General features: G+C 46.5%; 1 long non-coding RNA gene across 1 annotated transcript; it reads left to right on the forward strand.

Moving 5' to 3' along the window:
- Nucleotides 1–19,109: 19,109 nt before the first annotated feature.
- On the forward strand, nucleotides 19,110–32,422 carry LOC135387928 (uncharacterized). Its single transcript, XR_010421268.1, has 3 exons — nucleotides 19,110–19,203; nucleotides 31,387–31,587; nucleotides 31,988–32,422. It is a non-coding gene; the product is annotated as an uncharacterized LOC135387928 (long non-coding RNA).
- The last annotated feature ends 29,266 nt before the right edge of the window (nucleotides 32,423–61,688 follow it).

The following is a 61,688-nucleotide window of genomic DNA, read 5'->3' on the forward strand; positions in this document are numbered from 1 at the left end:
CAAATCTCAGCAGAGTTCCCATTGAAGTCGGCCCAGGACGCACGATCCCCCAAGGCAACATGCCGCCACACTGGCAGGCAGACCCCGCGAAAGCAGTACGCCAGCACTACCACCAGGTGGTCTCAGAGCACATCTGTACTTAAACAACTGAGCAGACACATAACGCGTAACCAGCTATGTCCTGTAATAGGTCCTGCCTTCCCTGGTATCATAAAGGGTCTGCGCCTTCCGAATAAAACCCGGTTTCCGAGTGGAGAGTCCAGATTTCCACCCGAAATAATATTTTGATATTCGGAACTCCAGCACGCCAGAACAGCACACAAACGTTGTAGTCAAGAACGCTGTCTGCAAAATACATGCTTCATGCAAAATATACGCTACATGGGAATTGGCTTTCCCATGCGAGCGAGTAGTAGTGCAAGTAGCACCCGATTTTTATCCACGCGATTTTTAAAGAACATTTTAACCTGACAAGGTCAGGCCCTAGGACCTCGTTTGTAGCACTTACGATGAGAGACTGAACACTGACATTGCTGGCCCCATCAGAACGTAGAAGGTACCCGAAGCATGCACGCTGAAAGCGCAGTACCCAATTACGTTGCCTGTGGACACTTTAGACTAAAAGGTTCATGTTGATGATGGCGGACCGTTGCCGTCCCACCTTCAAACAATCACGTCATAACCTTGCCTAAATGTAGCTCTTCGAACAAGGATGGCCATATCTGTTGCGCTCTCTCTTGACAGCTAGTCGGCCTGGTGGTGGTGGTGGTGCTATGGCCCTTGCTACACTCTAAATAATTTCACACCTTTAAAGGTGTAAAATTGGTGTATTCTCATGTATTACACCTATTTTACACCCTAGAACCTTGGCTTCAAAATTTTCGAGGGTGTAACTATGGTGAATCACACCCTTTTATGATACATTGTCAGGAGGGTGTGATGAGGGTGCAACAGAGGGTGTATTTGGAGGTGGGACAGGCTCCATTTCACAGGCTAAATGTATTCCTGTTCCTGTGCAGTGTTGGAGTCCTTGTGGTACTCAGAACATAAGCTTGTGATACAAGTTGTGATATAAAGACCAAATGCACAGTTACTCAACATTTGGTACACTGTCATCTAACCCCTCAAGGTTAGATGACTGGAAAATATAAAATTACTACTATGTGATAAAGCTGTATTAAGTGATACGTTTGAATACCTTCATGCCTACCTAATGTAGGATATGTATGCTGCATGGCATAATGTCAACCTAATAAAAGCATAACTATTCAGTTCTTGTGATTGTGTCTGATATGTATGATGCCCGCATATACCCACATCAATCACCTGTCCTATTTTTGCTTCACACAGGGTACAGCTGAGTATAGTGTACCTGAAAAGTATTAAAAGTTCAGTGTGAGAAAAGTATATTCTTGACTTTTTAAAGAATATTTTGCATGGCTGTGATCGAAGAGGGATGCCAAGATAGCCACAATGACACTCCAAACTACCAAGAATGTGCCTTCTCTAAAAACTAGAAACACTATATTTTCGCAGTGAAGCTGTAATAATTTCCAGCTGCCTCTTCTATGGTCTGCAGGTTACATTACACCCTTCCATACAATTACACCCTTGATTTCTTGATGGTGTTTCGTTACACCTTAAAAGGTGTGCGCCATGCACATGTTCTTTTACACCCTTTAAGGTGTAAAATTATTTAGAGTGTATGGCTACTAACGCCCTGGGGGAATGTGCGTTCTGGGTCGACTTCTAAGGGAAGTGCGCCGACATATGTCTCAGGGCGTCTGAGGAAGACACAGGAAAAACCCCAGACAGCATAGCCGGTACCGGGATTCGAACCCGGGTACCTCCCAGACCGGGTACCAGGTACCGAGTACCATGGACATCGGCCTGGTGGATCAGTTTGTAGCCTATCCACTACTGAAACCAATAAAGTTGCGGGCACCAGCAATTTGAGCTATCTGTGCACGCTGAAAAGAACACTCGGGTGGGTCGACCACTGTGGCGCCGCTCATGATCCTATTTAGATGGCGACGTCAAGCCACACGGAGTACCGTAATTATTCTCTCGAGAACTTGTCCTGTAATGTACCGTTAGTACCAAGAACAGCAATATGCAAATCCCTTTTAACCGCTCTATACCGCAGCTATATAATTGCCTCTGCAATCAGCCTGGAAACATTGTGCCGTTGACCATAAATCAGCATTCGCCAACGCTCTTTCTATCCTGCCTGCGACCACTCGAGGCAGTGCACGGTGAATATAGATAGGCCTTGAACTGAACCACCGTGCACTATATAGTTCACAACTACATACGACAAGGCAACAAACTTTGCTATAAACTCTATACGGTCAGTTCCTTATTCCGCGATGATCCATTTTAAACGCAGTTGGCCCTTTGGACGTTGCTTGGCGCCTTATGGAGTGCACTTTCTCTGGCACGCGGGCATAGTGCGCACAAAGAGTGTTTTCCCATACACACCTCTACAATGACGGATGGGACAACGCCCTTCGGCGAACGGGGTCGCTGCCCCGCACCTATATCCTCCTACATTGCACCGTCCGTATAAGCCACCATTACAGAGTGGCGACCGAAACATCATATGTAATGATGTCTGCGTTTCAAGTGTTTTCTGTACGCCACGGATGACGACAGCTGTGGCGTAATTAATCGAAAGTAATCCAGTTATTTAACTTCCGACAACAAGACGACTTGAACCGTCTGGCTCGAACTGTCTTGTGTCGTTTGATGCTTCAACGTCAAATAGATGATGGTGGTGATGATGATGATTACATGGGGTGGTTCAGCGCTGGGGTGCGCTGTAGCCATTTCATGCGAGAGATCAGATAGGGTATACGCGCCTTCCGAATAAAACCCGATTTCCGAGTGGAGAGTCCCGATTTCCACCCGAAATAATCTTTCGATATTCGGAACTCTAAGTCGAGGAACTCCAAGCGTGAAGTGGGTGTCGAGTCGGAGAGGGCTCGGGATTTTCCCATCGTGGAATAGGTATGGGCAGTAGTGCCACGTTTATCTTTGTCCATTTTCGATGTCAAGAAGTGGAAAATTCGACGGTACGACATAGGTAGATCAAAGCTCTCTGATTGGGAACCTGTGTACCGTACTGTGTCTGCGTTACTGACCTGTGCTGTAATTGTAATTGGAGTAGAGTTACACGTCAGATGTGTCAGCCTATTTCTGTGGCTGTATACTGTGTGACGGCATATCTATTGCCTTCTCTGTATTCCCAGCATATGGAAGGCCAGTCCTCTTCTCGATTGGCGGCTACCGATCTGAGACTCTCGCTTGTGATTTATGCGCGCATTGTGCTTTACCCAGGGCCACTCTTTCCCTTCCCCTCTACCCCAGCTTCATCCTTTGCCTCCGTCCATGACGTCACCCAGCGCATTCCATCCACACCCACGACCCTTTGCACGATTCTAATTTCCCACCGTCGTCACACAATACGGCACCCATGGCCGAACAAACAAGCGCGACCTTTCCAGCGTGGATTTCTCGCTGGGACCTTATCCGATTTCGCCGGCAAACACGAGAGCTTGCTAACGATACCTAATGACGGGGTAGCCTCCGTAATTGACGCTGCGGACCAGATTAATGCGCATGTGTGCACGCGCTGGCTAGCGCATACTCTCGTACCAGCATAAATCTTGCCCTGGGCAGAGTGCTGACCACTCCTACGCGGTACAGGTTCTTTTATTTCTTTTTTGTTTATTTTTTTATTTATTTTTCTGCACCGTTCTGCGTATTGCTCGGAATAAGGAAGTAGGCACCGGGTGGGTTTGAAATAAGAACAAAGAACGAAGGTTGATGAAGTTTTCTTTCTTCTCTTCTTTTTATTTTAACAGAGAGGTGTCGGATTGCTGCTTAGCAGGTACATGTTACGAGGCGTTGATACAGAGCTCGCTACTTTCTTATTAATATTTGGCCATTATAATTGTGAGGACGATGGAGACGCGCGAGAGTGTTTAGATTGATTGTTAAAGCAGGAAGAATCGCTTTTTTCTCGCCTCCAGTGTGTGTGCGTGCATGCGTTAGGTTGCATTTTTTTTTTACTTTTCTTATTAGACGTTATCGGGTGTTGTAAAAAATTAGCGTGTGGTAGAGGAAGTAGCCGGTGTGAGCAAAAGAGGTGGTGGATGCCATAGGTGAGAGAAATCGAAGCAGGTGATGGCGTTACGTCGACAGAGGGCGCAGAGTGCAGAGAATGGCGGAAAAGGCAAGTACATTGCTGGCTTGTTTTCTTTTCTTTTTCTTTTTATCATTAGCATACCACGACCAGCTGTCATTCCCATCGAGGTGTTCAGCCAAAGACAGTCTCAGGATGGGGGGATGAATGAAATACATTGTATCTGAAATTTATGATTCTTTGCTATGGGCTGTGGGCTATGAGCTATAGGCTTGGCTATGGGCTATTGACCAGGCAGCTAACGTGCTTGACATGTGTCGCAGACGACGCCATTGGTTCGGTTTCGGATCGCACGGAGATTTTTAGCAGAAGGCAAGCCTGAGAAAAAGGTCGGAAAGATACCGTTCATTCCTTTTCACCACGTTCCACCAACCACTCGTTATCAGGAGTGTCAAAATTTGTTATCAAGACATCCCAGGAATCAGTTTCCCGAAATCCCGAAATTTCGTGACACGAAAATACGCAGGGAACACGGGATTTCAGGATCTGGACACTGCTCCTAAGTTGGCATTTCTCTTTTTTTTATATAGAATATATCCCTGCAACGTTCAAGTGTTGTTTTTTTTTAATTCTGTGTTAGAACCGCGAAGCAACTGTGGCTATCAGCGGCGTACAGATGTGGACATATGAAGAGAGGACAGCAGGAAGGAGGAGGGACAGGGGATAATATGCGTCCCGGGTCGGCTTCAGGGAGAACTGTGCCGACATTCGTATGGAAAGTCTTCGGAAAACTCAGGGAAACTGTAGGGAAACTGTAGAGAAACTGTAGAGAAACTGTAGGGAAACTGTAGGGAAACTGTAGAGAAACTGTAGGGGAGCTGTAGGGGAGCTGTAGGGGAACCGTAGGGGAACCGTAGGGGAACCGTATAGAAACTGTAGGGAAACTGTACGGATACTGTAGAGAAACTGTAGGGGAGCTGTAGGGGAGCTGTAGGGGAGCCGTAGGGGAGCCGTAGGGGAGCCGTATGGGAGCCGTAGGGGAACCGTAGGGGAACCGTATAGAAACTGTACGGATACTGTAGAGAAACTGTAGAGAAACTGTAGGGGAGCTGCAGGGGAACTGTAGAGATACTGTAGGGATACTGTAGAAAAACGTATAGGGAACTGTGCCGATATTTGTCTTAAAACGTCTGACGAAAACCCCGCGAAAACACCCATACAGCACAGCCGGCCGGCGCCCGGATTCGAACCTGGGTCACCTCCCAGTCTCGTCGTGGAATTTAAGGAGGAGAACCCACGTCAGGACGAAAGGAGTCAGTCGGAAAGGACGCAGCGTAGTAGAGTCTTTTCTTTCTGTTTCCTTGTTCTTTTTGTTGTTCTTCTCGTGACAACGAGCATCATGTGTGGTTGTAATAGCGAAAACGTGTAATTCCTGGGTGTATTTTTAGGTGTATTATGATAGTCACGGTGAAGCAGCCAAATCATCATCAGTCACCTTGCACCCAGAACGTCACATCGTCGAGAACATTGGTTGCCGGCCCTCTTATACATTCTGCACCTTCGAGATCTTCAACTTCTAGGACACCGTGACGGAAGCTTACGATCTGCCCTCCGACAACACCGTGGGCTATCCAAGCGTTGCACATATGGCACAGCATATCCAGCAGTGATGGCCAGTAGTTAACTACATGTAGTTAAACTACCTGATTGTAGTGGAAAAGTAGTTATCAACTACTTGCAGAAATGTAGTGCCCAACTACTAGTTAAACTACTATTTCGAGTAGTTAACTACAGTAGTTAGGTTACTGCAGGCGCCAACTACTTCCGATTTTGCCGCAAGCTTTACGGCACGATTGTACTTCCGACTTTTACCTTGAGCTACTTATTTAATGAGAACGGAGGTGCAGTACAATTGTGCCGTGCATGTGTACTAAATCTTCACTTTTGTCGCTGCTTGTGATTCATATTTAAGTGTCTAAGACACTATAGAATGGGATTGGTGTTGATGTACAACGTTAAGTAGTTATAGATGTTGTTAAACTACATTGCAGTAGTTAAAGAAGTAGTTTTAACTACCTCTCCTGAAAAGTAGTTGAACTACTAGTTAAACTACTCCATCACGAAGTAGTTAGTAGTTATAGTTAAAATACTGTAGAAGTAGTTAGTGGCCATCACTGATATCCAGCATCCATCAGCGTATCCATTCCATAAAGTTTATTCGCTGACGTTATCCCTCCAGGGGGCACTATAGCTTCGAAAAAGCGAAACCGCCGCCTTGATATCGAGGATTGGTTTCGGTTTCCGTTGGCTGCCATATGCCATTTAAAGGATTATTAATGTTGAAAACCTGAAAATTACTTGGATATGGTACCAATATTCACAGAGTACAATAACTTTAGAACACCAAACGTATACGGTGAATGCCATATGGGTAAAGAGCTAGACAGCCAAAACCTGAGGACCTATACATTATGGCGGCAAATCTGCTAACGACGGTGGCGCTCTCCTGCGGATGACGTCATGCGAGCAGATCCTGCAATGTCTGCAATACGTGACCGGTACTTCCTAAGAATCATGGGGAAAAGGTCGACTTCCGTGTCTATACGCTAGCAGACGAGGCACGCTATGGGTGCTGGAGGTGGACGTGCCTGGCTCTATAGAAACATCTTTAGAAAGCGGTAAAGCGCGACTGTCAAAACCTGACTAATAGACTGTGCTTTTCTGTGTGTGTGCATAAACTAATTTACGGACGGTAAGCACGCACGTAATGTAACATTGGGTGTATAACTGCTGCAGCAAGCAAACTTCAAACGTGCGTCACGTGTGTAAGCGGCGATTTTCTGATGCAGCTGAAAATAAATAAAAAATTGTTAAAATCGAAATGTCAAAAATTCGTTTTTGATGTTGTGGGTTCCATATTCAACCCTATAGATTCATTACGTAGGAGAAGTACGTAGCATTACCGTCGCTGTGCCAATACCTCGCATTGTATAGTCATGAAGGGAATAGTCAGCCCTTCAGAACAGCGCAACAGCCACCCATACTGCTTCAGAGGCGAGTGGGAAACCCATTTTAAACATGCAGCGATCACAAAGTATCATGCCTATACCGGAACCTGTGAGCCGCACACACACAGCACACAGAGAGAGATCTCACCCAGTGCGCCGCCGTGTATAGACCACACTGCACAAACGTAACTCCCTCTCCCTCCCCCTCCCCCAATTCCAGGTACATAAAGTTTCGGCCGTATCCAAACCATTGCGTAAGAGGCGTCCATACATCAACCACGCAGTACACAGAGGGCAACATGATACGTGGCAATGATACGGTACAACGTCCACCAATCGCGTCCTTCGGCGGCACATTGTGTGGTGGCCAATTCACTTTCCCGCTACTTTTAGCGCATAAAGAAATAATTTTCGGGACCGCACGCAGCTTCCAGGTGCGCCTTCAATGTATGGTCACACTAGAAATCGAATGTGACAGGGGGAGTTGCCATTTTGCTCTACTTGCGGATTGCACAATGAGCGGAAAAACGTGTAGAAAAAGACCTCGGGGGACCGATAGCCCCCCCCCCCCCTATACGAAGGCTTCCCCCCTTTGACTCGTGGGGGGTCTGTGAATGTACGATGAGGTTATGGCGTAAAATGTGAGAACTTTAATGTGACGTTCCTCAAGTGCGGGTTTCACAAAAGAGTAGGGCATGACAAATCGTTCAGACTTTTTTGTTATTATTTGATTTGCGTGAATTCAAGTTTATGTTGGTTCTGGCGCATGGAATTTGTAAAATTTTCAGAATATGATTTTATCGTGATTTTTCGACAATGTCTCGTAGACACTTTAACAGTGAGTGTTTCCCTTTGTCTCCTCCACCCTATATGTCTTTGTGTATACAGTGTCTGCGAAATAAATAAAGGGGATATAAAAAAAAGTGGAATAGATACGCCCGTTTTGATAGCGAAGGTTAGATGCTGACAGGCGTAGAGATCCCGTTCACGGTAGATGATGTGATGACTTTGTGATAAGTCGTGAAACAGCTCAAGCAACTTTAGTGGTACGGTAGCTGAAGGAACGGTTGTTGTCCCTGAATTCTTTGTTTCCTGGTTTTCTGAGCAGAGCAGAGTTGAAACTCCATGCGATAGGAGCATCTACAGCGTTTGAAATGGTGTAGATAACGTAGGAAAACCTCACTTATTAACAAAAGGACACAAAGTTTTCTTAAAGCCGACCGCAAGACATCCGTCTTTGATGCTGAGACATACGCTGAAGTGTGTTCAGCAACCTAGCGGGTCCTGACGAGAGGAGATCCCGCAGGATAAGAAACAGACCTTTTGAGCGGATACTTTAATCATTCATATTACAATTTGTACTAGGATGGATTATTTCCCGCCTTGTTCATTCCTCCATCCTGCTCTTCTACTGCGGACGCCACAGTCGCACCTTAGCAACACGGCAAGACCCTGCCCTTACCAGGCACACCATAGTCTAGGTATACCTCAGGGCTCCAGCAAGCACGCTGAACACCCAACAGACAATGTCCACGTACTTCGAAAACTCTCCAAAACCTCGTACAAAGGTGAACGATCAAACTTTACAGGAGGCGTTATGGCTTCCATCCCCTGCATGGGTGGTATACTAAGCTTCGCAGAGAACAGAGGACCAGCGGCTACGGGGGACTTGCATAAAGGCCTCAATGCGTCACCAGAACCGGAGCAATTCGAAAACCATTTTCGAACGAGCGCACACAACACATGTCTTATCTCTCGATCAGATCGCTGATATCATTCACGCGATCGACGCCATGGAAGAACCACCATGGCGTACCATGAAGGGTGTCGGGGGGAATGTAAATATATGAAAAGAGGGAGACTGGTAAAAGACGCTTAACACTCTTGGGTTCATGCGGGAGGGTTTGCTTTCTAGCGGTTGCGTGTTGGTGTTTACGAAGACAGTGGGTTCTAGGGTGCTGCGTATAGAAGATGCTTGTACACACGAACGTTGCAGGATGAACTATACGGTGTCCGCGGGGCCCAGGACGCATACTAACCCCCAGTCGTCCCCCACTCCTTCCTGCTGTCCTCTCTCCATCTGTCCACATCTGTACGCCGCTCGTAGCCACAGTTGCTTCGCGGCGCTAACACGAAATTTCAAAAAAGGGCGCCCGCGGGACGTCGCTTCACCCGCTAGGCCCCATCCACGGGACGTCCCAGCATCCCGCGAGAGACTACCTGGGGATGTCCATGGGATGAACTTGTTCTGTCTGGGACGGCCACTGGAAGATGGGTAGGGTTTACGTGCAACAGTGTAGCTCCTAAAGTGATCGGGTCACGTTGGGCCATACCAGCCGTGGGAAGGTACACAACCGACGTATCTGGTTGATTGGTTTAATGGCGCAACAACAACGAAAGTCATACTGCGCCAAGACTGTGATAAGATATCTTATCTTTCAAGCTTTTTTGTAATGTGAATTCAGTGCTCAAAGTGTGACGTACGTATTTGACGACAACATTTGAGCAATGCTCAAATGCTTCTATGTTCTCTTGACGAAGCAGGTATCATCGGTCAAAGAGGTAATTTGGTGAAGCAGGACTTCAGGGCAACTCCAGGCTTGTGGGCTTATCTACTCCGAAAACGTGCTTCGGCTGGGTATGATAAAACGCTTTCCTCTGGGGTACATTTGCCATAGTGCTCAGTCTTGCTGTACAGGAAATAAATATTGTCTTCGCAAATACGGCGCTGAGGCTCCATAGCCGCAACAACAAATACTATGCGACGATAAGAGAGTCAGTTTGCCATTAAATTTCTGCCACTCAGCACCCCAGAGTGGTTAGAAAGGGGCACGAAACGGTGAGGCGATGGATGAATAATAATACCATATCCAAGTCCCATCCATAGCCAAAATCAGTCGAAACTACGTGTCCAAAAGCACAAAAATATATGGACTTCGAAAGGACCCATTTCCAGAAACCACTTTCCCTCCTTCAAAAGAGAAGAACAGCAGCGCCACAATTTCCAAGCACCCATTCGAGCGAGACAACGTGTCTTCCAGAACACCAAGGACAAAAAAGCCACCCATTTCTCCCGCAAAACTGCCACAACACTTCCATCATCGCAGAAATTCCAGCGTGCATACCAGCACGTCGAGACACAAGTTTCGCGGACGCCGGAGTCCGTAGACGTTCGTCCTCCATTATTCTCAAGCCTCCCATTGTGGACCCCTTAAAAAAAAAAAAAAGAGCTCACTCAGACACACACCGGAGCCACCACGGGGAGGGTCAGGAACTTAAAAGTCAAGCTTTCCAAAAGCCCGTGTGACGAGCAGCAATCTTAACGCGAAACATGTACTCCGAGACGGTCTCCCACAATGGGAGACCTGTCCAAAAGGCGGGTCCGAGCCCCGCCATCTTTGTCCCCGCAACAACGGGCGCCATTTTGCGACGTCTATGTCGCTCGGGCCATCCATTTCGAACGGGGCACAAGTATAGGAGCGCAACAAAGAGGCAGATATAAGCTCGGCGTGTCCAAACTATTTTGACTTTATTGTGGCGTCGTATGAAGTCAGGACAAACGGGAGTGTGTGTCTGTGTGTGTGTGGGGGGGGGGGGGACACGAGCAGAGTCGTCAAGGCGTCGTCTCGACGGTCGCGGGTTGTTTGGAGTCGAAGAAGGAAAGGATAAAAGGGTGAAGACGGTGGTGGGCTTGAGTGTGTTTACCTTAGGTTGACAACGAAAGGATAGAGAAGAAGGAAGAACAGCGTTTCGGGGGCGTCAGTTTGGTTAGCCTCTTTGTCTGCTACAGTGCTTGAGACGCGTTTTTTTTTTTTTTTTTCGTGGAAGGACGGGACAATCGTGTAGTGCTTTCGTGTCACTTATTGAAGGGAGGACGTATTTGAGAGTCTGTTGGGCGCGGGTATAGATGTGATTGAACGGGAGTCTGAGGTGAAATGCAGGAATCCTCGGTTGCGCGTCAGATATCTTCGAAGAACTATATAAGCACACAGCCGACGCCGCCTGCAGCTTGGCGTGGCTTGTTGTTATATGGCTTGCTATTCTGGGTGCATGTTCTCATTTCAACGCACGTTGTTTCTAAGTTAGGCTCACTAGCAGAAGCAGCCGTGAGGAATCCCTCGTTTTGGCTTGGTGACCCTATAGTAAGAACACAAAAAGATATAGAAACGCATTGTGTACGAGGAACGCTACAGAAAGAAAGCTTTATATTGCAATATAAAGTGTGATCTGCTTACGTGTACTCAAAAACGCATATTTTAGCAGCATTGCGCCGCTCAGTACACAAGCACATATACAATGAACCCTCGTTAATATGACCCCCGATAATCTGACATACGCGCTTTACGACCATACTCCTGGGGAACAATGCAGTGAAACCTCCACAAATCTCCCCCGTTAATATGACAATTCCGCATTATGACCAAAATTTTCGGGAACGACCATGGTCATAATAACGAGGGTTCACTGTATAACTGTCGAATCGGTAAGACAATCAATCTTTCCCAGTACAGATTTCCGTCCACGAGTCACAAACGGTTTATCAACTCAGCTCCTTCGTTAGCTCTCATGGACTTCCACTGCCGTCGACTACTAAGATAGGACTAACTGTGCGTTGCAGTCTGAGTGACCGGGTATTGATCAAGCGACCACCCAACTGGCCCGAGCTCCTGCTGAGTAGTCATGGGGAGCGGCGTCCGCCCACCGAACACATTTCACGCGGTGCTCGGCTTCTACACCTCCCTGCTGCTGCTGCTGTTGCTGCTGCCCCATACCTGTGCAGGCGGGAAGAGTTAACAAGGCCGTCTTTATGTGAGCTTTCTCTTTCTGAAGACTTCCGCATGTAGTTTGTTAACTGTCAGGACTCTGTCAACTACGCATGGGAACAGAGCGAAATGGCATTCGAGTTTGCTTGTGAAACGAGGTTCAGGAAACCGTACGTCTCCACGTTTTCAAAGGCGTAGTATAACGAAGTTTTCACAAATAATGTCGCACGGTTCCCAAAGGACGAAATGGATTTTATAATGCATTAGAAACGTATGTCTCGTGGAGGGGTTGAACTACGCGAGGACGGACCACTGATGCACGAAGCATGCGTGAACATGGAGCAGAACGGAGAGTTGCAAAAGTATCGCCACGTGAACATGTTTTCTTTGTATATTCTTCTTTAGCACCACGAAACAACTATGACGGCGTACAGTGAACCCTCGTTAATATGACCCCCGATAATCTGACATACGTGCTTTACGACCATACTCTTGGGGAACAATGCAATGAAACCTCTGCAAATCCCCCGTTAATATGACGATTCCGCGCCATGACCAAAATTTTCAGGAACGACCGTGGTCATAATAACGAGGGTTCACTGTATACAGGTGTGGACGGATGAAGTGAGTACAAGGAGCAGGAGTGGGAGACAGGAGGGTTAGTGTCCCTCCTGGGACGACTTCATGGGGAATGAACTCTGCCGATGTCTGTCTGTATACGGCCTGCCGCAGGACCCGGGGAAAACTTCCGAAAGTGTATAGTGTGTGGTATAGGATTCGAGCCCGCCGCCTCCCAGGTCTTCAGGATGACACTGGAGCTACCATAATACCAAAGAGCGAATGCTATATATTCACTTGGCCACAGCGGCAGTACTCGAACATGTACGTAATAGCAAAAAAAAGGAAAACATGGTTACGAACAAAAAGAACACACGGGCCACAGTTATTTCTAGTAGACCGCTACACACAAAACGACCGTACCATCTCGAGCCACCTTCCTCATTTTCACAGCACCCGAAACTGTTCCAACCCGGATATCACACACGACCTTCGGGCACCCGTCACCCAATACCCACATTGCCCTTTGTAATCCACACACACATCCGCACGATCTACATTCCATCAGGTGGCAGCACCTAATCATTTCCCGAAAAAGAAATATGCACGAGACGTAAGAGAGCTCTTCCAACCCAACCGCTCCGGCCGCGCTAAGGCAGCAGCGCGCCCAAAGTGGAAAATAACACATTACATTCTTCCCGCGTTTTGAGAGGACTGCCCACGAGGTGTCGACCACAATCACCGCCGACAGCGCCGCCACGCGGTCGCACGACACCCTAACCATATGTGTATATTGCACGGAATGCGTGACGCAATAATAAATCGGAAGGGCCCAATAAAAGAAAAACTCCAAACAGATCCGCATTTCTGAACTGTGCGGCCAAAATGACAGGATCGCGTCCGACAGCATGAAAGGAAGGATACACACAAAGTTTTGATTCACTTTTCGACCGTAAACGCGACGCTGTCGGCAAAGCAGACGAAACCGGGCGACGGAAGCCTGTAATTTTCGGTTTCGGTTTCGAACTCGTGATGATATATTTGGCCGGTAGAGACGCACGATTCACACGTCAGCTGCGGCGGCCGCAACAAACGAGGTCCTAATAGAATAGAGCACGGCCGATTGTGTGGACGGCCTATAGCAACAAGGAGATTCTGTATTTCCTACTCTGGAACTCCTGGGCCCCATAGAGCGTTTGCCGTTGTTAAGGTTCGAGAAAACGGAGGGTACTTGGGAATTTCGGGGTCATAGGTACTTTAGCGTATAGGTATATAAACTTTACAGTATCGCGTGCGCTTTTTTTCTTGTTCGTTTGGCGTTAGCGCCGATGCGACGCTGATGCGACTGTGACCATGAACGGTGTACAAACTTGAGCTCATGCAGCAACGACAGCGGGGAAAAGTTCTCAGGGAACTGTTCCGACATCTCTTTCGAAAGCGACCTGGAAAATCAAGGTAAAACCTGAGACGGCACAGCCACTGATGGGATTCGAACCCACCGCCTCCTAGTCTTTGCTTGCCACCACTCGGCAATGCTATTCTGATAGACGAGTATGGCCTGCCACTGGTGGCAAAACTCTGCACCTTGTTATCAGTAAATGTTATCGGCGTCATCTGTGTATACACCCGTTGATCTTGATCCCACATCAACAAACTTCCAGATCACACCATCCACTCCCACACTCTCCTAATCCATATATTGCATCAATTGCGTCATCTATGCACACCCGTTGTTCTCCATCCCACATCAACCAACTTCCAGATTACGCTATTCACTTTCAGCTCGGCCTAATCCACATATTGCACCAACATTTCCAGTTAATTCGTTGGAAAGAAAACGAAAAAAAAAAAAGGTGCATTTCAAATCTCCCACTACTTCACGCAACGGAGACAATCATGCTTCGTCCACTTCATCCTCTCGCGCTCAACATTTACTACACAATCCTCCCCGACACTATAAAGTGGGCATTCCATAGCACACCATATCAACACCTAGAACTCTAGTCAAACATGGCAATCCCAATCGCCATCGACACTATTAGACGCCACGTGACTTTCTACGAAATCATCGTCGTGATGCGGAACGCCCCCTTCCGCAAAGAAAATGTACAATTGATGGATCTCCGCGTTCGCACAGACGTACACACACACGCATACTCCCAAAACATGCTTCGCTAAAATCCACGTCCAAATTACACGGCTGTCATCGAAACAAATGATATATGTCCAGCAGAATCATTTCCTAACTCTCATATTCTAATTGACGCCCACCAAGCCGGTCTACGAGCGTAACTCTATGCTTTCAGATACATGTAAGAGCCAATGCGTCCCTATATATACGAGTTGATTTGTAACTATGTTTTCTACGTACAAGACGCATCGGTGCTATGTATATATATATTACACCCGAAAGGGAGCGTTGAGCTCACGCGGCATGTCACGCCGTGGGAGCTATGACAGCATGTGTTTCAGAGTTGCCTAACTAGGATATGGCAGAGCTTCTGTTTTAGCTTAACTTAATAACGGGGTTGCGTTGGAATGTTCCTTCGTCTTCGACATGTCTGCGGTTTTTACTTAATTTAGATTCCGTCCTGACACGTATATAGGCAGGCGAGTTATTGTTTCGTTGGCGTGTGGCAGGATGTTTTTACTTGGAGGTTAAAGCCCTGGTATAGTGATGCCACCACAATGTTGCCAGTGGAGCTGTCTTCATGGAAAACAGTCGTGGGACAGTTACCGTTATAGCTCTTTTCGAAAAAAAAAAAAGGTAACTTAGTTACAGTTACTGCTTTCGGAGATTAACTATAGTTACAGTTAAGGGTAAGTAACTCAGTTACAAAACATATAGACGGGTAGAAATCCAACGAACCGGTAGAGGAGTACGAAGGAAGCTGTCTCAGGACAGGAGACGCCGATATTTCGAACAGAGACTGTTCAGTTTCTGAAGAACAGTCTCTGTTCGAAATATCGGCGGCTACTGTCCTGAGGCAATTCCCTCAGTTACAAAACAGTTATATTGCGTACGTACAAGTCAGGGCGGACAACCGCATGTGCACAGGCGAACAGTACTTTATTTTCAAACACGCACAGCATCCTGAAGTGTCATCTGAATCAGTTGCATTTCAATAACAATTGTTTTTTTTTAAAGTTTTTATTACTAATCATGCCACGCGTGAGTCCAAAGATGTCCCTGCCAACACTGAAAAGCTTTTCCGGCTGGTGCGCTTGACGGAATTCCGGTGTTGACCAACACGCAGAGCTTCCTTAACCCCAGAAAATCATTCATATACAACGTGGGGCTGCTTTTGATTTCACATTGAGGTTTCGGAAGGTTTAGCACTCTCACGTAGTAACTGATATAGTTAACGAACATTGGTAACTGGTTACTCCCCATGACTGGAAGGCAAACTTCGTACCCTTTATTTTTTATTATTATCTTTTTCTCAGTCCCGTATTACAGTACGTAGTCACTGTGCCAAAAAGCGGTCTATAACGAACGTGGAAAGCACGCAGGAATGGAAGACAGGGTTGTTAGTATACGTCCTATGGGGCGACTTCTCAAGGGACTATGCGGACAACTGCCGGGAAAAAGCACCCTAAAATTCTCGGAGAAACCACACAGACGACAGAACACACATTGAATATTGTGAAAACAGTGAATATTGTACACACTGTTGTTCACAACGAGTTGTGAATTTCAGACAAATGTATCGCGTGCAATACCCCCAATCCACCATTCACACCTACCGGTTAGTGCACTGACCCCTGTGGGTTCACACCTTCTTTCACATAACTTTCATAGCATCCCATGTATATTTTTGCTGAGTGGAGGTAACATGCCTTCGTTTAAAAAAAAGGTACACACATTCTAATAATTTATTGAGAGTTGCTCATAAAACTAGCTTCATCTGGCTGCACATCACTTACCGTAGGCGCGACGTGGTTAAGTAGTTTCGTTAAGTCCGTGGATATAGGAATAAGAAAATACTACTTCCCAATCTTCAGCATGACCCCCGGGCTACCGCTAACGACCGGACGATGCACCCATCCGGGTGGTCATGTCCGTGGTTCCATTGTGCCGACGGTCGTGACGGCATTTCAGTGACATTTTGTTGATTACAGTTCAAACTGATAACGAATCTTTGTCTCTTTCTCTCTCTTCTTTTTTTCAACTATATATACTAAGCACATGCTAGGCAAGAATAGTCACGTAATCAATTACCTATTGTCCGCTCCCATAGTCCTCAAGAGCTATCTTCACCATGTCTTGACTCAATCTCAAAAGTTCATCACCTGCTCTGGTCCCAAAAGACTATTCGTCATCCTCCCAAAACAGCCTTGGTTCCCACGGCCAGAACTGGGCGTTAATCCATATCATACTCCACATTAGAGAGCCGTATCCCCCGTGTCACGCATAATCCTCCTCAATGCCACAAAACTTCCTACCGAAACAAAGTATCATCTCGTCTTATCTCGCTCGTTGTATACAAGGTGCTCGTTATACTGGTCGGATCCATATAATCCGCGGTAACGAGGTCCAAAAACACAATCTGCGTTCATGATGTATGTCTGCGGGGATTCAGTACTACCGAACACATATCGTACGAGATTTAGGAATGTAGTTATACCGATCGAGGAGCTACCTCAATTATTCCATTGTCACGGGTGTATTTAATGACATTGCGGTCCATTCATGATTAAGATTCTGGTAAATACGTCATCTATACAGTGGATTGGATGAATGCGAGATTTCTGATTAGATTGCGAAGTATAAAGTCGGCGATTGGACAACAAGGTATGCGAGATACGTTGTAGCGAGCTTTTTTAATCCTTTACATTGCGATGTTAGTATAAGGTGGGCGAGAGCGGTACGGCTCTGAAAAAAAGATCGCCACTGCAATCTGTAGCGATGCATAGGAAAACAGGGCGTTCCACGAAAAAGTGACTACGGTAATCTGTTTCCGTTTCGTGCTCTCATCTGCAACATACCGCCTCCATCATTTCTGCTTACTTCGTGCTAGCACGAGGGCGTAAATAAAACTTGGACGTGTGTGTCACCTTACGGATTTCGACCTCTTTCAAGAATTAGGCTTTCTGGACAAACCTTTCCTGGCAGGAGGCTTCCCTGACGAACTTCTTAGGGTTGTGTTCGAAAGGTTAGTTGTCGAAAGGTGCCGTTGGTTAGGGTTGTGCTCTTTTATCTTGGTAAACACGCAAACATCTTTTGTTTATAAGTTCTCTCTAAAGTTGTGCTGTATTCCACAGTGCTGGGGCAACACCGTCCGTCCACAACATACCTTCGCAATTCAGCCGGCTCCGTACTCTTCGACACTCAAAATATCACTTTTTAACAGTCGAGTGGAAACACGGGCAATTACACACCCGATACTACTGTCCCCACCTTTTTACCGCCACCTGGAAATTACCACGCCGATAACCACGCTCCAAAAACGAGCGTAGATAGAACCTACTAGAACTAATAAACATCAAAAATCACATCTTAGCTCAGGACCGCCGAATAAAACAAAAACCGAAACCAACGCATAAAACCTCCAGAGCAGAAACCAAAAAACGATCCCAACGCAACCTGTTATCTCAGTCTAAAATTAAAAAAAAAAGTAATAATAAAGAACCATCGGCGGAATCTTCGTGAGAACCACACAGCACACGGGGAAGGCTCAACGATGCAGAAACAATGCTGACTGAATCACACAGACAGAAGCCGGTGACAGCCGGGCACAAATATGGCCACCGCTTCGTAGCAGACGATAAAGTAGCAGACGACGGCCTCGCACCGGCGACGACGTCATCCATCTTTGGTGCGGCTCGCTTTTTGCTTCGGACAAGGCTGATAAAGATGGCCGCCGTCTTATTAATTGCTGTCGGAGACGGGCAAAGCGGAGGACGGTACATCGAGTTCCTCTGCCTCCGCACAGGGACTTCGTATATTGAAAAGTATATGGGGGTCGCTTATGTCTTCTTCCGATGGTATTTTGTGATTGAGAGAGAAAGGGAGGTGGACATTCCTGAGGTTCCAGCGGAGTTTCCGGATTGGAGACATCTTTACGGCCCGCTGGGTTTGCTCGTGCAATGTTTCTTTGAACCAACGATGGGTGATATCCGGAGATTGGACGGTGGAACGAAGCGAACTGGCTCCGCCCTCCTTTTCCGAAGGCTGTTTGTCATTCGTCGTGGTTGTTGTAGAGGTTATGGGAACAGGAAGGTTTCAGAGTGGATTGATAGTGTGCGATGAAGTCACGTACATATGAGGGCTATAAAGGACTGTCCTTGTGGACTATAAAAGACTACATATCTGTGTGTGTTTGTACAACATATCATGTCGCGTAAGAATACGTGAAGCGAAATGTTTCGACGATACTCTCCGACACCCTCGATTGATATGCACGGATATCGCATCTGTTACTTGCCAGAACGACGACCGTAACAAAAACTTTATAAACGAATGCGGCCTGACGGTTATATACACCCTCAAAACAAACACCCTAACTACACCACACCTCCAATCACATTTTTACGTGTCGGCAACACCAAACAGAACCGTTTGGAAACCAACCAACAAGAATCTCATCGCGATCACCATCAGTGACGAGATTTGAGTAGCCGCCGCGCGGGAGCGCCTCAGCTCGTGAGCTCGTGGGTGTCCCAGCGTTCAAAGCCAGTTTCCAATCCAGTGGGACAAAGGGTCAACTTCTCGACCTCATGAAGCGTAAGCCACCTCGTACGATATAGCTGCTCACCTCGTTTGAACCCCCGGCGTGCTGTGAACCCGGGCATTGTCGGGGGAAATACCGCACATAACGAACTTCGAAGCCGCAAAAGCTTCGCCGCAGAGTCTGTTACTCTGAATGTATTATAGAGTCGTGTTATTGTTGTTGTTGTGTGCCAAAGTCCGTAGAGTTGTGTACCTCGAAAGAAACCGCCAACGTACGAAAAGTTAATCCCACTGACCGCGCGGTTAATCCCGAGGACCGCAAAGCAGGGGCGCCGAAGTGACTCCTGGACAACTATTTGACGATTGTGAGCGGTTTCCTGAAAGAGACTACCATATGGTCAGCAGCTAGGTTATTTTTCCGGAAAGCCCGATCGATAGTGTTTATTCTTCGGATGCCAAAGAACCGACCGACGGGTATTCAGAAGGCGAGCGTACGCAGTAATATACCTTAACACTGACTGCCTGCAGCATGTCTTTATTTATTGCTCTTACCCTGCTGATAGGACTTATGCTACCGTGGTTCGGCGTATTCTATAGTACGATAAAGCGGTGGAGATGTCGCTATCACAAGTTGTGTAAGAGGGCTTTTGGATTCTGTATAAAAGAAATGACTTTCTAGCCGCAAGGTTCTACCCTGCACTCTCAAAATAGAAGCGCATAGCACGATGTGCGGCAACCACTGCCATGAATGATAGGGTTATCGCTTCTGATTTGAAGAGAGAGATGGGGGGGGGGCGTACGTCTTTTTGTAGCAATTATCCTGCATCTAAATTGCTCCAAAAGGGCGTACGCCTCCCCCCCCCCCGTCCCGTTTCCAATTAAGGAAATGAAAGGAACGAAGGGAAGAGAGTTTCGGGAAGACAACGATGTCATTCTGAATGACCTTCGGTTCCGAGCCTGCTGGGTGGTGAAGTATATGAGTGTACGAAACAACGTACAATTCACGAAATAAGAGTTTTGGGGCATAGTAGGACATACGGCAAGTCATATTAGGGATGATAGGTAGCTGCCAGTAGGAATGCAGGATATAACTACACTTTTTGGGACATCATATTACGGGAACTGGATATATTTGGACCTTTTGGAGACGTTATAGAAGATAAACAGTAATAAGGATATTTGAAAACAGGATGTACGGCTATATGGCCACCAACCGAAGGTTGTTTTATACTTTAATATCAACTGAAGAGCGTATTGAATGGCTCCTTCGGTCAAGGAAGGGCACGGATATTATTAGGACATGTTGGGGAACAATACGGTCCATATTGCTGATATCGTACATTTCAGAAAGATTTGCAGCAACTTTGCATTTTAAGTGATTGAGTCATCGAGGATAGCCAGTGATTGCCTCATCCACCCCACATGCGATATACGGGCATATAGTATTGCAATGTATTACACCACGTGTAGTACATGTAGTGGAATCACGACCTACCAGATTATAACGACCACGTCATAGGCACCCCTTCTCAACCCCGCATTTTTTGTTGTCAATGTGCCATTAAACTTCCAACTTCAACCCCGCATTTTAAAGCGTTACTCATCGGCCCAGTAATTGCTCCCTCAATTTCTGTAATACTTTGTACTTCAGCTTACCTTAATATTTTTGTACAAGCGGTGGATGTCCCACGGGAGATGCTTCTTTCTAAACTCGATTATCATCGTCATTCTAAGCGTTTTCATAGGAGTTGTTGCTGTCGTCTGCTTTACGGTTTCTGCTACGGCTTCTGCGCGTCAAAATTCGAATTTCCATTGTCCAATCATGATGTAGCTCTCGCGGGCCGATGACTAGCGCCCCTAGCGGATCGTGCGGACGGGCTCCTCGTGGCAGTTGCCGATTATGACATGGTCGTTATAACCTAGTAAGTCGTGAGTGAAATACGTGGGTCAAATATTGTCGACGAAACCGACCTTTGCCACAGCACTCTTGCTCCCGAGTGAATCCTGAAAATGGAAGCGCATTCTGCACGAAGATATGATGTTCTAACACCCCGTGTGATGGTGACCCTTCATTCTGCCTCGGGTTTCTCGCCATAAGGGCAAGCGGACACTCAAAGAACATGAAATCACCGTCCTAAAAGTAACACTTCACAAAACGGGAATCAGTCACCCGTCCTGGCGTTTCCAGATCCCCAATTCGTTCCCTAATTCCCCAATTGGCGTTTCATTCTTGCCTGGTTACAGTAACAAAACAAATCGAGACAATCCCGGTGCATTATCGAAGCCCACCCTTCGCGGAAAAAGCTCGCAAGACCGCCGTCACAAAGTCACGTGATCCTAAGCCAGATGGGAGGGGAGAGCCAGCAAGATGAACATTAATCAAATTTTGCATCGCTGTTTTATGTGCGCGTAGGAAACGCTGCGGAAGAATCGGAGGGTGTCGTATTACGCGCTCGGTAATGAACAAGTCATCTGTCTCTGATAAACCCCCATGCGCTTGCCGCGCTTCACAGGCGCTTTCTCCCTGGCGGTGAGGGACCATGTAGAAAGACGATCATTGCATGGTAGGTACACTCTTAAAAATGAACTTCACCGCATAGCACGCTCCTAGCCAACAATAAACTCGAATGATATCGCTATGTGCCCTGATTTGTTCAAAACGGTAGGCGTACGCCTTTTTGTGACACTTATGCTGTTCATAATTGTCACAAAAATGGCGTACGCCTCCCGTTTTTAGCAAATCAGGACAGATAACGATATCATTCGAGATGATGGTTGGCTAGGAGCGTGCTATGCGGTGAAGTTCATTTCTAAGAGTGTAGAACGCGGATGAGCTGTGTGTGCACTGTGCACGTGCAGTATAGACTAACAGTGCCACTGTGTTGGCATACCACGTTTGCACCAACGTCTTCACCTACACTCTTAAAAGCGAACTTCACCGCATAGCACGCTCCTAGCCAACCATCATCTCGAGTGATATCGTTATCTGCCCTGATTTGTTGAAAACGGGAGGTGTACGCCTTTTCTGTGACACTTATGCTGTTCATAATTGTCACAGAAAAGGCGTACGCCTCCCGTTTTCAACAAATCAGGGCTGATAACGATATCATTCGAGATATTGGTTGGCTACGAGCATGCTATGCGGTGAAGTTCATTTTTAAGAGTGTAGTAGCGCGCACTATGTACTGTGACGAGTGTCTCGAGATTAATATCTCGTTTTTACGGGGAGCGTACGCCCCTGTAAAAACGAGATATTGTAAGTTCAATGGACCATTTGAGTGAGATGTGGCGCTCTCTCGAATGTCGTCTACTACACTGTTAAAACAGATCTTCACCACATAGCACGCTCCTAGCCAACCATCATTCCGAATAATATCATTGTGTGTCCTGAATTGTTCAAAACAGGGGGGAGGCGCCTATCTGGGACAAGATAATCTGCCCCAGATAGGCGCCTCCTCCCATTTTCAACAAATCAATATACAGAATGATATCATTCGGAATTATGGTTGGCTAGGAGCGTGCTATGTGGTGAAGTTCTGTTTTAACAGTGTACTGACTGAAAACAAATGCACGGGAGGAGGCGCCGCGGGTTCCTTTCCGTTAGGGTGCTTCAGGGACAATTAAGACAACTGCATGTGTGTCACAAATAGGCGTACGGCATTAGAGAGGATGGTTGGCTGGCTGCGTGCTATGCGGTGAATGAAGTCTCGTTTTAAGGATGTAGGTGTCACAAAAGGGGCGTACCCTCCATTTTTCAACTAAAACTAAGGCAGGAGAACGAGGTCATTCCAAAAATGATGGGTTGGCTAGGAACATGTTTTGAGGTGAAATTCCTCTTTACAGGGTGTGTCCTCAGCGCACGTCATTTCATGACGCGCACCCAAACAGGAAGCTTTCCCACTCAACATGGGCGCTTATAACCATTAACAAAACCGCCATTAGATATCGGATTAGATAACGCCCTCGCCCCTCTCTTCCCCTAATGCACTCTCGCTCCCGTATTCTTCATCGACAATGTCCCTGCACCACACACACACACACACAAACCTACCATTTCCCTATCTTTCCCTGCACGTCCCTCAACCTGCTCCGTAATTCGATCCCAATTTCGGGAACCGATTTGCTCCTCGCTCTCTCTTTTCCGATAAGGATCGTGATAAAAAGGCAGAAAAAAGACGCCCATAGACGGAGGTACGCAGATCGCAATCAGGCTGTCATCCAGGGCAGCGTTGGGGAGATGCCTTTTCTTTCCCACAGTTTTTCGGGACTCGGTCCGGTTCTGCTCGTCCGTCGTTGACGGGGTGTTTTGACAGTCGTTCCGGCTCCCTTCCTGTCCCATGTCTCGTTCGCGCCTTCTCCATTTTCTAGCATTTCGATCCCGCAATGATGTCTGGTCGTTTCCATGCTGGGCGGTATTTTTGCGAGTGGTTGGATTCTGCCGGACGTTGTCCACGTTCCGTTCAAAGATTAGACGTGTTTCGTCGAAGTTTAACGCAAGCTCGACGAATAGGGATAGCAAAAATAAGGTTCTGTTACTTCCCAAACTTCTTTTCTTGTTTTTATTTTTTTATTTTTTTCGGATGACAACTCGTTCTCGTAACACAAAACGGACTGCGACACGGAAATACAATATGCGGACACTGAGAATAATTAAAGGAACGGCTGCGCCTTTCGGCACTGTGACAAACCGCGTTTAAATGCGGCAGCTTTATATAGAGCCGTCACCTTGCCATATTAGCCAAGGTCATGCTGAAGACTGGAAGGTGCTGGGTTCGAATCCTATCCCATCGACTGCGCTGTCTGAGGTTTTTTCTCTGGGTATTCCGAAGACTTTCCGAATGTCGGCACAGTTCGGTCCGAAGTCGGCCCAGGACGCCTACTAACCCCCACCCCCTGTCCCCCACCCCTTCCTGCTGTCCTCTCTCCATCCGTCCACATCTGTACGCCGCTCATGGCCACAGCTGCTTCGCGGCGTTGACGCGGAATAAAAAACTTGGCCATATCATGTGACCACGTCATTTGGTCATAAGGTGTCACGTGGTGGTTGTGTCTTTATAAGACCAAGGGCGTATAATACGCTGGCTGTAGTTCAAAATGGCGCAAAACTCAGACTTGTTCAGGGTCTCTCGATAATATTCTTACCGATATCTATTGACATATCCTAGTTTCGCTTTCACAACAAAGTGCAGAACAGCCTTCCCACGCCTGAAATGCATGGCCCCAGTACAGCTTAAAACACGCACACACAGGAAGCTGAAACCTGCGTCCCCCAATGCACCCTGTTTCCCCACAACATCATCACGGTCGCAAACTGGAAAAAATACTGCCTTCTAATTGAGACGCCCGGAAACTTCTCTGCACGGCCGCCAGGGCGCGCGCATTCCGTTCATTCAAAATCAGAGCTCTTTTGTCGCGCGAGAGCGCGTGCCTATCCCTCATGCAACCCTATCCCCCGCAGGCATCATGTGACCGGTGGCCGTCACGTGATCGGATGTCACGTGATCGATGGCCAACACGCCATGACACCTCGCTGGGCGTGCATGATTTATCGAGCGTGACTATTGTGCGACTACCGATGTATTGTAGCCGGAAACAATCGTGGCCAAAACAGAGTTGCGGTGGCGGACATGACAGATTGCACTCTGGCTCCAACGGGAGTATCGTTTCGGTGAGCGGGATAAATGTGATCAGGATCAGGATGATCGGGATCTTGTGTAGGCTTAATTGGTCCTAGGTGCTGCGCAGCTGTTTGCGGACATTTGCTCCGTTCTCTGCACATCGAGAGTCAAGTCTGTAGCATGTTGTCGTCAATTTACGACCTGCAGCGTATATTATACAGAAGTACGATCTGAGAAAGAAGCCAGTATAAACTGGGTTGTAATCACAGCTTCTGCTCCCCATTTTTGGTCGCATTACTCCGAAATTTACTCCGCAGTATACCTCAAACAGTCCCCAAACTTCGGATAAACTATGAAAGATGGAAGTCACTGAAAAGGTTAGCCAGCTGTAGGAGTCGAACCCACATCTTCTGGATTACCGGTCAAGGGCCAACTGAGGTAAGCTAACACACCTCCCCAGCGACTTCCATGGGCTATAGTCATCTGAAGGGACAAATCAACCACTCTCTCTCACTCATCCCCCTTTCACTCTTCATTTTTCTCACTCATACACACAATCATACACTGTAAACTGAAAAACACCCTTATGGGTGTAGATGGCTTGTCCTATAACTCACACCTCTTTTTACACCATATGGTCTGGAACACCCTTGTGAGTGGGTGTATTCTGTGTAAAACACCCTTTGAAAGGGTGCTTTTCCTTGAAAATGCCTTCTTTGCACCCTTTAAACACCCTTTTAAGAGGGTGTAAGATTGTTAGACACCCTCCTAAAAGGGTGTATAAAGGGTGAAAAAGACGGCATTTTCAAGGAAAAGCACCCTTTCAAAGGGTGTTTTACACAGAATACACCCACTCACAAGGGTGTTCCAGACCATATGGTGTAAAAAGAGGTGTGAGTTATAGGACGAGCCATTTACACCCATAAGTGTGTTTTTCAGTTTACAGTGATACGATGGGATCGACGCAAGCGGCAACTGTTGAACATGAGAGAACTCATGTTCTGAGGCTATAACAACATAGAAACGACAAATACATACAAAGCATCAAATTGCTTAAGAAATGTTCTCCTGTTCGGTTAAACTTTCATGCATTTAGTGTAAGGGACTATAACAGTTGCGGCAATGCATAAACAGAAGATTACCAGTGGCACGGCCGAACGGATTAAGGCGTCACGCTCAATCATCGTCGTGCTTCGTGCTGAAGACTGCATGGGAGGTGATGAGTTCGAATCCCACCACCGGTTGTGCTGTCTGAGATTTTCCCTGCGCATTCCCAGAAGATTGCTCGGAAGATTGCTCAATACGGCATTAAACAATAACTTCACAGTACCTCCAGTGATTTAATCTATAGCCCTGCATTGAAAAAAACCTTCTGGCTATACGGTATTCTAAAAGTGCGTCCTCAAGGCCGATCGGCATATAGTGAGGACGCGGCTTAATCGTCAAACTGTCCCCGGGGTTCTAATTTACAAATGGTGTTGCTTTCGGAGGTCACGGGAAAGAAACAACTCGGCTGCCAAAACAGGAAGCAGATGCCTCGGCTTCGAACGAATGTTTTGCTGCCCTGTACACTCTTAAAAATGAACTTCACCGCATAGCACGCTCCTAGCCAAGCATCATCTCGAATGATATCGATATCTGCCCTGACTTGTTGAAAACGGGAGGCGTACGCCTTTTCTGTGACACTTATGCTGTTCATAATTGTCACAGAAAAGGCGTACGCCTCCCGTTTTCAACAAATCAGGGCAGATAACGATATCATTTGAGATTATGGTTGGCTAGGAGCGTGCTGTGCAGTGAAGTTCATTTTTAAGAGTGTACAAGACTATAGATTTTATATCAGTGAAAGTTTGCTGACTATATTTATGAATCTGCGAGCAAAGCACCGTCTCGGTCTTGCTTAGCGCATAAGGGACGTGCAGCAACTCCAGTATAAGAGAAAATCAGTAATTTATTAGTCATTTCGGCGACTATGTATGATGCACTGCCACACAGCGTCTTTCGGGACTCAATGCGCGGTGGGTTATGCGAAATTTAGGACGAAGTTTGCATGCAGATGTGAGGAGTAAAATCCGGGGTCGGGAGACTATAGGATGGGGACTGTCATTACTGCTTCCCAATGTATACCACGTTTTTCTTGGCGCGTATACGGAGAAACACCCCGTATACCTCATCATAAGCAACCGATACTTTTCCTATAGGTCGCAAATTTATAGCATCTTTCTACTCTCGAATCATAGTACAATTGAGGAACAAAGAAAAAGCATGCCACTTTCACCTGTAACGCTGTGCCTCCCCTCTAACCACAGAAAAGTAATTTTATGCATCTCACTATACACTCTTAAAAATGAACTTCAACCACACAGAACATAGGCGTACGCCATTTTTGTGACACTTATGCTGCCCATAATTGTCACACAAAAAAGGCGTACGCCTCCTGTTTTCAACGAATCGGGGCAGAGAACGATATCATTTGAGATGATGGTTGGCTAGGAGCGTGCTATGCGGTGAAGTTCATTTTTAAGAGTGTACACTCTAAAAAGAGAACTTCACCGCATAGCACACTGTACACCAACCGTTGCCACGAATGATAGGATTATCGCTTCTGATTCGAAGAGAGAAAGAGGGGGGGGGCGTACGCCCTTTTATAGGCATTTTGAATATATGAAAATTGTCACAAAAAGGCGTACGCCCCCTCTCTCTTCCAATCAAAAGCGATAACCCTATCATTTGCGGCAATGGTTGGCGCACAGTGCGCTATGCGGTGAAGTTCTGTTTTTAGAGTGTAGCCCTATGACAATCTGGAACTTAACAAGAACCTATCTGGCAGAGACCAATTCGAACTCGCTCAGAAATCAGCACGTTGCCCCGAAACCGTTTGCATCCATTACTCCTTTACAGGCATTACCAACACCAGTCGCAATTTTCCCCAATTGCAATCTCCTCCGATACACGTGGCATTCCCACGGCCCCAGAACTGAAACAGAAACCGCAGCGCCAGCAACACAGATTTTGCGAATCGAAGTCCATTAATGAATTAAGGCCAGATCCACATCGCCTGCAGAGGAAACCTTATCTGCGCTTTGTCACTCTACATATGGAGATCTCTTTTTGGCCCTCCGCAAAAAAACAACTGCGTGCAACACGCAATGGTTGCATCTCATTATACTAGTGTTGTTCAGAGCCCTGAAAGCGTCTGCAGCGACACGCTGCGGTGCAAAACATAACGGCCGCTGGAGGGCCTGTCGTTGCGTGTGCTTTACAACTTTAATGCATTCGGAGAAACAAAGGGAACAGAAAGAAGGAAAGAAAGAAAGCGTGCAAGGAAGTCGAAACGCGACGCTCACACATTTCGAAACGAGGCGCTATTTCCGCGAAATCGATGCGTTATCTTTTATCTTGATTTATCCGTGATGGTACGTGAATATATTTGACATCGATCGTCATCTTGATTGATGTTTCGCCCTTTATTATACGTCATCTTCGTTTATTCATCGTTCATTTTGCCTCTGTAATGTGTAGCTTGGGTTACAATAAAATTTGGCTGCCAGGAGTGGGAACCAGACCCTCACTTTCACGCTCACTCTCACCTGGTGTCAAGTGGCTCTATAAAGCCACAGACGGACCTACACTGTTGCAGGACACCCGTAAACTTATCGCTTTAAAACTGCGGCAAAATAAGCGGCAAATATATATGATATTGATATGATATATGATAATATGATATTTCAAAGCGACAAAATATGAGAAATAGCACAGTGTGAAGCACAGTGGTGTTGGCACTCCTCGAGAGTATACGATGGGATGCTGCGCTTCAGTGCGATAGCAATGTGGTAATGTTTTAGAACTTGTCTCAGTTGTTGACTTAAGGATAGAAATAGCGAGATACGAATAACAAGTGAGGTAACAAGCGGGATAAATGGTTAGGGAAAGCTTAGGAAGATGACTACACAATCTTCTGTGGCTCATCTCATAGAGTCAACAATACAAAAATATGAGAAATAGTACAGGTTACTTTTCTTAAGTCTTTTCCAACATTACCGAGGTAACAACCACGAATATCTTACAGCTTCATGATTTCGTCATCAGTGTGCTACAAAAGTAACGGAAGAAGGAACATGCATTAAAAGTAAACGGAAGCACTGCTAGCGGTGTCGAGACCTTTGTTGGGCTCACTTATGTGAGCAGCGTCATGACTGTATATATAGCCAAGGGTTGGAAATGGAAGCGCTAAGCCATCATCCACACGGTCCAACAACCAACGACGTACTCCTATAGTTGTCTTTGTAGCCAATTTATAGTCCAGAGAGAGTCCAGTACAGAGCAGAACTACGGGAGTATTGAAGAAAAAACAGAAACTGGCATGCCCCACCGAACAGCGGCTCTTTTCGAATGTCTGTCTTCGTCCGTTCCTTAGCCCACAACGTGGTGGCGCTCCTGCTGCGGACACTGCTACTGCTACTCATGCTACGTGCACTTTCTCCAAGAACGATTAGCTATACGGCTTAACTATACTAGGCTATGTCGTTGGCACACCTGTGGTTAACTTTAGACAGGTCCCGCTATGAACGATCGCTAGAAGAGACAAAATTACTCAGAGCTAGTTATTCTGCTTATTTCCACTGACTTGCCGCCGACTACTCAGCAAGCTAATTCAAGAATAAGACGCATCCATGCACATAGCCGGAACTCCATTGGCACCCCAATATAGGCAGGGGAAGCGGAATAAAGCAGCTGCAGCACCTCGACCCACAGCTATATGCGGACAATAACATCACCTCTAAAAGAATGAACTCCTTCCATACCGCCGGCCGCATACAGCACATCATATAGTCGTGAACAGTCACCCCCATCTTACGCGAGAGGCTTTCTTATAAGAAGGAGCATTCCACTGTATACAATAGGGCATTAGAAACCGTCTTGTGCACCTTTTGTGCGCGAGAATCAATTTAGCGTTTCGCCCGAAAGGTGAAAATCATGAGGACGATTTCTTCTTCCCCCTGGAAATGATACCCGTATATAAGTATAAACGCCGAATACGCTTCCGTGCAGAGAAGCGTGCTGTCGTAGCCCAAATGGCTTCTAATGCACACTTTTTTTAGTTCAAATGGGAAGTCCAGATGCACAACATTATGGCACATGGCGCTCACGTCGTTCGGTTACAAAGGTTCCATCACAAAAATGCGTCCCCGAGAGCGCGGTACCTTTTTGGATAACGAACTCCAACAGTCTAGAGAGGACTACCTAGAGATTTAATTTTTTTTTTCTTAACTGTTACTCGAGTAGCAATCGGTCTATCAGCAACATCACCGTCCAACAGCATCACCGAAGCAATTTACTGCATTCGACACTATTCGAAATACATTGAGCTCGAACTGAAAAGCACCGAATATATATAAAATTAATATGATCCTCTCTCGATGATAACCGTGCCTCCCTGTGCAAACATGAAACAGAAACCAAGCGGTGGAAGACCAATTCCAGAAAGCTACCCCAACAACACCGAATATACTCTGGATGTACGAATAATGTCCTAACGAATTCGTACGTCCGATTGATATCTGAGGGATATCCCTCGGACGTACAAATTCCTTAGGACATTATTAGCACATCCAGAGGATATTCGGTGTTGTTGGGGTATAGCTATCGATGAAACCATCGAAGAAGAACGTAAACTGAGATTAAGTAACCCTCTGACACAGAACTCGGCTACAGTTTTTCTTTCCTTTTTTTTCTTTTTTCGGAACAACACTATTATATTACAGAATTCGAGCCTTTCGGTAACTTATGTCGAATTCGGAGTCTTTTGCGCGAGAGAGCACAGCCTGGAAGAAGGGTACCCTGAAGGACACGTGCAACCGAGAGGTGCGTTAGTCGAGAGACGCATGAGATCGCAGAATCTAGCACGCTTATTCCTTCGTGAAGCGGTGCACACGGTGTGCAATCTCAAGTCTTCGGACACTTTTATAACTTGAGCTAGCCCAGGGTCGGACTTTGGGCATCGGCCAACTATGGATCGATCCCTACAGCATCCTACTCTCATCTCATCTCGTCTGGTCTTCCCAGCTATATAGTCGTGATGTTGCCCAACATCGTAAAGGCAAACAGAGGCAAACTGCTCACACCATCAGCACCACCATCAAATAGAATTCGCACAACAGCTGTATGCTAACACACGTTGGGCATAAGACACAACAAGAAACACCTGTACTCACTAGTCACTACCAACTTGAGGGTTTCATTTAAAAAAAAAACATACAATGCACAGAACAGGATAACCCTTGGGCAATGAGTGTTGCGGCTATGTCTTATTCTCCCCAGTGTGTGTCAGCACTCAGTCGTCAGTGCTTCAGTTACCGCACCAAGTAGCCGTAAGCGGTTCTCTTCTTATTCCATATACCCTCGCACCGTGCTTCATTAACGTCCCTATAACGTCCCGACTCTCGTGAGGATTAATGAATGTCACCGTCCCGTTGTTTGCGCACTAGAATACCGGTCGTCGCTTGTTTACCATTCACGGACAACAGCCGAAATATGGACAGGTGATGCGGGCTGCTTTTATTTTTAGTTTTCGTATCTACTGTTGAAAAGATTTTTTGTTCCTCTCCCATATTCATAGGAATTGTCACCGAGCACGGAAGCCGGCAGATGGGAACCCTCCAAGATGGCGGCGTCTGATAAGGGCACTCGACGGCCGCTGCGCGTCGCCCTTGTCGCCGCACGCCATTGGTGGAGCGGATATGCATGCGCGCATATTAAGTGGCGCTAAGTACACGGTCGCCCTTCAATGGAGGGACGAGGTTCGTCAACAATGGCACACGTATGTCGTGGAGGTGTCCTTACACACAGTGCTGCTCACGCGCCGTTATGTGTTCCAGTGTTGTTGCTCTAGCGATTTTAGTCGCTAAACTAAGCGGGTTTTAGTGACCGGACGCTTATGTACATGTTTTGTTCGTATAGCGACAAATGCCGTTAAGTCCATTACTAATTTATTGCTAAAGTGTTCATTTGGTTTACTGTTAAGTTTATTGTTTGTCCACTGGATGAAAGACAGTGTTGTTGTCGTCGCGAGACATTTTTCCTTCTTATCTTCCGAACGGAGCTAGCAGTTTCGAGTACCCTTTGACAGAGTTTAAAAATTCTCGTAAGGATCACTTCTCTGAACGCATGGCTTTTCAAAAAAATGTGTGCGACCACCATTTGGCATTTATTCATTTCAGGGAGGAAACCTTAAAGACTGTCCGACAACAACCAGAGCTCCACCATCACAAGAGATGAACGTTCACAGAAGCAGTGTCACCCGTAAGGTGCAGGGCCACAGACCATATATTTGTGAAGCGCAATACGAAAGCATCAGACAGCACTGACCACCAGCTAATCGCCTTCCGTATCGACACTGGAAGGCGAACAGAGTTCACATGAAAGGACAGGCTCTCCTGGATGTTTTCCCTGGGCTCTCCTTAGACTCTCTAAAGTAAATGTCGACACCCTTCCCCGTGAAGTAGATCCTGCACGCACGATCTCCCAGGAGCAACCTGCGCGACTGGAAAATCTCTCGGCTTTGAAACTGTGCAATATACGCAGTATCAACTCTGCAACCAATCAGATTGACCCAACGAACTGTCTTCGATCGAACAACACGCATCAGCAGCCGAGACACCCTGCCTCTGAGCTGCAGCGAGCAAAGACGTTCCATCGTTCGTGATGGACAAGACTTATGTTATGCTTTTAAGCTATCAAGCAACATAACACCATTCTCTTGTAGTTTATTCAGTACAGCTTGGCCTGCACGAAGACCGAATATAACTATTCTATTCGTGTAATGACGATAGGGCTTACATATATGCGACGACCAAACGTACAGCCGTCGCGGTTTGACTTAGACTGGTTTCTAGGAACCGTTAAAAGGTTACTCAAATAGGCACCTCAGAAATGTGTTATTGTATGTACAGCAGTAGCGGATCCGAGCCTCCTTCCTGCTGTCCTCTCTCCATCTGTCCACATCTGTACGCCGCTCATAGCCACAGTTGCATCGCGGCGCTAAGACGAAATTTAAAAACAATCCGAGCCTGCACTCTAAAAACACAGCTTCACCACATAGCACGCTCCTAGCCTACCATCATCCCGAATGACCACGCTCTCTCCCTTGATTTGATGATAACGGGGGGCGTACGCCATTTCTGTGGCAATTATGAACTGCATAATGCCACAAACATGGCGTACGCCTTCAGCTTTCAGCACATCCGAGGAAAGAACGATATCACTCGGGATGGTGGTTGGCTAAGAGCATCCTTTGCGGTGAAGCTCGGTTTCTAGAGAGACAGGAAAGAATTCGCCATTTTTTTATTATTAACCATTCATCTGTATAGTACAGGAGATCAAACGTAAACTGCAGAAGCTCTATCACTAATTAGGGCAAACACAACGCCTAACATTGTTCTCTTTGTACCAAATGTTGACAAAACATCCGCAATTTATGCTACTATCTGAAAACCTGCTGCTTTCGACGGGTTTGTGCACCTCCGTCTGAGTGCATGAAGTATCATCATTTACAGTAACCATCAGAAGCAGCATGTCCGGGAACATATATCACTGTTGCCGGATGAATTGGGTATTATTTGCACCGTACGTCGCTCCGAGCTGTTATGCCTCCATTTTCCTGCCAAATTACGTAGAAATATTAAGCGCTCTCTGTCACAATTGTAACTTGTTGCGCGCCCGTCTGCTGATTTGCGGCACCTTAGTATGCTTAGTTTATGCTCTAGTATTATGCTTATGTTCTAGTTAACGATGTCTCTTATTTTTCTTTCTTTTTTTCTATTATGATGTCTAATTTTCTATGATGTGTATATGTATTTATTCACTTATTCCGTTTCCTTGCTTCACTGTAGTATTTTTACGAGTAATATTGATGTTCACAACTAGTATATTCCGCTTGCTGTTGCTGCACTAAATCAGGGGGATGCGCCCTCGTCAAACAGCATGATGCTGTTTTTTGGCCACCCCTATGTAACTTTGACTTGCATTGAAATAAAGATGAATTGAATTTAATTGAATTGAATTTAAAGCTCACTCTAACAGCAAACAAGTAAGTCACTACCACCGATAAACGCACGTTGTACCTCTTCCTGCGCGCCCAGAGAACAAGAGCCACATCAGTGCGCCATGAAATGGAAGCAACCTTGGAGCCAAGACATGTTACAGACAAAACACCGATTTGTAACCGGATGAAAGCGTTTACGAGTAGCATATCGCGGTTTCTTTCACAAATAGCCACACATCGTTGACGGTGCATTTCCTCAATGTCCATTTCGCCGGTCACGCCGCGAAGTGTGGAATCGTGCCATTCTTGCCGTGTAATTCGGCTCTTCTGCCGCGCCGAGTTAACAAGGATGCCGCCATGACATTCTAGGGCAGCGGAAATGGTGGCAGGCACTTTTTATTTTCTTTTTTTTACGTTATGTGTCTTACGCGTTGCTCTTCTGTGCGTAGAATCCTGCTGAAGAATGAAAGGATCGGTTGAATGGAATGTCGTTAACTCTTTTTCGGCGTTGTTTCACAGGGATGTCCTGTACGCAGCATTTTGCGTAACGACTCTCAAGCTTGCGGCAAAATTGCCACGTTGTCTCGGTCATACGTCACAGAGTAGCATTATTTTTTTCAGCTCACGTGACCTCGTTTACATTCTTTCATGGCGCTTGTAGATGTTTCCCCTGCCAGCGCAAGAACATTAGATGAACTTATTTCGCTGGCGCAAATTCTTCGGTGCTTCAAACCCAACAGGGTGCACTTTTGAAAAAGCTCGTGGCGGTGGAACTGCTCGTCGTATATAGTCGGCCACGCCCTGGTGGACAACGTCACGACTATCGCAGCGGGGATCGTGCGTCCTGGGCAGACTTCACAGAAAACTGTGCCGACATTTGTCTTAAAGCGTCTGAGGAAAACCACGGGAAGACACCCAGAGAGCACAGCCGGTGACCAGATTCGAACCCGGGTCCCCACCCTCCTAAAACAGGTGGTAATGGTGATGGAACTGCTTGCCGTGTAGGTCTTAACTCTCTCTCTCTCTCTCTCTCTCTCTTAAAAAAGCACTTCACCACATAACCCGCTGAGGGCCATCCAATGCCCAGAATGATGCCGTTGTCGCTCCTGATTTGCGGGAAGTGCGATTTTTTTGTAACAATTAATATAACTGCATTAGTGTCTCAAAAAGGCGTACCGCCTCCCATTTTTAACCAATACGGGAGCGATGTCATTTGGGATGGTGGTTGGCTACACTCTTAAAAATGAACTTCACCGCATAGCACGCTCATAGCCAACCATAATCTTGAATGATATCGTTATCTGCCCTGATTTGTTGAAAACGGGAGGCGTACGCCTTTTTGTGACACTTATGCTGTTCATAATTGTCACAAAAAAGGCGTACGCCTCCCGTTTTCAACAAATCAGGGCAGATAACGATATCATTCCAGATGATGGTTGGCTAGGAACGTGCTATGCGGTGAAGTTCATTTTTAAGAGTGTAGGGGCGTGCTACGCGATGAAGTTATGTTTCGAGTGTGTAGTTTATCCCTCCGAGGTCTTAGTGCATTGTATAGAGGTCGACGTGTTGCAGTTCCTGTGTCTTCATCGTATCATTGGCGTGTTTTACTGCAAGAATATCGGATAAAACTAATAAATGAGGTCGAAGGGCGTCACAAAACGAAACAGAAAGTAAGACGCGTTGTTTACAAACGGTTTTGGTCCCGTATAGGTGCTGCTACTTTCACCGTCACTTAAAGTTGTCCAGAATGCATTGCCAGCCGTCCGACCTGTCCAAATGACGTACGGTATATAGGACTCTCTGTGTGCTGGTTGGCATGAGCACGCAAGATGGCAAAGCCCGAGATATGAAGAACCGAACTCTACTGTAAAGAATGTTTTATAGTCGCTTAGTAATGACAAGAAATGACCTAATCCTTGCGGCTATACATGTACTTGTTTGATTAAATCTTCTTTAATAATTTACAGTGTGTATTACTGAGTCATGAGCCTCGAAAAAACCAACACAAATCGCACCAACGTGTCCGTTCTTATTAGCGCTACACTAAAATTATGCACCATTTCAATAATTTATGTTTCAGTCAAAATACTTCCACGAAAGTCGTGCTGGTTTGTACATCATGACTATATACACAATGTAAAAAAAAAAAGGACGCGATCACTACCTGGGTTCGAAAATGGTGGTGGAAATGTTGCTTCATATACCTTGTTGTGCCGTTAAGATACAAGAAACTAAATCGGCATTACAGAACTACGACAGCAATCATTCTAATGCCCTAGTCAGACGGCAAACCTAAGTCATTTAGCGGAAAGGCCGTTACTTCACCTGTAGTCCAATCATCATTTGGAATGACATCGTTCTCAGCCCTGATTTGTTGAAAACAGGAGGCGTACACCTTTTTTATTACAATTATGCTGTTCATAATTGCCACAAAAAAGGCGTACGCCTCCTGTTTTCAACAAATCAGGGCAGAGAACGATGTCATTCCAAATGATGATTGGACTACAGGTGAAGTAACGGCCATTGCGCTAACGGACTTAGGTTTGCCGTCTGACTAGGGCATAAGTCTTCCTTCCTGTCAGCAACCACGACCGAAGCTCGTGCTTTAGCATCGTCACGCACCGCAAAATCTACATCAACAACCAGAAACCCGATCATCTTCAAAAGCCCTCATATACAAATACACAGACAGATGGCTTCACAACATCTAGACTTTCGGCGAAGCCCAAGAATCCATTTGAGAGGCACACTCCTTCGACTTTTATAGTCCCACTTCCGGACACGTCGCCGTCTGACAGCGCCGCCACCGACGTCAAAAGGAACATCCACCAACGCCACCTATAGCTGCATAAAAAGATTCCCTGCGAGAAGGACAGCAAACGCATTGACCCACGAACGTGCACGTGAAAAAAAGCCTCCAAACAGCACTTCGATATATGTCCGTGTAGTACGCATCGTGTACCAGCAGACGATTTGTTAAAATGCGCATCTGCGTGGGAACGGACAAAAAAAAAAACAGCGCGTCTTGGTAGATACACCCTCTCACTTTTTCCGCATAGGAGGAGAGAACCCGGGGCTAGGAAACAAAAGGTGAGGGTCGGCGCCTGCTAAGCCTAATGTCCATTGAGCGAGCGCAGGATGCCTCGTCGATTCCCCGGCACGATAAGGCCTCTGGCCCCGCAGAAGCAACGGCGACGGCGTCGGGCCATCTGCCCGAGTTCGGAGGCGCAGATAACATCTACCCTGCACAATGCGCCAGCGAGAGAGTGCGGGTAATCTGGGACCGTGCGGGAAAGCAGCACCCCGTCCCGAAGGCGCATCCCGAGACGGTTGGGACCCGGGACCGCGTGGGGTTGTGGTTCGGCGAGTGGGTCTCAGTGTACGGGGTATGGGCAGCTAGTGTTAACCCACTTCTATACGTATATATGTAGACCGTTGTGGGTATATTTTATCTGCAGAGGCACATTGTACACGTATCGTCCGAATGAGGAATTGTACGGCAGGTATACAAACCTTGCAGAACGAACCACCATAACCTCCGCAGTCTCACTCGTGGATAACACCTCCCCTGGTACCTAGCATAAACCATTACTATAGAGGAATAAGGCCTCGCAATATGGGAGGCTAGAAGAAGCGAACAGTACGATGTACCTCTGTCCCACTGATGCCGTCACTATATCGCTCCGATATCGAACAGTGTCGGCGCGCTGCGGAGAAACGATGAACTACCGCAGTGTGGACGCGTCGTCTGCTTTTACACGTTTATTCCGCGTTCAGTGCAGTAGGAGGAGCCTTTGGGATCCAAACAGTATCGTGCCATCGCGGCACAAATCATCTTCCGTTGAATATACACAAGAATTGCGGAAAAGAATCATCAACTCCGAACATCGGCTGGTGTGCTATCCACGCTAGAAAGGTGACAGTGTCGCCCCTATAGGTCGATCTCGCAGCGAATCACAGGTTTTTCAAGTCTACCATGTACGCTTCTCATTCCTTTTATGAGACATCACAGATTTTGGTGCCGTGGTACAATTTACTTGGACGCGTGGTTCTTCGCAAGAGACGCTAAGCACGAGTGTGCCGTGTGCAAAATTAATCCACGTAACGACCGCGCAGTCGTGTTGCTCACGTAAAACCACGAGTTATCGTCATCTCGCCTTACAAAGTACGCAGTTACAGAAACTCGAAAGAGAGCACGAAGCCACGCAAAAATCGTGATGACTTGCGTCGGCTGTCTATGTTCCATAAGGTCCCGAGAACACACATTCCGCTCTTCCTAACAACGCAGTGCAGAGTGTTCCCTGTTTCGTGCAGCATTTTCCGCAGAAATCACGATAAGAAAAAATCAATGTTTTGCTTTTACGTTTATCTCAACCATAAAGTCCATAAACTGTTGGTGTTGATATTACCGCGTGGATCCATAGGATACGTGGATTGCAACGCTACAGAAATATTAATGTGGTGGTGGTGGTGGTGGTGGTGGTGGTGTTATAAGGAAAAGGGAAGAGAAGACGAAGAGGAATGTTAAGAAAGAGATATTAAGCAGTTTTAAGTATATAGGATAAGCAAGCTGTCAGGGGCACAATTGAAATAAGGAGTTGTCACTGTACCTTGCGTAAAACACTGTGTTCTGGGCATGCGCAGTGATAACCCCTTATTTCTTCGGGGTGGTGTTGGTGGTGGGTCGTCCACTTCGTTTTGTGTAGGCTCCCTAGTTTTGTGTATTGCTTATGTATTCCTCAGGCTCAAGAAAATGTTGCCGCGTTCTTTCTTTTCTTCCATTCGAACACGGTGAACGGACGTCACGGACTCTGATGCACTTCGCGGTCCTGGTATAGCCCCACATTTTCAGGCTATGCGCCTGAAAATGTTTGTATTTCTTGTTTATTTGCAGGGTAACCTGTATAAAAGGTACTGCTCAAAAGCCACTGTGTTCTCGTTCAAGCCACACATTCAATCATTCAGTACGAAAGTGTCTGATCAGTGTGCGTTACATTACAAGCGGATCAGTGTGCGTTACATTTTCAGGCTATGCGCCTGAAAATGTTTGTCGCTAAGACAAACATTTTCCACACTAAGTTGGGTCGCGAAGACTAACCGCTAAGCGCGGTTCGTCTTCGATATTCCGGGACCTCCATTGTTGGAGTGCATCCGCCTCCGAGATACATTGCCTGTTGTCGTGTTGTCTTCTATATGAAGCGCTTGAAAGGTATATACTACAACTTTCGGCAATTACGTAGCATAGATATCATGATGGAACGTAACTATACTGTGAGGCATGAAACACAAACGCACATGTGCACAACACTAGCCTCAAATTGCTTAAGAACACGAACAATTGAAATATGGCAGTCATCAAAAACATCACCGCATTGGCTATTTCCATTGTAGACACCATTTCCGCAATGAGATATAGCTATGCACCAGCGACGTAGCCAGAAGGGTATTCCGCGGTTCAAACATCCCACAAAAATCGCCTTCCCCATATAAAGTTCCCATATGGGAACCTTATATGGGGAAGGCGATTTAGGCGATTTTTGGGGAAGGGGATATGAGGAAAAATATTTTGGGAGAGATTCTATATAGAATCCGTCCCAAAATATTTTTCTGGCTACGCTAGTGTATATTACATCTCTGTCTGCATGCGTTCTTTCTGTTGGTATGCGAACAACGGTGTGCAAACAAAGTGGTATGCCAAGTCAATAGAGCTTATTCACTGACGTCACCCCTCCAGAGGGCACTACCTCCGAAAAGGCGAAATGGTCGCCATGATGTAGGTCCCTCGGAGTTTGGTTATGGTTTTCATTCGCTGCCATATGTTAATTAGAGTTCTATTAACGTTGAAAACGTGGAAATTACTTGGGTATGGTACAAATAATATTCACACAACACAATACAATGCACAGTGCGATGTTTGTGAAGACCAGGACAGTCAAAACCTGAGGACCTACATTATGGACGGCAAATCTGCTAGCAACAGTGGTGCTCTCCCGCGGACGGCGTCATGTACAAACCCATATGGTGCAAACTGAGTTGCTCCCAAGACAAGTTCGTAGGAGAGAAACCAAAGGTCACGTTACGACTGCGATAGCTATATGCACAGGGGACAGTACAGTACCATACATGACGTGCATAAGAGGCAAGATAAACCTTACCGTCCCTATAATTTACGTAGACCTGGTTTCAACGTTGCTGTACTTTTCAAAAAACCTCCACCAGTGAACGACCCTTCACCAAGCAAGAAAAAGCGAACAAACTGCTCGATTTACAGCCCGCGTTAAAAAAGTGCCACTTTCTAACGCAGCTGCGCAGGTTTCCCAGCTCATTTCCTTTCTGTAACGAAAAAAAAAATCTCAACAAGCTATCATACCATCTTCCAGAATCGATATTCTGCCTCGTATAAGCACATTCATCACGACAAAAGAGAAAAATAAAATAAAACATCACACAAAAACCGCAATCCGACATGCCGAGCTCCTTCACACTTTGCGCCCAAAAAAATTCTGACTCCATCATAAAAACTTCGAGCATGTACCAGTACTACTCAAAGGCTTTGCAGATCAAAGGCATTGCGTATCAGGCTCCACTTGCAGAATCCGACGAATTTTCGGCGCTTTCAAAGTAGCTAGCGCCATCTGTCGACCAGTCCTGACAACTCCACACACTTGCCGAGATCAATCACCCGCAAAAACAGCAGACGTTCTCTTCGCTGTTCTCTGCACCGCGGTCGACTACGAAGTATTCATTGGCGGAACGCAAACAGGTAAGCAAGCAAAATGTTCCATGTTGCACCAGCGAATAATGTCCGGGTCCTTCATCACGATGTACGCGGAAGTAACGCGATTTTCATGGGGATCATTTTGCACGCCCTTACGGAAACAACATGCTGCAACACGCACAAATTATTTCTGAAAACCGTAGAATCGATTGTGAAACAAAAAAGCATCGATTTCTAGTGATTCCTACAGTGATGGCCACTAACTACTTCTACAGTAGTTTAACTATAACTACTAACTACTTCGCGATGGAGTAGTCTAACTAGTAGTTCAACTACTTTGCAACGTATTTTAACTACATTTCTAACTACTTAACGTTGTCCATCATCACCAATCTCATTCTGTAATGTTCTTGGACACCTAAATATGAATCACAAGCAGTGATAAAAGTGAAGATTTAGTACGCATGCACGGCACAATTGCTCTGCACCTCCGTTCTCATCAAACAAGTAGCTCGACGTAAAAGTCGGAAGCACAATCGTGCCGTAAAGCCTGCGGCAAAAATCGGAAGTAGTTGGCGCCTGCAGTAACCTAACTACTGTAGTTAACTACTCTAAATAGTAGTTTAACTAGTAGTTGCACACTACATTTCTGCAAGTAGTTGATAACTACTTTTTAACTACAATAAGGTAGTTTAACTAGTAGTTTAACTACATGTAGTTAACTACTGGCCATCACTATCCGTAGTAATCGCACAAAATGAAGTGCATTCGTGCCACAGAGAGAAAACTTTACCAAGAGGCTGTTGTAACCTTCAATATTTTTTTTTTTTTTCCCTTCGTGCAGTGTAAACAACAAAAAGTGAAACAACAGTGTATATAGAGGGCTCTTGCACGGTGAACCTGTGAGAATTCTCAACTGTGACCTAATCCAAAACTGTGTTTAACAATGGCTAGAACAGTGTCCAGCAGTTATAGCGGCAACGACAGCAACTTTGTCAGGCCCTTCTTGTCAGCTAGGGTCGCAACATATGTCGTATCTGTAATGGACGTCATTTCTTCATAATTCATCAAGTGAACCTGAATGATTCAGACTTTGTTAGCCTGATACACGAAATTGCAAATGATAATATGGAACTTTTACGCCGCGAGGTTACTATAGCCATAAATGACGCCACTGGTCACTTCGTGGTTGATAGAGACGATTTTTCCACTCTTCATATAGCAGTGCTGGAAATCAGATACTGAAATTGCCTTCAGCTGGTCTGTTACGACCGTTATAATATTTTCTAGTGTCCGAAAATTACGTCATTTGAGATCATTTTTCAGTCTTGCAAAGAGAAAAAAGCGCAAGGCCTCAAGTCGGGGGAATAAAGGAGTTTAAGGAGGCACAGGGATGTTTTTACTTGCAGAAAAGAAAAGACGTCCCATTAATTGAAAATGCAGTGTGACAAAGTTTTTCGGAATTATTTTCGCGTAGATTTTCCTCATCCCCAATTCATTGGTGAAAACCTCATGAACAGTGGTGTGAGTCACATTCAACTGTTTCCCGATCATTCTGATTGTCAAGCGACGCTCAGAACGCACAAGATCACGGATTCTGGCAACATTTTCGTCAAGGTCAATTCTTGCCGTTGCAGGTCTTCCGCTGCGAGGTTCATCTTGAAGGCGTTTCTTCTGAAAGGTCTTAAACCACTTGAAAACCTGGGCCCTTGTCAAAACGTTGTCTCCAATGCGTGCTGAGCCTTTTCAAAAGTTTCTGTCGTACTGGGCCCAAGTCTCAAGCAAAACCTCATAGCACAACGTTGCTCGAAAGTGATGTCGCTCATTTTCAGAGCACACTAGAAAAAAAAAAATCCTACCGACGACCAAATGACTCTACGGAGTTCAAACCCGTACAGGCGTCGCATCACATGTTGACCCACCTTCCTTCCAAACCAGAAGTCCCCAGTGTTGCCAGATCGAATGCTACCCTACCAGTCTCATTATTTTATTTACACACCTCGTATAGGTTCTATATAGATTTGGTTTCTAGAGAAAAAGATCTTTTTAAAAAGTAGTATATTATTGCCTACTTCCAGTTCACAGGTTATTATAACAGCAATTTTAAGCAGTGGTAGGCCTGTCTGTGTTGCAACAACCACTCTTTCTTTCTTTCTTTCTTTCTTTCTTTTTTTTAAAGATGTGATGAAGTGCCTTCAACATGCGCTGGTATGTTACGCAAAATGTACAGCATGTTTAACGTCGTCTCGTCAGTAAGAACGGTGCAATTTCTACAATGCCACGAAGTTGCTGGTCGCCTCGACAGGGCTCGATCCCACAAGCTTGAGGTCAGTATCATAAGAAAGTGGGATTAGTTTCGGTATCGGAACTGAAATCAGTGGACACGTCGCCTATGGGCCTGTTTCACGACGTTTGGGGGCACTCCGAACCGTATTCTGCAGCGCCATTTGTGGTCGTGTAGCCGGAGGTTTTTCCGTACACAGGCATGTATCACCTACACTGCGGTTCTGAAAAATCGTGGCGCAAGGATTTCCACAAAGGAGATTATGGTCGCGGTACAGTGGTATAAGGCAGGGAACACCCCGGACACGACCGACTAGTAACGGCGCTCTACACTAGAGGAAGACAGTTGGCGCTGCGGTCGCCGAACAAAACTTTAGTGCAACAGTACTTGCCACCCAGACCCGTGGTGTAATTGCCACACCTTACGGTTTCACAGTGGCAAGGCTGTGCAAGACAAACTGCATCCATATGAGTCTACTCTGGACGGTAACGGCAGCGAAAAAAAAAAAAGAAGAAGAAGAAGAAGAAGAAAATGACTGGGCGTCTCCCGCGACCTCAAACAATTTCTTGCGCGCACACACACAGAGACGCAGAATAATCGATCGTTCTCCGATTACCAATTGAACTCATCATCGAACCTGTCTACGAAGAAATGACACACCATTCTAAGATCGAAACCAAACCCTGCGCCGCACACACACACACACACATGCATCCATTATAATCATACATAAAAAGAAAGCATTTCTCACGAGCACATCTCTCAGAACACACACGGAGACAGAAGGAGGAGATAAGGGATAAAATACAGGGCAACCCTGTGGCAGATTATCGCTTATACAAACCGAAACCACTTGCAGCCACGCGAAGCGCGCGTAATAAGAGCCAGTGTCAGCGACATCATTTGTCACGTGATTGAAGGCGATAACGCTGCCGCGGTTCATGGACGGTGCGCGTTAGGTGTGGCGGGTCAGAAATGAAGCCCCGAAACCTTTCAGGAAGTCCGCGTATTTTATTTATGATAGAACAGATCGAGGAAGTGCAAATGAAAGTTCGAAATATTGAAAGTACTGTTCTAGATGGTGAAATTTGTCCATGTATTTCTGCCAAAACCATCGTGTAAACAGCAAGCTGTCTCGGAGGATCAGTTTCCAAGGGAGCTTTCACACGGGGCAACTTTTTCAGCAACTTGGAGTTGCTGTCAGCCGGCAACCTCCAGCAACTTGAGTTGCACAGAGTGGCTGCGAATCGCTCGCCGACCGAAAACTTGAGAAGTTGCTCATGCACCGGCCAATCAGCGAGGGGAGCATTGCCACGTGACTCCCGATGACGTTGTGGATTCCGTTCGTGGATACATGGGTTCAAATCCTGCAGTTGCAGCTGAGAAACAAATTTTTCTTTTCTTACGAACTTCGCGGAAACATATCAGTTGCCATTTCTGGAATGTAATAATGATCTATTGGGGCAATAAAACTGACTGAAATTTGATAAACAGCAGCTAAAGAAAAGATTCCACCAGTTCGATTCGAACCCACATTCTCCGGTCGCCATAAGGTTGCTTGTGGGTGGAGCTACCGAGTTGCTGCGTGTGAACGCGGACTCGAAATTGCTCGAAAGACGTTGGTTTGAGTTGCTTCGAGTTTCTGGGAAAAGTTGCCACGTGTGAACGCTGGCTTAGGGTCGATTCAGACGATGCAACTTTAGTTGCCCGCAACCAGGTTGCGCAACCAACTTGCACCGTGTGAACGCGAAGCTCTGGTTGCGCAACTCGAGTTGCAGGAGTTGCAGAGCCCATCGCTTCACGAGCGATTTCTCCTGCAACTCTAGCTGCAACCTGTCAATCACACGGCTACGCCTTGCAAGCGCGACCAATCAGGAAGACTTCCATGTGTCAGTTATTGCAGCGGCAGTACGCGAAACGATGAAATTATCACTAACCAGTGGAAATTATGCAAAATTATCAAACTCGCAACGGATTGAACTCGTAACGAGCAGAAGTCGCAGTGCGATTGGACGAAAATGATGACAATGATGTTTTTCGCGCCATCTGGCGAGCTCGGTGACAACTACGGCATTCCGAGTTGCTCGCCGTATGAAAGGGACCGTTTTGGAGCAACTTCGGTTGCGTGCAACTATAGCGGAAACCGAGTTGCAGCAAAAAGTTGCATCGTGTGAATCGACCCTTACATGTCCGCTTAACGATCCCAAGGATGCGGGTTCGAACCCGCCCAATGCCACCAGCAACTTATACATGTGACAGAGAACGCTAAATATTTGCAATTTGCTAGAAAAATCGCGGTAAAACAGGCTGCCTGAATACTAGCTCCCTCTGTGTATGCTATCACAGTATGTATATCAGTATGCTATCACAGTCTAGCTCCCTCTGTGAATGCAGAGGGAGCTAGACTCTTAAAAATAAGGTGTACTTTAACTCCTTTCCTTGCCACATATGTCACTCCCCTTTCGAAGAGTAAAATTACTCTCAAAAAGGAGTCTCCTCACTCGCTTCAGACTACTGGAGGGTAATATTACTCTTCAGTAGGGTCTGAAGGGAGTGAGGAGACTCCTTTTTGAGAGTAATTTTACTCTTCAAAAGGGGATTGATATATGTGGCAAGGAAAGGAGTTAAGGTGCACCTTTTTTTAAGAGTGTAGTATTGACGCATCTTACGGTAAAACGGATCGGTGCGACATATGTGATGAGAAGTAGTGCACAATTGATCAAGCAACAGTGATATATGTTCCCGAGTGCGCACGAGTGATTTGCTGCTCCTGATGGGCACGTAGTCGACACGTAGGATGGGCTCAAGCCTGTGCTACCCCACTCTTAGTTAGCCAAGGTCAACTTTTACAGCGCGCCACAGTGGGCAGGGTGGCCTATAATTTTCTCGGGATCGGGCCAGACCTGGAGCAGAAACCCAGAAATTCTTCGGGCTGGGGCTGGGTTGGAGCCGTCGTGCCGTGCCCGGACGGGTAAATCAAAGGAAGGCTGGGCCTGGGCCTAAGAATGCGGCCCGTGCAGTGCTCTATACTTCGGACGCACGCTACTGTCCTCAACTCTGCTCATTCGTAATGCACTGGCAAAGATACTGAGGACGCCATTGAGGACATTCCTCGACGTGCATGCGGAATGACCATGTATGAGCTCGTCACGCGGTGAATTTCTGCTTTGCCGCCAAGTTTCCTGCGTTCCCTGTGAGATTCCAACCCGCACGACCTCGGAATCGGTCAGCAGATGATCCACCTGATCCAACTGATCCACCGAATGTGTCAGAGGCTGGCAAGGAACTCACCGCAGAGGGGCAAGGAAACGCTGGTTAGATGCTAACCACCCTAAATGATAAAAACCATAGACAGAGAAAGCTAAAGACTATACACAAGCACGACCTCAATCTTGCGTTTTTCGTCTGTCAATTCAATCGAATTTTATTTAGCAACGAATAATGGTGAAAAATGCCCAACACTCTGGTCCCTTAGCTGAAGCTAGCTAGTATAGTCTTTAGTTCTTCCCGTCTCGAGTTTTTATCTCCTTCGATGAACTTCATATACGTGATCTACACCCCCGAAGCTCACGGCTTCTGCTACAGACCTGCCATCACCCTACACGAGAAATGGGGAGCTAGAAACAAACAGAAGGATGCGTGCAATGCAAACGACCCCGGCGCACGGAAGGCGAAAGTCTGTATAGCCGTTCACATAATGACAGAGCAAGGAGCGCGAAAGAGGCCGATTCACCCGCCCGCTTCATCCATTCTCCGCTGATATGCTAATGCCAGTTGCCGCGCCTGCTCTAATGGTAGAACGGTTCGCTATTAAGAAACGAGTGCGCCTTTCACTGGACCTCGTTTACATTACGGGCAAGCCCCTGCTATTTGCTCTGTGCATGTCGGCGCCTTCTTCTTGCTCAAAGGGTACCCTAACGCTTCGCCATACAACACAGGGAAGGTACCCTGAGGGGTTCTTCGTGGATTTTGAGGAACTTTTTATAGCATTTAATAACCCCGGTTCCGGCTGCGCTGCCTGGGTGCTTTCGCTCGGGTTTCCTCGGACGTTCTAGGTCAAATGTATTCAAAGTTACCCGAGAAGGCGGCCCACGACGCACAATCTCTCCAGAGCAACATGGCGCCGTACAGACACCATCATCATCCCGTAGTAGTTCCTGTCCAGTCCAGTCGTCCCCGTTGGGCTATACTATTAATTCGAATGGGTTTTTCTGAATGGGTTACTGGAATTATTGTTTCATTCAATACCGTTGCACATAATCAGGATGCTCAAATACAGTCAGGAAAAGGTGTCTTAGAGGGGTTCTTCTGGCGGTTTATGCTGGATGTTGACGAATTTGCGACATTATATCGAGCGTTCATGTCTGATTGTCAATGACTCGATGTAATTTAACTGAACGCAAATTAGGTTGCTGGAATATTAACGAATATCTTTCAATTTTCGGCGGATTCACTTCGCTTGGATGTTCGCACTGCTGTGAAGACCGACGCCATACTCTAGTTCCAATCCTACCGCTAGTCCTGAGGTTCAAAGGAGTGAGGTATACTCACAAGCTGCACACCAAATTCCACCGTAGTTTATGATATAGGGAGGAAAATCGAACCCCCCCCCCCCCCGGTTTGAGATTTGGAGTGACGTGACCGGGGGCGGGACTTTCGCGGATGCCACCGAAATGAAGAACGCTTCACCAAGCAGAAGCAGCTTATGATGACGTCATGGATGAGAGGCCGCTGGCAATCAAATCAGTATATAAATAATTTCCTGCGAATTCGATAGATTGTTGTTGGTCGTAGTGCTGAAAGAGCTCGCCGTTGCGTCGGCCTCACTGAAGTGGGCAACGTCACGACTAACAACGCTCTGGGGGAATGTACGTCCTGGGCCGACTTCAAAGGCAGCTATGCCTACATATGTCTGACAGCGGTCTGAGGAAAACGGAGCTAAAAACTATAGACAACACAGCCGGCAGCGGGATTCGAACCCGGGTACCTCCAGTATGCTCACCATTCAGCAACGCAAGCTTTTTTATTTTTTTTTTTACTTTTATTCATGGTGCTACGTACAAGAGTGATATGTAAAATGATACAATAATACAATGTTTAGATTATGTACATCTCATTCAAAACTGCTGCACATTACGCGATACGGCGACAAAATGTGAGACTCGTGTGCCCGTGCGTTACAAAGGCAAACCTCACAACGCGAGCTGGTGTGAATTCGACTGAAGTATATACTTTGTATGCCGAACATCATAACCAATCGCAATGTAGCGGTTTTTGTAGCCTTCCTTTGAATCTTGACTGTTACTTTGCGCACTTAAGCCTTCTGCTTTCAGTTTTTCTTGGTCTTTCTTCGGAAGGTGACTATATTCTCATTTAGTAGCTATCGACCCTGTGCCAAAGTTCCATTATATTAAAAAAAGGAAAGAGAACTAGACCCGACCTCTTCCGGCGATCCTTCGAACTAACCCTAAACTATCGGGCTCTCTCTCCCTCCCTCTCTTTCACGCAGACGGCACGAAAGCAATATAGATTCAAAGAAACAGACGTAAAAACGCTCCCTCTCAGAAGTGTTGATAAATGACATGGGCATCATTTATAACCGGCGCTGCCGATAAACGTCCAGGCTGGGAGCTTGACCCCTTATCTCAATTACTCTTTTAGCGCAGACGATGCGCCATCTTGGCCGCCGCCTGGTTTCAGTTTCGGTTTTGAGCTGCCGCCGCTAATGGTTGCAGGGGCTGCTCTTAATTGCCGAAATAAATTGATAGAGGCGCTAATGGCAGCGAGCAAGTTGACCCTTTGCCACCACCCAACATACTTGTGTAATGAAAGGAATGATAACGCAGGATTCCTTCATGAGCGCCTCCTCGCGGCGAAAAAAAACAGAAAGCGAAGGACGTCCCGTTTATGTCCATTTCATATCGGGTTTTTCATACCTTCGTTCCTCTTATGCGAGAGTGGCGCCCCCTTCTACGCGTGCATGGAACGCAAATGGGTAGATCGCGCGACGCTGGCGAGCACTTTACATGTGGATGCTGCGTAACAATTTGTAGGACTTCTAGCGCTTCTTTATTAACTCTTACCCGGAAGAATACAATACCGTTACAAAATTAAAATCCGCAGTATTGGTCGCAGACTGGCATAGTTATGACACAGACGACCACGTACGTTTCCAACAAATATTCGAATACAGAACGTTGATTCAGGCGTCAGCAGTGGGAAAACGAACCCGTGTCCTATGATTTTTCGATGAGATATTCTACAGCTAGCGTAGGCAACACACCGTGAACACGCCATACGTTGCAAGGATGCAACCAAAGATTGCACCAAAGATTTCCCGAACAGTTCCCACACGACACCCAGAATGCCGGCAAAAAAGCCCGAAAAGCCAGTGGATGCGGGTGTCATACTCCCCAACCACCGACACCCCCGAGAAAAAAATCCTGGGAAAATCTCCGACAAGCACTCACCAACTGAATTAGAGCACTGCACGGGTAAAACCTTCTTTCTGCGGGCCTAGACCGGGCTCGGGTTTGACATTACGGGCACGGCCCGGGCTCGGACCCGCAAATTGCCGGTCCTAGATCGGGTTCAACCCTAGTTGTATTACCCCATAGTTAGCCGCGGTAATCTTTTACAGTTAGCTACACTGGGCCAGGCTGGATGGCCTAGAAATTTCTCGGGCCGGGCCCGGGCCGGGAAGCTTATAGGAATTCTTTAGCGGCCAGTGCAGTGCTCTATTCTGAATTTAATTTAATTCAATTTAATCTGAATACTTAATCACAGACAGAACGCCGAGAAAGCACGCGAGCTGGTGGTATACTGCCACTATACTGTTTATCCATATTTAGAACCCAGGGATTCTTGTCTGGAACCCACAGATTCATGTCGTCCATGATGTTTCTTTTCCCTTAAGCATCAGGAATGAAAGTGCGGGCATTCTCAATCGCATTCACACGAAGAAACGCTATCGAGTTGGGTGGCATCTTTCACGAGCAAGTTATATAGCCAGCATATTGAAGACGCTTGGTGTTTGTCTCTTGTCCTTCAGAACGTGTTCGCCAGGGCTTAGGCTTCATTTTCAGCCACCGTTCTTTAGTCGAAATATCGTACCTACTTATTTACGTGTGTATGTTTTCACGATGCTCGCTACTGCAATGCACAGTAGTCCACAATTGTTACTCTGTTACAATTATGCTCTGCATAATTGTCACAAAAAAGGCCTACGCCTCCTGTTTTCAACAAATCAGGGGAAAGAACGATGTCATTCTAGTTGGTGGTTGGTTAGGAGGTGAAGTAAATGCCATTTCGTTTAATGCATTAAGTTTGTCGTGTGGCTATATATGGCATTACTGCCACGGAAGCAAGCGTGCCACAGTGACGAAAAAAGAATATATAGGACTCGGTGTTATAAAACTTATGATGCACGGGTATCGTATTCGTCCTCCTGCTTAATTTGGCTTCAGCTATTGCTCTTCTTAAAGTTATGCGTTTCCAAACGAGTACAAAGACTTCCTAATGGGCCTGTTGCACTAAATTTTCGTCCGGCGACCGCAGCGCCAACTAGAGCCCTGCGCGGATGAGATTTTTGGCAGCCGCATCCGATCCACATCCGCGCACACGTTATCCGCATCCGACCCGCAAAATCCGCACGTTTCGAAGGACGCGTAAAGACCGCCGAAAGCATATGTTGGTATAATTTCGGATGCTTCCATGCAGTCACGGGAGGATTCACAAAGACAAGCAAAGGTAAACGTTTCAACAAACGCGATATGTGGAGACTTCTGGAACGCGTGGAACACTACCTCGTCGGTGCTCGCATGGTTCGAGACGCCAGAATGCCTTCTCTTCCATCTTGGCCGTGCATGGTCGAAGGTGAACCCGAGCATGCGCTCGCTGTTGGCGCGCAATACAAATAAATTGCTCGTGGAAAAATCACAGCGCGCGGTATATCCGCATCTGATCCGCTACTGATCCGCCACCTTCGTATCCGCATCCGATCCGCACACCGCAGAGGGTTCTAAATTTTTATCCGAATCCGCAAGTATCTTGCGGATATCCGCGGATATCCCCTTCCATCTGCGGATAGTGCAGGGCGCTAGCGCCAACTGTCCTCCTGTGTGGAGCGCCCTTACCAGACGGTCGTGTCCGGCGTGTTCTCGGCCTCTCTGTGGAAATCCTTGCGCCACGAGCCGCAGTGTAGGCGATACGTGCCTGTGTACGGAAAAACCTCCGACTACACGACCACAAATGGCGCTGCAGAATACGGTTCGGAGTGCCCCCAAACGTCGTGAAACAGGCCCTATAGCGATACCGCGTCTCTGTTCCCAAAAATGTACTCGCGAGACACGCTGCAGCAGAAGACTATACTTATCAGGTGTAGCCCCTCCAAGTCATCCCACATATAATAGGCGCTTTAAACTCTGTACACAATAACGGACAGGCGCAAACGTGATTATGAAGGAATATTTTTCTGTTCAGTGCATTCACAGTGCGCACAAAGTTGTGCGCTGATTTCTGAACTATCGGTGTTTTCCGCACTGACCCCTGTAACGCCGCACACCGTGCGCGTCTTCACTGCAATTAACATCGCTTTCGTTAAAAAAAAAATGTTTATATAAATTTCTCAAGTTTTTGTGACGGGTGCTGTGCGCTCCCAAAGCATCAGCCGGCGAAGATTTGCGGCTATATGAAGTCCCCTAGTTGGAAATAGCCCGACGCACGGAACATTACCTTAATTTTTGTGTTTGTCATAGTACAGTCGAAATTGATGCAAATTACTGTAGTTGTATTATGATTTCCCTTTTTGTCCCGAATCTCTGAAGCGACAGCGATAATATAAAGATGTTGCAGGTACCAGCGAAATGGCGATTTCACGTTCGTGCTGAATGGTAAGCTATATACTTTGATGCGATTACTAGAGCGAGAAGCCAGGCCGAGAAATTCGACATTTTCTCGATCTCGCATGCGAAAGTCGCGCGTTTTGGAAGTTCACTATCATGCGGCAGACGAGATCTCAAACTAGACTTGTGCACATTGTGTAGTTAGCTGTTGACGATAAAGCTACATGTGCAATATTTTGCAGGCCAATAGAAAAGAAAAAAAGAAGACATCTTCCATGTGCTTCATCATATAACCGCATATTATGTGCGTGGCAACGCATAATCTCGTGACTGACCCTTCGTAAATGATTAATCTCGTTTTTTAATGCATCTACTTTTTCCGCTTTGTGCACGGGACACATTGCATCTGCCACAGAGGCTCTACCTCGCTTCGGAACATTTTTGTGACTACCTAATTTAAAACCGACATTTAAATACAATATAAATTTACTTCGCGTACATTACGTTGAACACTCCACAGAAAAGAAACAACACACACACACATACAAAAAGGAACTTAAAACCATCAGCTCCAGCAAAACTTTCCCAGCTCCTCCACCGATATAGATAGGCAAATAAATGACTCCGACTGCATCCATTAAACAAGCATCATCATCATCATTCGATAATAAACAGTTTTACAAGAAGCGTCCGTATCTGTTCAACCTCTGCCGCTTTTGATCATCATCATCATTATGCTCGGACGTAACTACTTTAATTTCCAACCCTCCGTCCGACCTCAGCAAAAAAAGAAGAGGAAAAGCTTCATTAGCAAACGGCATTAGCTCAATTAAACCGGGTCGCTCTTTCTGCCAGATAATGAATAACACATGTTCCATTAATCACATCTACATATGTGAGTTCATGTACGGGTTCCTGCTATACATGCTTATTCGCAAAAAAAAAAAAAAAAAAAGAAGAAAAAGTATTTTGACATATATGTTTGTTTCTTTCTTGGGTCGCGCGTGCCACTCTCATAAATGGGCAAAGCGCATCTGTGAACCCTTAGGAAACGGGGAGCTTTCGCGTCCTTATCTGTCCGAGCTAATCGAGATATTTAGAGGAAGAGAACGATATAGAAAGTTAAAAACGTCGGGTCATAAACCAGATGACGACTGTTGGTAAATGACTTCGCGGACGGCTACTCTTCAATCAGCAGTATATACCCTACGTTATATATTGTTCTCTTATTGATACGTTATCAAATGAGTCCGCGAACGCCTTCAATGTTGATTTTCTATACATGAGTTTGCGGGGCGGCTTGTCATTAAAAAAGGACCTTCGGGAAGCGACGAGCAGTTATGAGATAAGGGGGGTGTCCAGAATTTCGTCCAGCAAGGCCTCGTAGTCTAAGCCATGCACAAAATAAACGTGATGAACAAAATGAAGGCTAACTTTATGGACAGCGTCTGTTCGGCCCGCGCTTTCTGTTTCGCCCTTCGTTTTTCATGGCGCGATTTGGGAGGGGAACACTTTAAGAAAGGAAAAAAAAAACAAATGAGTAATTTTACTCATTTTTTTGGACTAAATTGCATCCCACAAAGAATAGTCCCTTTTGGGAGTAAATGCACGGGAGTAAATGAACGTCACAGAGGGGAGACTGCATTTCACGCTCTGTTCTAAGAGTCCCAGGTACATAATTCGCGTGCATGCATGAAAATACTTCGAATTAAACCGCCAACCGTGATATATCAACTGATATAAAATCTTGCGACGTATACATAGGGCACAATTTGCGAAGAAAGATGCACTAACTGTTTCTTACTCTGTGTGGGTGGAAAATTTCTAAGTTGGCAGAGTTATACAGCCTTGTGCCATGAAAACTGACCAAGGGCACATATTTACGTAGACTGTTGCATATCGGAAGACCATTCGCGAAGTTCACTGACAATTTGCATTCCTGGAGAGTAAATGTCGGGGTTAGGGGACAAAAATGGGAAGTAACTGCAGTCTATAGGGGACAAGAAGCTGCAATTACCGTCCCCATTCTAATCCTGTTTTTCTTGGAGTGTGTCCCAACGAAGACTACTGTACGATGCTCTGTGCATAGGCAGTTCTGCGACAGTATCCGAACCCCACAGCCAGAGGGACTATAATCATTATTTATTAATTAAATTAATATTATTATTATCATCATTATTAATGTTGTTGTCATACTCCCCTTCATCCAACTTGTGGTCGACGTTCGCCACCTGCTACCGAGCCCGGCTGCACGTGCTACAAGTCAAACAGAGAGAAATCCCACTTTCTCGTTTTGGCTCTCCTTCCTTTTTGTGTGCTCAGCAAACAAATCCTCCTTCCACCTACCTTTCTTTCAATCTTGAAACCCTCGACTGAGTGACGCGTGCTGTTTGCTATTTGTTCAACTTGTTGCGCGGTGGTGATAGTTATGGATGTTGAAGGTTTGCGCTTTTCTTTCTTTTTTTTTTATTGAAATAAATACGCAAATATACTGACGTTTCTTGGGACTGCACTCGGAAAACGGGCACAGTAAACATAGCTGCTTCTGTTTTCCTTTTTTTTTTTACTCGCTCAAGTAAATGTTAAAGTAGTTCGGTGGAAAGAAAACTGTTCTCAGAATCGACCGGCGAGGCAGGCGTGTTCGGATAGCAGGGTTAGCCCTAAGGATTGCAACTGACCAAAAATTAACGAGTAGAATATCGTCGCGGACATCGACCATACTCAACGACACGCAGGTGATGGTTCAATGCAACCTCGACCACGTGAGCGTGCAACTATTTCAATACCAAGTACCTACGTAAACTCAGGCGTGAAAAAAAGCAAAAGAGCCAAACTAAGATGGCTGCTTAATGCGTCCAGTCATGCTTACCTCAACAAAGTCGGTCTAAAGCGCGCACGTATAACCACGTCGTCAGATACACCTTCATATGAGTGTAAATACCAGGCTAGACACTGTATCAAAGCACTTTTCACGAAGCCACAAACTTACCAACCTCTGCATCCGTACCAGCTTTGTCAGGCTTATTATTTAAAGCGCTGTCACATCGCCCGTCGGTTCACTCATCTCATTTACTCAGTGGCACTCACAAACGATAACACACACAAGCTGAAAAAAAAACGCCACTAAACTGTACCGAAACTCTTCGTTGGTACAGAAGCACGTGATCTGACATCATCGCTCTGTCACAACGAACCAGGAAGAACGCAGGTAACCATCCGCGCGGAAAATGACAACACGAATTCAGGAGATAGCGCTACAACAAGATAGCTCCCAGTCTCCCACGTTATCAGTAGGGTTTCAGCCGCGCAGTGATAGCAAGGAGGCAATGACGTGGCGTTTATTGCTGCTTGAGTTGTTCGAACATAACGTGTTATCGCCTGCCGTTGATAATGTGCGCGCACAAATCTGGGATTAAAATTTAGGGATGTACAAATGAAAGCACGTATGCGTGTGAAATTCCCCCACCTTGTTGCTGTCGTCTGCTAGCTTCATGAGTGCCGTACGACGGATGTGTACCAGACCTTTGAATACTCGCTGGAAAACTAACAATTATGAATATACGTTGTAGGCGGCTTCTCTACATTATTGCGAGGTTCATGCCTCTTGCAGGACATGCACGTAGAAACGGAAGTACTGAGAAGCGCATACCAGACCAGTCGCACGGGGCAACTCATGGTGTCGTCTGCTTTGGTTGTGCCCATACCAGACTTGTACGTAAATTAAATATTCTGTTCGAGTTGCTCTATCTTAAATACTTTTCTTAACCTAGTATCTTACAAATACTTTTAAAGGGCAAATACATTTTGGTAGTATCTTTTACTCATTTCTTAAGTTACTCCTAAGATACTGGGCAGTTTTAGCAAACTGTTGGTAAGGGTGTCGTGACTATCGGAACGAATCGCACGTGTGTGAACTCACGGCGAATTCGAGTGATCATTTCGTGGCAACACGACTTAGCACTCGGAAATTGCTAGGTCGGTGCCCACGCTGTATCACGTGACCTTTGCCGCCCGAACATGAACGCCAGGAAGCCCAGGAACGTAGCGGTTTAAGTCGCTTGGTTCACGCTAGGGGCATCACGGTCGCTCGTCTTCGGGTTCCGTCGTCTGCTAACCTATGTGAACTTTGACGTGCGGGCCAATGAGAGCCCTTGCTACCCTCGCAGTGCGGATGTGACGACACCGGATATGGCTGGGCAATCCGCTGCCCGGTCGCTGCGAGGCCGGGCGGAAAAAGTGCTAGCTGGCAAATTTCTGCGCTCGGAAAGCGCCAGGAGAACAAATGAGATTGCGACGTTTTGAACAAGCTAGCGCGGTTGCTCAGAATCTGGAAAAATAATCTGCCAGCAAGTAACCACGCGAATCCGGTCGCCATCAGAAGATTTTGGTTAGGTGCTATATCTGCTACTTGCGTAGTACGTACATTTCATATCAGATATTCCATGGTACCCCGGTCATTCTCCGGCGTATCCTGCAAACGCGCAGGCTGTGCCTTAGGTTAGGTGTATACGCTGGACAATCCGTTGGTAAGAAGGGCATCAGAGATCTGCACGAGCAGACTTTTTCGAGCCCGACCTAGCGCGTCGAAAAATGGTCCGGTACGGTCCTTCATGTTAGGCGGCTCGCGGCATGGTGCGGTGGCCCAGCAGATACAGCCCGGCACTGCCCATTTACTCAGGGTAGAGTGCCCGGACTGGCATATCCAGCTGTGACTTGCGCCTTTCTAGCAAACACATTTATAGGTACATTTATTTGAAGAGTACACAATGTTACAAACATGCTAAAACTGCCGGTTTAGCACCGCAACACCAAAGTCCAGAACGCAAGCGGAGAAGCGCATAATCCTTGCACTACAAGTTTTTGTGGAAGTAGAGGATATTGTGGACATACTCCTTCTTCCAGGGTTGTTTGGATTTAATCTACATGGATTTTTGGATTTTATCCACACAATTTTACCAGGATTTTTTAGAGATTTTCTCCAGATGGTGATGTGAAAGACAATCTGAATTCAACGTCGCAAGGGAGACTCCCGGTTTATTTTCTTGTAGTGTTGGCTGCTTGCGAAAGCCCAGGTACGCGCAACATTTGCTTTTAACCTTTTTAAATTATAACTTTCCTGATTTAACCTTTTCCCGTTTTTTTCTACCTCTGTCCATTCAGTGAGAGACTTTCTTCCGCTTCCTGGAGGCACTGTAACTGAAGTGGGCCGAAACACGACAACTAATCCAGGCCTGCACTCTAAGAAAAAAAGGAGTACTTTTACTCCTTTTGGGGAGTAATTGCATTGCCACAAAAAATAGTCCCTTTCGGGAGTAAATGCACGGGAGTAAATGAATGTCACAGAGTGAAGACCGTATTTCACGCGCTGTTGTAAGAGTCCCAGGCACATAATTGGTGCGCATGCATGAAAATACTTTGAAGCAAACCGTCAACGGTGATATATCGAGTGATATAAAATCTTGCGCCATACTAGGGCACAATTTGCGAAGGAAGATGCGCTAACTGTTTCTTACTCTGTGTGGCTGGAAAGTTGCTACGTTGTCTGAATTATACAGCCTTATGTCGTTCAAATTGACCAAGGGCACATATTTACGTAGACTGTCGCATTCAGGAGACCATTCGCGAAGTTTAGTGATAATTTGCAGTCCTGGGGAGTAAACGTCGGGACTAAATGTTGGGTTAGGGGACTAAAATGGGGAGTAATTGCAGACTAGGGGAGTGGAAGCTGCAATTACTCCCCGTTTTACTCCTTTTTTTTTCTTAGAGTGTGTAGGATCCACACCATTCAATCACGCGTGCATGGAACTCCACTTTTCGGAAAACAGTAGAAACTGATACAATGTTGCCGGGACAGGCAGTTCCGTAAAGAGAAACTATGAGAGATCACCCGAAATCAAGAACAACAAGGCACATTTGCTTTTACTCTGTGTCGCATTTCTAGCCTCGTATATATTCTCCAAAAAATATCAAAGTTTTTTATCCGAGGGTATAAAAGGGTTTTATCCGAAAAAGCTCACTGGAGAGGATCTTTTTAAAAATTTCCGGATATTTTTAGACCTGCCTTCTTCTAATCGCTATACCCCTCTGCCCAAGCTCTGCGAGCGTGATTGTCGAAGATGTGAGGAGTTATGAGCAATGCGAAGTGCCCTTCATAAGTTCTATAGAGGCTCAAACCATGCGCATAATGCGACGTCCTTTGTTTGATTTTGAAAATATATGGACAGGAATGACGCAAGCACGGTGGTCATATTAACTAATTGCGAATTCGTGTGGTCATTTCGGTGCAATTTTTTTGCCATATCTTAACAATCATGTTCGCTTGGTCAAAGCGAGCAATCTTGCAGGTTCACGTGGCGCTTTCCGAGCGCCCGGAAATTGCCAGCTAGAGTCGAAACTCGTTAAAATGACCACAGCCTTTCCCGCGCGTTTTGGTCATAAAGCGAATTGTCACGTTAACGAACACCACGTATTAGCAGACGCAACCATGTCCTTTACGTAAGCTTCGAGAAATAGAAAGTTACGTAAACTGGCACAATCAGGCATTTTAAGAAAATGTGTAACACTTAATTTTTATAAAAGTCTGATAAAAACGTTTGCTTAGTGTAATCCGCAATCTGACACATATCCGCTTCTTCATTCCGGCAGTCATCTATGTTCATTTGCGCTTCTTCTCAGACATGGCCCCGATCTTCTACGCGCGAGACTGGGAGGTACCCGGGTTCGAATCCCAGAATCGGCTGTGCTGTCTGGGGGTTTCCCTTTCAAATATATGTCGGCGCAGTTCCCTTAGAAGTCGGCCCAGGACGCACATTGCCCCAGTGCGTCAGTTGTGACGTTGCCTACCTCTTTAAGGCAAACAGCGGCGATCCCTTTCACCACCAGCCTCGTTATGGGATAACGACAAGTTGAAGATCGGAGCTCCATGATCGATGAATGCCGTGTGACTGCAGCAACTCATTGTGACCACGTGACCTGCTCATGACACTCACCATCTCGTGACTCACATGACACTGCTTACCCGAAAGCGGGTCCGCGTTTTGGTCGCTATAGGTCAGGAGAACCGCCGGTTCAGTGGCCAACGGTCGTAGTAACCAGGGTAAAGTACACCTGTTCGCCAGTAGCTGTGCCGAAAATACCGGCCACTGTCATGTTACGAAATCGCACATTAATGAACAAGAGCTACGTGCGGAGGTAATTGAGAGGGAACGGTTCTCGAGAAAAAAGGGTAATATAGCAGAGATGTCGCATTAACCATAGGTGTCATATTAACGAGGTTCGACTGTGGCACTTTTTTTTTTTTTGCCCGGCCTCGATACGACCGGGCAACGGGTTGCACCACTATATCCGGTGTCGTCACATCCGCACTGCAAGGGTGGCGAGGGCCCGCATTCACCGGCACGTCAAAGTTCACCTGCGTTAGCAGACGACGAAACCCGAAGACGAGCGATCGCGATGCCCCTAGCGTCATCCAAGCGGCTAAAACCGCTGGGTCTGGTTGGCAACTGTCACGTGATCCGGCGCGGGCAATTTCCGAGCACTAGGTCGTGATGCATTGAAATGACCACTCGAATTAGCCATTGCAGTCCTGCATTTTGGTGGAATTAGCTGCGTGATCCGGTCCAGTCGGGCTACGGAGACATGTTTCTCGACCGTGTGTCGGGGCTGTGCAGAGACCCAAAGGGTATGTTGCTATATGCTCGGGGTCTGTCGAAGCCGGGGAAGAGAAACAGCAGTGTTTCATAGTGTAATAGCAAGCACAGCATCCTCTGAGCACGGCACAGGTATCGGGAAGGAAAGCATGCAAAGCATGGGAAAACGACCAGCATCAAAACGACATGAGTTTTTATTTTCGCTTTGTTTGCGTTTGTTTGACAATAAATTTCACAAATTGTAACGTGGCAGGATACTTCTCATGGTTGAGCACTCTACTCAATTACCCGTAACGGTTGCCCTCATCTGCATTTGTCTAGTCAAGCAGTTATTTTGCGAAATTTCCGAGTAGATGCAAAAAAAAGTACCGTAAGTAAATACTATTTTGTTTTAAATCAATTGCACGAGGTGCCGTATAGCACGTCTTCCGCAGATATTGCCAGGACCGCTCGATCACGTGATGGGATGATAGCGCAGACTGCACATATAGCAGATGACGCAGACGAGCTGACCACTTTTCGACAAACATACATCATACATAGAAATCTATAAACATACATGGTACCTGGACATACACACACACAGTTTATTTAACAATATCGCTTGCCGTAGTTCCGCTTTCGTTCTTCGCACCATCAAACATGTAGATACACACGTCCCAGCTCCGCTAACCAAATTGTGGAAATAATTTGCCCTTCTTCCAACAGACTTAATGGCCCGCCACACCACAATGCGTCCCATATCCGACCTAATCTTTGACACGTTTAACGTAGTAATTGGTCTCGCTGCTTTAGCCGCAAGATATCTTTGTTTTGGCTCGCACCTACAACGAGACCGTGGACTAGGGGGGCGGACCGGCGCAGGCTAAACACGCTGCTTAGCCGAGTGATTTATTAGTGAATACGTGCCAGCCTTAAACAATGATAGCGCCTTATCGCACACGATCGACGCGCTAAGAGCCAATAGGCGAGGCGTTAAGAAATCAGCCGACAAGGAAAATGTGTTTTCCTTGGAGCCGTTCGGGTCTACCAGGTGGGAATGAATGAGGCAAGATTAATGCGGCTCCCTCGCTATGTCCTGGATGGGCGGACATGCCGATAGGTGTTTTGTGTGCCTTGGAGAGGAGGATGGTTAATGGGGAGGCGAGCAGGGATAATGGTAGGGGGTGTTGATTTTCTTCGCGCAGTCGGGTTTGCTTCGACTTAATGATGGCCAGGTCAGTTATCCGAGATGCGAGTGTTGTAACGCGTGAGAGAGTGGCGGTGAAAGAAAGAGGGTGGTTGACTTCGTATTTGCTCGAGTCACTATATTGCAGAGTCATATCGTGCGACAAGCGTATAGTCGTGCATGGCGAATTATAGTCGTTGCGAGGCTGCACGTAGAATTTAACTAGTACAGGTTACGTAGATATACGTACGATCTTGCAGCGATATCTTTTTCGTATTCTGTTTCAGCGCCGCGAAGCAACAGTGGTTATGAGCGACGTAAGAACGGACGTGGACAGATGGGGAGAGGAAGTAACTGTGAGGGGGATAGCATGCGTCCTAGAGCACTGCACGGGCTTAAATTTTCAGGCCCGGCCAGGACCCGACGTCTTCTATAGATTTACAGCGCGGCCCGAACCCGACTCCGCCAGCCCGTACCCGACTGTTTCAATGCTCAGGCCCAGCCCGCCTCTACTCTACTATATATTCTCGAGGCCCAAATGCGTATTTAGATTTACTAAAGAGCGCAGCGCAGCGAGGAAGAGGACGCAGCTAATTGGTGGAGAGTGAGGAGGTACACTCGAACAGATCGGCTGTGTTTCTCTGCCGGCAAGCCGCTCTTTGTTTGGTGTTTGCCTGCTTCAGAGCCCTTGGCTTGCTTGGGGAGGCAGCGCGCAGCGGGGCGTGGGCGATATGTATGTACCTCGCGGTTCAAGACAGACTCATCCCCACTCTATTGCGCATGCACCGGTGTTAGTTCCCCTTACTCGAACTCTCACGCGAACGAAATATGTCAGAACGGCTAACCTAACTGACCCTCGTGGCGGACTCTCAGAGCCACACCAATCGTCCCCAAATGTGTGCACGTGTGAAATCTAGACCCATTACACCCATTATGCGTCACGCCTGGAGATCGTACCGCACCTCCACTGCCACCACTTAGCTGCTCTTCAAGGACGTTTTTATGGATTAAAGTGACGGTCGCATCCAGAAAACCGATACCATGTTCGGCATCGGCCGACGATCTAGGCAATTTTTTTTCGTCCGAAAAGTGCTTAGATATTAAATTAACGAATTGTAACTAAGAGCGCCGCTTCAGCAGCTGCGGAAGCTTCGCCGACAACGACATCAGCGTCGCGTCATTCCCTAACAGGAGGAGTGAGAGGGCTTCGCTCAGA

The sequence above is a fragment of the Ornithodoros turicata genome, chromosome 3, assembly GCF_037126465.1.
Source record: "Ornithodoros turicata isolate Travis chromosome 3, ASM3712646v1, whole genome shotgun sequence".
NCBI classification, from domain to species: Eukaryota; Metazoa; Arthropoda; class Arachnida; order Ixodida; family Argasidae; genus Ornithodoros; species Ornithodoros turicata.